We start from the raw sequence: 72,089 nt of genomic DNA on the forward strand, positions 1-72,089 counted from the left end.
CACCACTATCGCGGTTGGGCTTCTACTTTGGCTAAAAAATTGGACTGTACAGTTCTCAGCCTTGATGGTAAGAACTACAGTATATACTTATATTGGTGCTCACGGTGTCATTAACTTGTTCCCCGACCAACGAATTTCGAGGTACTTTGTTTTGTATCTTTATTGCATCTTTCGTGTCGCTTTATGCGCCTATTCGCACATTTTGTGCGTCACCGGAAGTGGGTCAAAATGGACCTACAAATATGGCGGAACAAGCTATTGCTGTTCGTTACCAATGAATTTCGAGGTCGTTTCCTTCGTAGACGCACAGTTGTGCGTTTTGTGCGTCTACTTCCACGTTTTATCCGTCATGGGAAGTGGGTTAAAATGGGTACGAAAATGAATCACTGTTCCGTCACCAACGAATTTCGAGGTCGCTTCTTTCACATCGTTTAGTGCCAGTATCTTGCCGTTTTGAGCGCGTATTTTCACGTTTTGTGCGTCACCGGAAGTCGGTCAAAATGGTCTTCCAAGATGGGACAAAAATGACCAAGAGTTCCGCCACTATCGAATTTCGAACTCGTTAATTTCACATCGCATACCCTTTTGTGCGCCTACTTCGACGTTTTGTGCGTCACTGGAAGACGGTCAAAATGGGCCTCAAAGGTGGGACGAAAATGACCCATTGCTCCGCCACTACCGAATTTCAAGGTCCTTCCTTTCGCATCGACTGTGAATTTTCGTGCCGTTTCGTTCCCCTATTTCCACATTTTGTGCGTCACCGGAAGTGGGTCAAAATGGGCTTCCAAGATGGGACGAAAATGAGCAAGAGTTCCGCCACTATCGAATTTCGAGGTCGTTAATTTCACATCGCGTAGACTTTTGTGCGCCTATTTCGACGTTTTGTGCGTCACTGGAAGACGGTCAAAATGAGCCTCAAAGGTGGGACGCAAATGACCCATTGCTCCGCCACTACCGAATTTCAAGGTCCTTCCTTTCGCATCGACTGTGATTTTGCGTGTCGTTTCGTTCCCCTATTTCCACGTTTTGTGCGTCACCGGAAGTGTGTCAAAATGATCAGATAAAATATCAATGTAAACAAATTGAACAGCGGGAGAACAATTAAGAAACATTTCTGAAATTTGATATATTTTCTGTGAATATATATCTAACAGCGTACATGTGGTTTCATTGGAAAGGCCGATGGGGGCTGAATTTGAACGTAAATACTAACTGGAGTGTCACTATACATCTGAGCAACCCCGATAAATATTTTTTCGACACAAATATTGTTCATTTTCTACTACTTTTACATGTCCCGGTGAACGCCCCCTCAGACCCCTTAGTTCGAATTGTGATAAAATCTTTTCTAAGCCCCAGCCGATATCGCGAAAACTATGCATGTGACACTAACATATGCCATTTTCTACTACCTTTTACATATCCCGGTAAAATTCCCTATGATCCTCTGGTTCCAATTTTGAAAAAAAAAAACGGAGCCGATGATGGCTGTATTTGGAAGTCAACGCCTGTGGAAGTATCACCATTCATCTCAGCGATAGCTAAAACTATGGATTTGATACTAATATCGGTCATTTTCCATTATTTTACATGTCTCGCAATTCCCCATTCCCGGTGACTCCCGGCCCGCAAACAATGGTGGCTAAATGTGATAATCATCGCTAATAAAAGTATCACCATTGATCTCAGCGACCGCGAAAACTACGGATTTGACACTAATATCGATCATTGTGGATTATTTTTACATGTCTCGTGATCCCCTTTATAATGCCCCCCTCCTTAGCTAATGGGGGCTAAATGTAAAGTAAACGCGGTCTTGAGATTCACCATTGAGCTCAGCGACCCCGAAAACTATGGATTTGACATTAATAAAGGTCATTTTTGATTACATGTCTCGGAACTGTCCCCTCTGGTGACCCAAGGCCCGCATACAACGGTGGATGAATTTGAAAGTCATCGCTAATGGTAGTGTCACCATTGATTTCAGCAACCGCGAAAACTATGGATTTGACACTAATATCAGTCATTTTGGATTACTTTCACGTTTCGCCCCCGCCCCCCGTTAACCCACGGCCCGCAGCCGAATAGGGTGAATTTGGAAGTTCATGCGATCAGAGTTTTACCATTGATCTCAGCGACCGCGGAAACTATGAAATCGACACTGATACCGGTCATTTTTATTACTTTTACATGTCCCTGTAAACGCCCTCTTGAGACCCACTATTTTGTCAAAAACGCTTCGCCTTGGTGTGGGACCTGGACCAAGGTATCTTTGACCACAATTTGGTAGCTCTCGGTCAACTTGTCTGGTCTCCAGGCCGGTCTCGGTAAACGTCCCCCAGAAACCTCCCTAGTTCGAAATTTGAAAAAAAGCTCTTCGTCTTGATCTGGGGCCTAGACCAAGCTACCCATGACCAAATTTTGAAAAGTTTCGGTCCACTCGTCTGGTTCACAGGCCGCACAAAGATAGACAGACAGACACGAACAAACTCTTTATTTTATTTATATTAGAAAGGTCAGATCCGCCCTTATTGTAATAGAGTGATGCTTGAGCGATTGATCGTAGAAATTCAAACTCCGATGAGTGATAATTTCATAGGCTTGTTTTATTACAAGTTTAAACTCTTTAGCCAGTAGAGAAGAGGGCTTGAATCATTGGTCAGAGTTGTTGACAATGGATTTTGGTAGGTCTGTGGGTCACAGTGGGTGAGAGTGGTTCATGGTGGGTGGTGGGTCAGAGTGGGTCACGGTGGGTTGTGGGTCACGATGGATGGTGAGTCAATTGGTCGTGGCTAAAGTTTTCATTGCCCCACGCCCTCTTTGAACTACAGTGTTGAAAATTAATATGTGAAAATCAATTGCAATTGATCATGATCAATCAATGACACGCCCTATGGAAATCAATTGCAATTGAATTAATTGCCAATTAATTTCAATTGCAATTGAATTTCTGAATTCAATTGCAATTACTTTCCACTGCAATTACTTTCAATCAATTGATTAATTGCAATTGATTCTCCATTATTAATGGCCAACTGCAATTAACAATTAATCATTACTTACTTCAATTGTTAATTGCAATTAACAATTAAATTTACAGATTAATTGTTAATTGTTAATTCAATTGAAATTTGCCCAACACTGCTATAGAAGATGTATCCACCCTATCTTCTTCGGAATTGATTAGTGCGTTTAAGCGTGATAACATAGTAAACTGATCGCATATTGGAGAAGAGACCAAACTAGCTATTTTTGCACTTACAGTAACTATTATATCCTTTTCTCCAACCCCCAAGATAGTTGATTAGTACATTAGCTGGGGCAAGTGGCTTGAATGTTGTAACTGGTTTCAGTATTCTTTTGAAACGTACATGAACGCTTGAAAGTCAAGAAATAATATAGCTATTACGTTATGGATATTGTCCATAGCAGTGATGGGCAAACTACAATCGATGGGTGGGGGTTCAGTACACGGCCAGATTCTACTTTGTGTATTTTAAATCTATTTCTGAAAATAGGTATTTCGTTGTGTTTTTTATTACGTTGATAAAGCTAAAAGCATTAGATAAATTAAGGTAAAAGGTATTTGACTCCTAATGTGCATGATTTCTAATCTGATGCAAAAAGTAGAGTAGGATTACTTCAATTAGAAACACACTGCCAGATGAACACTTAACGTCACTTCTAAGAATAAACGCATCTCAATTTGAACCGGAATTTCAACAATTTCAATCCTTAATAGGAATTAGGAATTAGATTTCTGGACTTCCAACATCTAAGACCATGTTATCCCTTCACGTATGAGGAATGACGTCTCTCGGCTATCACACTATTCGAGGAAGGAAAAGGAAGCTGCTTGGGACCTGTATGTTAGATACCATCCCGGCATTTGCGTGGTGTGAATAAGGCAAACCTCGCTCAGGATGATTGGCCTCGAAAGAGCTTTTTACGCTTTGTCGACCGAGTGCCCCCATCGAGATTCGAACCCGGGTTTAGCCCGGTGTTACCATTGTATTTATAATAATTTATATTATATTGACCTTCCCAAAGTTTTCTTCTCTTTCCTTTGCCTCTCTTTTAAAAGTTTGCCCATCATTGATCTGAAGCATGTATCCAATTTAGCTTTTCTCCTATCTCAGTTTGTTCTTCGAAATTCCTTTTAAGCTAAAAAGAAAGTCTTATCCATAATAAACGAGTGGTTACGTGTTCAATAACACCGTTGGATGCAAGCGCTATGTTTATCCAAGTTCTGAGCTTATAGGACTAGTAGAACGAAGTGTGTGGGTTATTTCCATTGGGGTAATGCTTTATACACTACAACCATTGTTTTCGATCAATGAAACATTCAGCAAACCAAGTATCAACGCTCGCGCTTAAATATTCCGTTTTTCTCTTTGCACTTTAGGCCTCGTGTGTGTTTATAATAATTGAATTATTAATGAACTAATTCTCAGTGCCTCGTGTATATTTTCTGCCTGTGAACTTTACAGAAAGAGTCTGGATACAATTTCAGCTTTTTTTTTTATCTTCCTGTTTGTAATTGATCAAACGCATACCAGTACGGTCAATATTTTAAAAACAAGTCTAAATTCTACTTTTGTATCTTTTAAATTTTCTTTCTGAAAATAGGTATTTCTTTATGTTTTATTACGTTAACAAAGGTAAAAGCAGTAGATAAATTATGGTAAAAGATATTCGCAATGCAAATCAGTTGTAAATTAATAAATACTTCCTCCATATAACGCCAAAATATGTGAAATATTTTCCTACGGAGAGGGTTATTTCTTTTGTGAAAAAATTGACTAATTTGCACTTGGAAAAGAATTAACCAATTTTTATACGGTATGTCATAGAGAATTGAGTACTATGCAGAGAATTATAGTTTCCATATATGAAGAATAACAATTAAAAACGTACTACTTCTTCAGAATTAATTGAAAATGAAAACGTAGTGTGTGTGTAGTGATAGGACATGTCACATGTCACTCAGTCATCTGGTCATTTAAGTCATGACTTGTACAGTCCACAACGAAAAAACCTGCAACATCAGCATGTAACTTTGTTGTGAAACGACGAAGTCCTTTCGCTCCAAAATAAGTGTGCACGGGAGGACGCCGAGGTTTTTCCTGCGTGATTCGTGCCACTTAGACGTTATGTTCATTCTCTGGGCTGTCAGGCGTAGTTTCACAATAAACTTAGATGCTCGTGTTACAGATTTTTTGCTGTTGACTGTACGTACAACACCTAAGTCCCTACTCTATGTTTTTCTAATCTACAACGTTGCCACATAGTGCAATTCGCGTCTCCAGACTATAACGACTCACTAAGAGTAGTCGTCAACCTGGTTCGGCGAAATATGATATACAAATCTCGAGTGGTAGTAATCTTTAATAATTATATACTATCGTTCTCACTTTTTATATAAGAATGATAATGTCGATAAACAGTGCTAAAAATGGTTTATTAGTTGATATACTTTATAATATATTTTCCTTAACACTGTCAAGCACACAAACTTGCTGACTCGGTATCCATAAACATTTACATAGCAACAACTATCCCATAATAATATCTTACATATCTTAAAAACATTCTTCTTCTGTTATTACTCAATTAACATTCTATGAAGTATAGTGCATATGTATGAGCACTTTCTGCCCAAGGTACAGGTAATTATTAACCTATCCAAAGTATTTTGTTATATAAAATGTCGCCCGACGATGGGACTGAATATAAAAGTCATAAGCGAGTTTGGCTTTTATCTTCAAGAACCACTGGTCCGTTTACAATAGTGTTGTTAAATTACATATGTTCTTTATATTTTGATCACACCTCGTATATATCTTCATTACATTTCATATATATATATAGATACATTTATAACAAATCTTATGCTTCATTAATACTTATCTTTTATTACATTAATTATATTTATTTCATTATTATCAAAAACATCGTCGCTTATTAATATAATTAACGAGGGTGAAACACAAATTACTATGATTAATAGTTTTGATCATTATTAAAACACTGATGTTATAAATAATGTTTAATCTTTCAGGGCGCATTAAATAACAAATAAGTTAGATGTTGCATTCTAATGTATACATCGTGGCACTAAGAGGTCATAATAAAGAAGAATCTTGTTCGGATAATATATAGGATAGCTCATAAAAACAGTCGTCGAATAATTAATTTTATAGAATAGATCTTCTTCTTAACATAATCTTTGACAGTTAAGTTTTCAACACAAATCAATCTAATATAAATAGCCTTTGCTTTTAATCATTTATGAATCGAATTATAATTCCTACATATATTAAAAACATTTGGGAATTATCATTGATTAATGAGAATTAAAGAAAATTAAATTGAATAAAAATAAAATAAATGTTCATGAAAATCTATAGCTGATATGAATTTAACCTAATTTCATTAACGGTAATCAGGTTACGTTCGTACTTGCATACGATTCTAATAAAGTACATTGCACAGCACAATCATGATTATGTCCCGTATTATTGTTCTGTACAGAAATTACTTCAATACCTGGATCTTGATGCGAAGTGCCATCTCTTGTTCTCCCATTACGTCTATCCACGTAGTTCGCTGTATTCCTGGAATTTCGCCATACATTTCGTCTATTTTTAAACCTATTTTGATTATATGGTCTAACATATGGATTGCTACGATTAATTAGGTTAGGCGGATTCCCTACATAACTTTGCCTATTTTGCTCATTTTGATTGCTAGAGTATACTCGGCTTAGGTTATATTCCGTATTATTCACACTTCGGATATTTAAATTCCGAAGAGGCACAAAATGATCTGAATTATTCTTATTTTTACCCATTCCTGCTTGTTGATTCATAGCATGGTATTGAGTTTCATAGCATTGGACAAGTATTAATAAATGGTTGAAACTCATACACTGTGTGGAAAATAAGATCTGTTGCAATTTAAATGGAAGCAAATTTCGAATCGATGTTATTATTCTCGATTCCGATTGCAATGGATTAACGACCTTTAATTCGTTGTATGTATTTACAACAAACTCTACAATAGATTTATGCAATCGAGGATTGAAGTGTTGATTTCTAATGGTGGCATCTCTATTCGCAAGCAAAAAGTCATTTTCATAATTTGCGATCAGTGCCGCTTTGAATTCATCATATGTACTGATGTGATCACGTACTGCTTTAAACCATAATGAACAAGGTGGGAGTAATACATGAGGGATTAATTTCATATATTGTGATCTATCTATACACATAATATTGCATTCGTCCTGGAATTTCTCCAAGAAAGAAGTAGCATTCTCGTTACACTTACCACTGAATTTGCTCATGGCTCGAATTTCACTCATCTTAACACTTAATTTTACCTTTCTTTTATCATTCCGTGTACTTATTGGGTGATAGTTCCTATCCATGACGTGATGTGTCGTTACACCATCTATGTTTCGCCCATCTGTACTCTTCGGATGTATTTCTTCCAATATAATATCATCATCAGACACCGGCGAAGGCGAGTTCATCTCTGGTGAGTGGGGAAACTCCAAGCGATCACTACACATGTTATTGCGGTATGTGTTGTCCTTAACCTGTAGCATTCTAATTTCTTCCTGTAACGTAGCTATCGACTGCGTATTTGCTCGTATGTTGTTAGCATTATTGATGACCTGGATCTTTTGTTGTTGAACAGAAGATTCGGTTACTTCTAAATCCTTTTTTATATCACTGATTTCTTGGCTCAGGTGGTTGTGATTACCCTGGCATTCCTCCGATATTCCTTTTAACTTTTCCTCGAACTGCGAGGTAATATCGCTCATCGTCTGGATAATTAATTGTTTCGTTTCATCCGACTTCTGTTCCATCTTCTGTTCTATCGTCTGCTTCAATTCTTCGTATTGCTTGTTAGATTCATCAGACTTCTGTTCTATTCGTCTACTTAATTCTTCAGAGTTATGCTTCATCGTCTGCTTTAATTCTTCGTATTGCTTGTTGGATTCTTCAGAGTTATGTTCTATCGTCTGCTTTAATTCTTCGTATTGCTTGTTAGATTCATCAGACTTCTGTTCTATCGTCTGCTTTAATTCGGTAGACATCTGACTCAATTGCCGCTGTAAGACTAGCAAGATTCGGTCTTCCGATGTCATTCTTGATGTTACACTAGGTTCACCGTTGTCACTATTAGTGGATTCATTCTCCATTATTTCAGTGTCCATTTTCCTTATGATTATTCTACCACTTCTCAATATGGTCAAATTTGTATTCATTAACTTAATTGTAAAAGTAAATTCACCCTTACTTTGCTTCGGGGTATAGAATTTATGAAAAGTTCCGGGTGAGGTAAACCAAAATTTTTAGCTAATCCCGGTGTGAAGGCACCAAAATTTTTATAACGACTCACTAAGAGTAGTCGTCAACCTGGTTCGGCGAAATATGATATACAAATCTCGAGTGGTAGTAATCTTTAATAATTATATACTATCGTTCTCACTTTTTATATAAGAATGATAATGTCGATAAACAGTGCTAAAAATGGTTTATTAGTTGATATACTTTATAATATATTTTCCTTAACACTGTCAAGCACACAAACTTGCTGACTCGGTATCCATAAACATTTACATAGCAACAACTATCCCATAATAATATCTTACATATCTTAAAAACATTCTTCTTCTGTTATTACTCAATTAACATTCTATGAAGTATAGTGCATATGTATGAGCACTTTCTGCCCAAGGTACAGGTAATTATTAACCTATCCAAAGTATTTTGTTATAAGACAAGAAAGCGAATAGTATACAATTATACATATTTGTGCTTTATTTTGACTTGTAGAATAGTGCGCTATTAGTTTGTGGGAGCCATTTTTACAACACCCGACATATTTACAAGATTGTCTCGAGGTTTATATAGATTGAAATGAATCTTACCGTTGGACCTTTTTTTAAAAAAAATATATAGTACAAAAAAAGTGGATTTTATTTTTCAGTTGACTGCTGTTTTTCTTACATTTGATAATAAAAGTAATTACCAAATCATTTCACGACAATAATAAAATTTCAGAAGTAAAATATTATCCTCATATGAGAGAAAAGAAATAAAGTACTCCTTTACGTATAATTTTCTTTTCTCTGCTTTTTTTCTTTTTTTACCAAAACAAGGTAAACGAGAACAAAGTAATAAGAACGAACTTAGGTAGAGGGAGAGGAGAGAAATACTTTTATGAGAGAGGAGAACAATAAAGTAAAATAGTTTAAAGTAAAACAGAAAAAAAGAAAATGAAAGAAAGTACAGTAAGGAAAGATAAAATAAGAATTCAAAGAGTCGACAAGAATCCTTGCAGAAACCGCGAAAAGAGAGGAGAAAAAAATGGAAATCTATGTAGAAATGTTCCATTCTTGAATTGTTGTGTTGAAGTTAAGAAAAGTGGAGAATAGGAGAGCGGAACGCAAGGGGGGAAAGTGTAGAAGAGGTCGTTACAGAAAATGAAGAAATTTTCAACAGACGGGTTTAAAAAGACATAAAAAGAGGGAAAACGCTTTACAAGTCCTCGTTCCTCTTGAGTAGTCTGGAAGTCGCACAGCCGCTCCAAAACACCTGCAAGGAAAGAATCTTTCATATTCTCTGCAGCGAAAGCAGATGAAAAGAAAGGAAGAAAGACCATTTGAAAGAAAGCAGTTTTCTTCAAGAATTTATGAAAAACCAGATTGACAGAGAATACAATTAGGAAAATAAAGTGGGAAATACATAAATAAAAATGTAAAAAAAAAGCAACTTATATACGGATGGAAAGGTCAACGAGTAATAATGTACGAAAAGGGAAATTGAAATGCACGTTTCGTTTTAAATTACAAATAGGTTGTTTCAGATTTCCTAGTGCAATACATAGGAAGCAAGTCTTTGTTTTGAAGAAATGCCATGTACGTGTTTTAGTGGCTCTCCCTTTTGTTTTCCACTTTATTAATTCTATCTTTATCATCCATCTCATTCTCACCGTTTTCCTTAGCCTTGGTACATAGCAGTTGGACATTGTAAAATAAATAATCGCGGCATATATGTATTATAAGGGCACAGCTAGTGTTGTAAAAAAACGTTTTTTTTCTGTGAAGTTTTTTTTCAATGAAAAACATCGTTCTTTTTCATGTTTTTTTTTCAAATATCTGTTTTTTTCTGGCAACTATTATTTATTGATTTACGTCGCAGATTATTGAAATAATCAACAGAACTTGAGTCGAAGCCCTTGTAACTTACAAATCTTTTGTTTATTTGCACCTATATACTAGCAAAATTGTGTGATTATTCCTTTCGGCCCCAGGTCATTTTTGGCGTTTTCCTACATTTCCAGATAGTGACTTATTGCTCAAAAACCATTCATTCGATTGATATGGTTAAGGCCTTGTTTTTTAGAAAATGGATGTGGCTATCTTTTGGTGTAAGTTGCATTGCAGTGTTGTCAATGGGTGGGAAATTATTGAGGGAAATGTAGGGGTGAAAATTTATAAAAAATTCCCTAACCGAATTTCAAAATTTTTTGTATCTAGTACCACTGCAGCTATATGGGTTCAAATCACCTAAAAAAATCTTTGGTGTGTTGACAAGATACAGTGAAATCCTGAAGTCGCTTGCTTCCATCCAAAGAGGGAAAGAAAAATTCTGTCATACACATGAAATTTTGACCCTTTTTACGCCTCACAAGCAAAAATCAAATATGCCGGGGCTACAGCTTCTCTAATTATCCTATTGAAACTGTTTATAGTGCGTTCTGTAGGAAAAAGAGGAAGCTTTCAGGTAGTGGTACGTTTGTTTCCATGTAGTCAGTAAGAGGTCAATAATAGAGGGGAAAAGGGAAATTTTCCGAATTTTTCACCTAAAAGCGGGAATTAATTGTTTTGGCTGGAAACACTGCCATCAGACAGACGAAAACTATCTGAAAATAGCCCTTAGTACTCCAAGAATATATCCTAGAAGTATCATGGCGATATATAACAAAGTAAGCATGATTTTTATAAAAAAATCTCATTCTACCTCAGAAATTCACCATTTTCTTACCACTTACCATTTTCTTATTATAAACCTCAACTGTACTTTCCCTAATTATTTTAGTGAAACTTTTTATAATGCGCTGTGTAGGCTAAGGATGAGGCTGTTAGTCACTGGTACGTTTGTTCGAATGTAGCCAACAAGAAGGAAATAATAGAAATAAAAGTTTTTTTTTTTAATTTTCCCTAAAATCTGGAATTAAAATTTTCTGTAGCTGGCAACACTACTATCAGACACACACAAACTATCTTAAAATAAGCTTTGGTATCCCTCTAATATATCCTACAAGTATGGTGACGATATCTAATAAAAAAAACATTTCAATAAAAAAATATCTCATTCTACCTTTAAAAAAAATCACAGTTATCTTCCCAATTAGAGAACAAGGTCTACTGTACTTCCCCTAATTATCCTATTGAAACTTTGTATAATGCGTTGTGTAGAGCAAAGACGAGACTTCCAGATACTGGTACGTTTGGTTCGATATAGCCAACAAGAGGGAAATAATAGAGACAAAACAGATATTTTTTTCAAAATTTCCCCCTAAAATCTGGAATTAAAATTTTCTGTAGCTGGTAACACTGCTACCAGACAGACGCAAACTATCTTAAATTAAATATTGGTACACGACGATATTTAAGGAACAAAACTTCTAATTACCAAAAATATATTACTGTAAACAGAAAAGTAGGGAAAAACTAGAAAAATCAAGGATTAGAACCTAAATACGAATTTTTCGTGTGTTCCCTAATTACCCCATTGTAACGATCTGTACTTGCGTTTGTTAAGTAAGGACAAATGTTCGATTGGCGTAAGTTGACTTGCACTCAGACGTATAGGTACGGATTTATAAACAAAGATTTCTAATTTTTTCCCCAAATTTAGGAAAATTTTAATTTCCCTAATTGGCAACACTGTGCGCAGGCCCGTCTAATTGATGTCAACAGTTAGGTATCCATCCGAGGTATCTACCTGGCAAGTATAAGGAGGCCTTTCTACAACGAAGGAAGCTAGAGGGAAAAAAGAAGTAAAGGAAATTCGAAATTAGAAAATTCTCGAATTTTCGACTGGGGTGAAATTTGAGAAGGAAATTCGACACCAGAAGAAAAAAAATAATATGATAAACTATAGTCCAACCATATTTTGCAAGAATAATATCCCGATATCTTAATTAGTGTCCACACAGGAGCGGATTAAACAAATGACACACCCGTGTGTGCCACTTTGGCTACCTGGGCCACCGAGTATACATTTGATTACATTTTTTGACTACTAACTCGTGTTGTTGTTGCAGTTATAGTCTTGACTAATAATAATATAGTTGTTGTAAACAATAACTTTATAAGGAAAATTTTCTCTCCGTTTTACATCTTGGTTCCAACACTGTTGGTGAGAAATGCAGGGTGTTTCAAAATGAATTTTGGGGTTTCAAGTCTTCGTAGTACTTATTACATTTTACGTACAATTATAAGCAATGCATCAAATAGAAGAGCACCTCAAACAGTCTTTGCTACAAGTGTTCAATGTGAGATTCATTTGTCACACGGCACACATCTAGTCGATAGGCGAGAAAGGCCCATAAACTTTCCGCCATATGGCACAAAACACATTCAATTCAGGGGTCTCATTTCAAGTGTACCATCTCCTGAGGATTTGCTGACGGCCAGATACAAACATTATTAGTGTTCACATTAGATCTTAGGTGAAATGTCGATTTATCACTGAAGAATACACGATCCAGAAAATCTTCATTGTTATGCAGCAACATTTCACTTGCGAAATTGGCACGTAAACCGTAGTCTGTAGGCAGACCTGTAGCAACTGCAAACGATAAGGACGTAGTTGCAGCGTCTCCTTAATATTCTTCACACAGACCGTTGCACTGTACAGATTCAGTCTTTATTAAGACACAAAAAAACTTGCTGCTCTCTAGTCTACATCTTTACTGCTTGCTCTTTCTAACGACAGACAGAAGAAACAATGCATGTACATGCGTGTGTACAACACTGAGTTGCTCTTTCATTTGATATAATATTTATAATTGTAAGTTAATTGTAATAGATACTACAAAGTTTCAAAACCCAAATATTAATCTTGAAACACCCTGCATTACTTCAAATTGTGTCATCCTATATTCATGTCTTTTATATACATGTCATCAGGGCCGGTCCTAGTCAATTTGTCGCCCCATGCAATGGCATAATTTGCCGCCTCCCCCTTTCTCCAGAAAGAACAAATCTTAAAAGTCATGATTTTAAGTATGCTACTCCAGCATGAACAACAAAGATGAGGGTAAGTGCAGTTGCACTCAGAAAGGCTTAAATACTTACTCTAAAAATGCAATCCCGTTGTGTCTGTTTTTTTTTTTTTTTTTGTTTTTAATCTAGTATGTTAGTGAAAGATAAAGCAAACACAACTGCAGAGGAAAGATGGTAATCCTTTTTATAGAATTCACTATCGAGCTTCAATCTCAATGTATCAGTTTGCAATTCCAGTGCAACTAGCTCTTTTATCTTTATTTCTTAATTTCCCTTCAATATCTGTTACATTTTTAAAAAAACTTGTTTCTATCTTCAATGATAAGGAACTTGTTTCTGACAAAAACAAAACTAGTTGTCATATCAAAACTGTGATAACTTACTAACTGGAACAGATATTCACTACTATTCGAGAACTGAATTCTTGCATTTGGCAACAATCAAGCAATTTGTGCTGGGATTTATTTAACCATTTGCTTTAGCATTGTCGATGTGGCCTTGACCAAATGCAAACTAAACATAATTTATGAATGTAGTATTCAAATAGAAGGTCAGCTTAGTAAATGTAACTACCATCATCATGAAGTATGTTTCCAACAAGAAATATTTAATTTAAATAATATACTAATGGCAGATTTTGCCGGACCATCCAAATTTGCCGCTCCACGTAATTGGACGTGTTGCATATATGGTAGAGCCGGCTCTGCATATTATATATATATCTAGTCGACAAATTATTTATATATGACATTTAGAAAAATACTATTAGGCAAATTAGTATTAGTTTTTACCTTTATACAAGTTATTTGAATTTTATACAGTTCGTGACATTAGTTTCGTACTTATTAAAGGCCTGCTTTCACGAAAAAACAAAATTTCATTTCTACATTTATTTCTTAGTTAATATTGATGAAAACTGCTGAAACCCGAGTTGTTAATAAGTATGGCATTCATGTAAATTGTAAAATATTTGTAGCGTATCAGTATCTAGCGTTTAATTTATGTTGCATTTTACGGTGATTATACCTACATAAAAATATTTAATACTTAAAGAGACGTAAGATGCATTAGAAATGACTATTTGAAAAAAAAACGAAATTTAGAAAAAAAACGAGAGGCAATATTTTTTTCTAAAAAAAACGTACATTTCTGAAAAAATACGAACGGTTTTTTTTCTATTTACAACACTAGGCACAGCCCTTATGTACAGAAGAGATTTTTGAATGCAATGATTTATCTGCAAAATTGAAAATAAAGGTTATTCAACATACAGGATCGTCTCTCGGTTGCTGACATTCTTTTGTATTGTTGCTTTACCCATAAACATTCCAATTGTCGCCTTAGTCTGAATTTTTCGCACTTCTTCAGTCTGTGTCTAGCCATGGAGCAGTTTACTATAGTGTAACGTGTGCAAATTTTAAAAACTTTATATCAGAACGCAGAAAGTTATGCAGCAACTGTCAGACAATTCTAGGGCGAAATGAGACATCAAATGATTCAACAGTTCACAGACTTACGCAAAAGTTCATTGAAATGCTTTCAACAGTGAACATTAAAAATTAAATGAAATCTTTAAGTTTTACGTCCCAGGGTTGTGGCACTTAGGCTAAAGGAGACGATGATGATGAGAGATGAGTGAAATGGTGGAATGAAGAAAGTGGGAGAAAACGGGAGGGTCCCGAAAAAAACCCACAAGCACGGTGTTTGTCCACCACAAAGTCCAAACGGTGCGAGCTGGGATCGAACCAAGGACCCCAAGCACCGGAGGTGAACGCTCTACCATTGAGCCACCGCGCCCCCAGTGAACATTAAAAGTCCTGGGTGTCGTCGTAGTAGCCGTTCTGAGCATAACATTGTGGTGGTTCGTGACAGTGTGGTTGTTAGTCCAATGAAATCGGTTCCTCGCCATTTCCAAGAATTGGGCATAGAATGTTCTTCAGTACAGAGAATGTCCAAACCTGAAATCAGACCATACCTGAAATCAGAATGTCTGATTAACATATTCATGAATTTTGTTAATGTGTTTTGAAAAAATAAAGTTCATAATTTGATGTAACAAAACCGGCGCGCTCTTTCAATAACCTTTTATTTAAGAGCTGCAGGTTACATACACACTTAGGCGACATGAGCATTTGGATTTAGTTGTTCTTATGCTTTCGATGTAATGGTGATACTTTAGATAATTATCTACTTACAATTACTATTTTAATAGTAGATAAGATAAATAAATATTTGATATGCAGATTGGTGAGCTGATCGGAGTAAGACAATCATACCAATATACGATTTTCCTCGGTGGGGGGACGTCATATCCTATTTTAAAGCTGGTTTAATCTTTCTTCTGTTTATGTTTTTACATTTCTTGCCCCCACCACTGGACAAACATGCAATACGGTTTAAGTGTGAAGGTACGGTTTGCTTTTAAAATATTCTGAAGTTAATGAATTGCTCACATATAAGACCCATTTGAGGGAATTCATTCAGTTCCGTAGAAACAGATTCATTGAATGAATTGGCTAAGAAAAGTCTTACCGTAGTCTGATTTTGCTTACTACTCAATTCCCTCTCTCTATATATATATATCTTTGACCTATATAACCAGGAGGTTCAATGCCGCGTTCACAAAAGCTGTCCATTCACTTCTATCCTTAGCCAACTTCTACTTTGAATCCATTTTCTACTTTGTATTCCTATTTCTGTATTCATCTTAATATTGTCTTCCCATATGTGCCTACATCTTCCTAATGGTCTTTTTGCGATTGGATTTGAAAGTATTCCTACTTCAATCCATTCTGGCTATATGACTTGCCCACATGAGTCTCCTACACTTGATTACCAAACATTGTTTGATTATAACTGCTATAAATTATGCAGTTGCTCGTTACGAAGTTTCCGCCAATCCTCATTCCCGTTCTTCTTTGATCCTAATATTTGTCTCAGAGGACTTTTTCCATGTTCAATGCATTACAAAGTACCTTTATGCAGACTTTCAGGTCTCTATCTCATTGGGAATTATCTAATCAATTTGATGAGTGAGTCAGTGAGCCTGAAAACTGCATATTTTCAAGGGTTACAGTACTCGAATATAGATGAAGGTAGGAATGTGAGATTTGGTATATGAGCACATCTTCCGGATATCTCTTTACATTCTAAATCTAATGTTTCTGCCCTTAATAGAATCGTTTTTACAGAGCCTCGAAATTGGCGATTTTGCCCAAAACTCTTGTTCGTGTATGCTTACGGCAATGCAGGCCAGTTTTCATTTTCTTCACGGAACTTCTCTGCCATGCACTGCCGTGCTTGTTGATATTTTGAGAGGCTAGGTTGTGCTTTAGTACTTGATTATATTTAATGTATTTTATAAATTTTTGTACACTTTTGCAAATGATGATAAGGTTGCTACTGTTCCCAAATGTTCTATGTTTTTAGTACTCTGATATTTTGAACCAGAAAATATGAAACTTTCTTTCCATTTTTCTTCAACTATGCTAGATTTTACAGACAAATTTAGTACACTGGTTAAGAACATCAGCATATTGATCATACGTGGAAAGTTTTAATAGCTTTTTCGACTTCGATTTCATTAGAATTTCGTTTGTGTTAAATGAGTCTATTACATTACGTGTATTTCCGTCAGTCATAGTATTGTATTGTGCTGGCATAGTTTTAAAGACGGATTAATAATTATGTTCAAATGCTAATAATATTCCACTTTTCTTGTTCAACCCTTGCTGGGGCCACGGTGGCTCAGTGGTAGAGCGTTCACCTCTTGTGCTAGGGGTCTCGGGTTCAAACCCTGCTCCCGCCAAGTGAACTTTGTGGTGGACAAACACCATGTGCGTGGGTTTTCTCGGGGTGCTCCCATTTCATCCCACTTTCTTCATTCCACTATTTCGTTCATTACTCATCATCACCGTCTTCTTTAGTCTAACCGGCATAATTGTGGGACGTAAAACTCAAAAATTTCATTTCATTTTCATTTCTTGACCTTGCTTTAGTGAATTCCCTGTTGGAAGGTGTCACTTTTTTATCTTTTAACAAATCTTCAGAATTATTTAGCTTAGCATCAATATTATTTTCTGAATTAAATAATAAGTGAATTATATGCAAACGAAATATTTGTTCTTATTTGTTTGCGCAATGTAGGAAATTCTACACAATAGCAAGGAATATTTGTCCCATGTTGAAGTGTTCCTATGATAACATGTTTTGTATTTCAGTTTTCTAATTATTTTGTAGGAAAACCAATAAGTAAAATGACTAACAAACTGAGATTATAGGATGGCGTTTGCCTTCAGGAATATAAGGATATTCACTGACTTTTGTAATATCATTAAAAATAGTATAAGATCTAATTTACAATCATTTTGACTTTGAACGTTGTTCTGCAATATTAAGTTGTATAAGGACATGAAATTAAATATCTTATTGCATTTAGTTGACACATGTAAGAAATCAATGCAGATTTGGACTTAATCCAATTTGCTAAAAAAAAAAAAAAAAAAAAAAAAAAAATCTGTTTACAACGAATATACCCGGAATTATTATTACAAGATAATTTGATGCAGAACAAAATAAAAGATGATACCATTGGTTTAGTATATTGTAAATGTAGAATGTACCTACAGGATATCATAAGATTTGTCAAATATTTAAAGTTGAAAGTCAGGCATGTCTACATTCATCATCATGCATAGATTACCGGACATCCCAAAATAACTTTTTCGTCATATATGAGCTATGAAACGTGTACACCTATGTACATTTCGAATACGACTTTTTTTGTCGTAGCACTTTTTAAGAAATGTACTTTACAAAAAATATATACCGTATATATATTGCAAGTTTCTGCGAAATGCAGCTTGACAAAGATAAATGCTAATATAAGGAATTTTACTTCTCCCACAACCATTTTGTTACAAAATTTCACTATGATACAGTATAGTACAATTCTAAAAGTAGGGAAGACTAGTACAGTATTATCCTTTAACTTAGTAGTAGGAGATTAGGGATGTCCCAGGGCACAGTTGCAGCCAAGAGGTCAATGTGTTGTTTCTCTTAGAATTGCAGCAGAGAAAATGGTGGGAATCCTCATAGTCCAGATGCAGCAAAGAGAAAATTATTAGGTTTGTAGTTTTTTTTTTAATAACTAGAAACCAACATGAGGATAAAATAATTTCCAAGGCCATAAACCTTTGGCACTGGGGCATGCTTTGTAACTAATACCTAAAACTGTACTGATATTTGGACGCCTACAAGCAGGGAATATTCATCGAACATTTCCTGAATATTATATTTAAACATTTGTTGAATATTCTTGAATTATCCAAACCGATAAACTACGAATACGTTAGGAATATTTGATTTCAATATTCAACTAATATTCGAAGAACACTACTGCACTACCTGTGATTACCATTTACATTATGAAAAAGAAGTACAGGGTGTCCAATATACAATGCAACCCGGAGTTTGGGATAGTAGAACTTTTGAACCTGAAGCGATACTCAAATAATGGTTATACCAAAATGAAGCCTTGTTCAAGCATATGTTTTTTAAACTAGAAAGCAACGATTGAACTACACTAGAAACCACACAGTGTTGCCAGATGTAACCAAAGGTGTTTTTTTTTTTTTTTTTTTTTTGCAAAACATGTAAATTGACTCATAACTCATACGTATGGATGTTCTGTCATTAAATTTCAGTTTGTTTAGTTGTAGGAGGTTGGAAACTATGGACCAGAAGAAATAATTTTTCATTTCCACCGATAATTAATCGGATGAGGCCTCTGTAATGGGGAACTAGGAAAATCATAGTTTTCATGAATTAACACTCTAAATTGGCAACTCTGCTGATGTTTCTGTGCATCAAAAGATATGTTAAGGATCTGTCAATATAATGCAAATCCTGAAAACAATGAAAGAGGAACTTTGAAATTACCATGAAAAAACGTTTACTTATATGCAGCCGGCAACACTGCTATTCATTTCTAGGAGATACGTTAAGCAACAGGAATACAAGAACAATACTCGAACTATACAAGACTGGAAACGAACATTCCCAGTACCATTGAGAACATTAACACTTCTACTCTTCGTAGAGTTGCAGCCAACATGGTGAAACGTATAAACCTGTGTTTGAATCAAAACAGCGAATACTTTCAGCATCTCTTATAGAGCTGATAACTCATTGCATGGTAACAGTAGTGTTGCCTGGTGCATGTAAGTAACAGTTTTACCGGGATAATTTCAAAGTTTCTTTCTCGTTGTTTTCAGGAATTGCATAATGTAGACAGATCCTTAATGCACCTTTTGACGCATTGAAATATCAGCAGAGTTGCCAATTCAGAGCGTTAATTCATGAAAACTATGATTTTCCTAGTTCCCCATTACAGAGGCCTCATCCGATTAGTTATCGGTGGAAATTAAAATTTATTTTTCTGATTCATAGTCTCCAACCTCCTACAACTAAACAAACTGAAAATTAATGACAGAACATCCACACGTATGAGTTATGAGTCAATTTACATGTTTTGGAAAAAAAAAATGATTTACACCTTTGGTTACATCCGGCAAAACTGTGTGGTTCCTAGTGTAGTTCAGTCGTTGCTTCCTAGTTTAAAAACATATGCATGAACAAGGTGGTATAACCATTAGTTGTATATCGCTTCAGGTTCAAAAGTTCTACTATCCCCAACTCCGGGTTGCATTGTATATTGGACACCCTGTATTAGGGAACCGGTTTGTATTGAACCGTTTCAAAACATAATTAAATGAGGGTTTGTTTTCCGGATTCATGAAGAGAACCGTCATGTAAAAATGTATTTCGGTTCTGCTCTCATACCCGCTCCGAAATAAAACTTTTATTTAGGTTCTGGTATCAGAACCTAAAACACTGTGGTCTTCGCTTTCGAGAACAGAGATATATCGAAATGCATTTCAGTTCTGTTTCCAGAACAAAACCGCGGTGTACAAATGTATTTCAGTTCTGATCGCAGAACAAAACCCAATTAAATTTTTATGTCTAGTACCAGTACCCAAAATTATAACAATATAGATAATATCTGATGATTCTCATTGGGAAACAATGGCGATAATGTATCGACTGGAATATTATCGATCTCTTTTATATGCTGAACTTCAAAATCAAAAGATTGAAGTTCTAAGGACCATCTTAATATTTTTTATATCCTGTTATATCCTTGTGCTTTCTTAAGATTTCTTAAAGAATTATGATCATTTATAACAGTAAAATGACATCCACTAGGATATGGAGTGAATTTTCGCAATGAAAAGCGCACAGCAAGTAGTTTAATTTCTGTTGTGGTATATTCCTTTTCTGCGTTCTTTAACGTTCGGGTAACGCAATGTATGACTTCTGGTTCGTTGGTTGTAGGATTCGGTTGCCAGAGTATGTCAGAAATTCCTGATAATGAGCCATCACATTGCACATAAAAATAGACATATTAGGATGATTTAAGCGAATATTTTTCATAATGCACATCTTTAATTTGTGAAAACTCTGTTCTCGCCATCAATCTTCGTTATATCTTTATTTGTATTTGTGGGCAGAAGTACTTTTAAATTATGCACAAGCTGCTCTAGAAAGGAAGAAGAAGATTATGAAAAAAGAAAAAGATATAGATGTAATTTCTTTTCTAGTTGTCATAGCAACGAAGAATAAATATATAAAAATAAAGGATCCATCTTGTGTACACTGCATGTAAAATTTTTGAAGAGTGCAGAAGTTTAATGTGTCACATACTATGATAAAAGGTAATATCATGACGCAGTGTGTAAAATGAATTTTGCTAAATCTGTAGCCTTGTGGTTATATGTAAATGTATATGAACTGTGGGGTTTTCGTTATATGTTATAAAAATTTGATGGTCTTCGCCGCAGGATTATCGTCGTTATAAAATACTAGCAGCGTTCACCCCGCTTCGCTGCGGTCACCCCGGAACGCAATAAACGTTGTTACTTAGATAATTTTTACTTTTTCGCTTTCAAGTGATATGATAAAAACCATAGAAGATTGCATTAAATGTTAACATTATATCGCCTGTCATTTATGTTAACCCGCCCCGCTTCGCTGCGGTCACCCCGGAACGCAATAAACTTTGTTACTTAGATAATTTTTACTTTTTCGCTTTCAAGTGATTGCAGTAAATGTTAACATTATAGCGCCTGTCATTTATGTTAACCCGCCGACTGACACGGTCATGCGGGTTGCATATAAATACGTTTATTTTTACCTATGATGATCTAACAAAGGATTTGTACGTTATGGACACTTGAATGGTCAATTATCTCAAGACACTGGTAATTAAAAATTAAAGTGATATGATAAAAACCATCTAGGGTCCAAATCCTAATAACCCCCCAAAAATGAAAGAAATTGGTTCAGTCGTATTAGCGTGATGAGGGAACAAAGGATTTGTACGTTCTCTTTTATATATATAGATTTTCAGTTCCGTGATTTAAATGATACTAAATTTATAGCCAGAGACTTTGTAGAAAGTTTTCAAACGGGGAGCAAAATACTAAGTCCAAGGCCTTAGTGTCGAGGACTGATTCCAGGGGGACAAAAGACCAATATAAGCACGTCACGATACACACACACACACACACAAACAATCACATACTTCAATGTATGCGGTATGTCATATAAAACAACAATCATTTAGATACACACATATTCTTATTAACCATAGTAAATAAACTATAGTTCTATAGTATTTAATATAAATATTGCAAGGATCCGTACACCCACCGTACTATAAGCCACATTTTTCAAACTATAAACATTTGTTTTTACGATCTGTAAACACATAGTAAAAGACGGCAGTTGGAAACTAGATTTCCAGAAAGAGACGAAGTGGGCACGGAAAACCGCGAAGAAAACCGAGAACCCCTCCACAGGTTCTCCCTCCAAAGGATGGCTATAAAAGAGGGCGATGGGACAGAGAAATTATCAATATTTTGTACTAATCATTAACCTACAATAGCTTCTCCTGAAGCCATATGGGCTACGGTCACTTATCCTTCAATACTCACTCTCGAGAACACTATGGGCTACGGAATATAAATTTTTATTACATGTTCCCGAGGTCGCTACGGGCCACGAAGTTACCTATTCCGTCTGAGGTCGCTTTAGGTAAAAACAACGTCCTATCTACCCGAGGCAACATTGTGTACCAAAGGGAATTATCCTACATTGAAAGCATTTAGAGTATTTAAAGACTTAAAGAAAGACCTATAGAAATTCTGTATAATAATTTTATAATAAAACGGCGGAAGGTTAAAACTGTTTTTTACGTTATTGATTTTACCTACAGAATATTAGAATTTATTAAATACTATAATATATGAGTAAGCAAATTAGTATGTTTTGACGTGTATTTGCAAGAACTGAATACCTTCGAAAAATTCAGGGGGAGAGCAAGTACCACCTCTTTTCCCAGCTATGGGCGGCCATGTTTTGTAGCCTACATAAAGAAGTTTCAGTTTGGAAAAACAAGCGAATTGAAGGAGAAATCAGTCAAAATTCCGTCATTCAAATCCTATTTCATTTCAAAGAAAATAGTTAAGCAACTTCCCATGTACTAAATCAAGGAGCTGGAAACCAAAGACGGCTTAGGGACCCAAATAGTATTAAATAAGTATTACTTGTATTAATAGAGACTTACGCTTATTTAATTTATTCATTTCATCTTCTTTTATTAGTATTAAGTAACCTGTCCTTCGTTTACGTTTAATAGGGTAGTAACTAAGTGTGCACATCATCCCACTTTTGATGGTAGTAATTAGCTTAGGTAATCAATGCAAAGTGGTTATCCATTAAAAGCTTAAAACTTCAACCACTATCACTATCTCGAAACCAAAATTCAACAAGCGTTACGTTACAAAGAGTTTAAAGCCCGTACATTAATCACCATTCTCGTCCATCGATAAAAAATACTTTCACAGCGATTTACCCAGAATTCGCTGTATGTAATATCGATCTTCAATGTTTGAACTAACAAACTACGAAAGCATAGGTTAACTTTGATCACTGGCGGAAATAGTAAAGGTAGTAGCTCGGAATACAGAACATTATTAAACAAGCTAGAGTAAAAAAATAATAATAAAATTGTATTTAATTTCATGTTTAAAGTGCTTTAAAAAAGTTGGTCAAGTATATCGCCGTAATATTCAAGATAATTAAACATTTTTGTGTTCAATACCAGAGTAAAATACGGGGTTAGCTTAAATGATTTATCAGGTTTCAAAGCACTGTTCATTTACAAGCTATACGACGTGTAAAGATGGGTGATATATGAAAAGATAGATATACTCACCAAATTTTAAAAACCCGCCTCGTGGCTCGTGTGCACGCTAGATGGTAAGTCTGTGTCGGCAGTTTAGAAGATGGCGGCTATGCAGAAGATTTTTTTGGTGTGAGAGTATATGGGGAGTGTTAGTCGGTGACGAGCGTTCAGCGTGCATTAGTACGCAAATACGTAAAAGCTGCACATGGTCACCAAAGTAATTTGCATTGGTTTCGCCAGTTTCGTGTTGCCTGTGTAAAGGAAAAGGCACGGGGTAACTTCTTGTTTCAGAGGAAATTGGAACGTGCACACGGACAGAGAGTGTGGTAATTCAGTGCCCCTGACATACATTGTGAAAATTCACCTTTCCCGACAGATGGAAATTCGCCTTATAGCTGCATATCAATATTCCCGAAAAGCAATCATCATCTTGGGTACAAAACTCAAATTGGCGGGCATAATCATCTGAAATCAAGGTGTTGTAACAGTTACAAACAATAGGGTTTGAAATGCAAAGTCCACCGCAAAACATTCAACACTATTTTCTCCTGAATGGACAATTCACGGCTTAATGAATGGTTGAGTTTTGTGGGCTGCGCACAAAGCTCTGTCTCACTGCAGAATGAACGCTCGTAACCGACGAACACTTCGCATATTCTACAGTCCAAAAGGTATAACGTCGTTAGCTTCCCACACTTGAACCTGCCCCTCACTGGGAGTATGGTAAGAGGGTAGCCAATCACTACCAACCGTCTACTGCGCTCAGCGAGCCACGAGTAACCAAGCTGGCTACTCCCCATAAACGACACTAAAACTTTTTGCGGGAAGCCGACGACGTTACCTTCCGTACTATAAGCCACGAAATTTTTTTTCCTGTATTGATGCTATCTTGCAGAGTGCCGTCGCAGGCCACCTAGTGTTACGCGAGTCACGAGGCGGGCTTCTTAAAATTGGTGAGTTTATCTACCTTATCATGTATCACTCGTCTATGCATGTCGTATACTTATAAATAAACAGTGCTTTGAAACCCAATGAATCATTTAGGCTAACCCTGTGTAAAATTAAATGATGAATACAGTACATAAGGACAACGACAAAATATTATAGTGTAAAATGGACATTATATAATTATTAGGGTAAGAACCCCTAATATGAAGATAGGCACCTAAATTGAGATAACCTATCTTGTGAAGCAAGAACTGCAATCTAGTGGAAGCGAGCTTAAACAAAAGGAAATAGACCACCACAGCACCGAAAGACACATGAACTCGTTATGTGGAGAGTTGTTAGTATAGTGGAGGCTGGAAGAAATTGCGCCCCTACCAAGTTTTGTTAACGTGCACACATTAGGCTCTGAAAATGGAGAAGGTAAATTGATATTCATTCTATCTTTACTTTCTTTTATACCAGTGAATGTGCGTATTGCAACATGTAATGAGTTACCGATTTTCTTCCACGTATATTTGAGATGGCGTTAGTCATTTGTTTCTCGGTCGAATGTCTTATTATGAGACCCTTAACAGGTTAAGTATATGAGACCGGTCTCATAATGTGACCCATATAGTAATATTGGGTCTTATATTAGAAGCTCATTTGTATCGACATTTCTGTATTCACAAAGTGGTCTCTTAAACTTAGTCCTGTACATAGAGCCAGTGATTTCGTTGGCATTGTTCTGTCATTTTGGACACATTTCTTCTCATTTGGTACACATTTGAACAATATAAGAAGTGATAAGAAATTGTTGCAGTTTAGGCACTCAAAAAGTGTAAAATTTTACAGTGCGTATATTCTAAAATTGAAGAAAGTGAGTTAGATTGAAAGTGTAATGCTTTATATTTTTGCGCCTTCACAGGATTGGCTTAAAGACAGTGTTGAATGGTGAATTAATACAAGAACTCTTTTAAGAGTACACAAAAAGCAGGGGTATCTTATTAGGTACCCCTCATAAAAAATGGCAGTGTAGCAACTTTGGTCACATTTATCAATATAGGCCCTAATTTTTAATTGCTATATTTTTATGTATTCCAATAGTTTGTACAGTATAAATTAGACATTCCACAGAATATATTAAAGTAACAACAGTGCTATGCTATAATTAACCAGTATATAGCATCTTAACTTTTAGGGTATCATATTCGGGGTTCTTACCCTATAAAGAATTTCTGATTGACTGATCGATTCATTAATAAATGCCCAGAACAAACCGCTTAAGCTAGAAATTTGAAATTTAGACAAGACATAGGATTTGTGATGTAAGATTTCACGAAGGAAAAATTTTTGGAAATTCAACGCCGAATAGCAAGAAAGAGGGGTGGCAATTATCATCTTAATATGTCCATATCTCCGAATCTCTAAATGTTAGAGAATGACATTTTGGGACTTCAAATTTAGAATAATTAGACATATGTTTATGCACTTTCTAATATTTGACTTAGAAGGGAGAAAAAAGGGGGTGAGGAAGAAAATCTGATGGGAATTACAATTAATATAGTAAGATCTCCATATGTCGGAACCTCTTAAGGATAGAGACGTGAAATTCATTATTCAAATTTCTCATTTAAAATAGTTAAAGTTGTATTACACCGTTCTTTTTTTTTTGCCCTAGAAGAAAAAAAAAGGCGAAGAAAGGATGAAACTATAATGTTATAGTTGGATGGGCGTATCTTGAATTTCCTTAAGTGGCCGCAGCATGGTGTAGGAGAACGATTTTACAAGCAGAGAATTGGTAGAGAGAAACATTAGAGTAAAAGAGGGGGAAATGATGCGGTAGGAGAATGCAGTGGCGGATCTAGCCTGGGGCCGGGGGGGCCTAGGCCTCTGTGTTTTGAGTGACAAAAATAATTTAAGCTATTATTTATACGTATATTTTTGAAAGTTTAATGCAAAGTCATGGTGTACCGATCATAGTCTCGGTTCTGGCTGCTCTATCTGGATACGCCGTTAGGAGAATGAAATTAACAACTATTGACAGCGTTTGAGTAACCGCGTTTGTGTAACCATGGACCTACTGTTGCAAAATCATCGACTACAATTTCAGTCAATATCATGTTTTCGTGTCTGCTATATGTTCTCTCTGTGTAGTTTACTTAGAATATGAGTAAAAAATTGTGATGTCATAGCCAATCAGTTGGAAATGATTGCTCTGTTATCAAAGTCGGAATTAGAGATCTACCAATTTGATATGCATACTGGATTCCTTAGAAGAAAAATCCATTCAAGATAGTGAGAAAATTTTAAACATGAATTTAGTGTTCCATAACACGTTCAATCAGCAATCTTTATCCATAAATGGACTACATTCATGAAAGGGAGAAGGCGATTATCATCATGAAAAGAGTGGTGGTGCTGAAATTGGCAGGGCTATAAGCTCCACATATAGAGCAGTTATAGATATTCCGTATATACGGAAGTCGCCAAACCAATTATTTGAGAGAGAAGTGTTATAGATATTTATAGGTGTGTGTTGCAATAGATGCATCATAGTACGTCTTTAATCACTTACGGACGATTTTAAAGTTACACTAATGTAAGTTAATTTTATAAGAAAAAAACTTTAGTTCGAAATAACTCATAATGTGTTAACCAAAAAATGTAACCATATCTTTATTAGAGTGCCAGCAGATGGCAGTGGAACTTTATAGCAGGAGAAATAGCTGTTTTGTTCTCGAATTTATTGCAGTACCTTTAACGCTGATTTCCTAAAAGAGATAGTGAGTTACATCATTGTAATTTTAACCCGTCGGTATTATTTTAACTATCTATATATATAAAAGAGAACGCACAAAATCCTTTGTCCGCTCATCACGCTAATACGGCTGAACCGATTTCTTTCATTTTTGGGGGGTTGTTAGGATTTGGACCCTAGATGGTTTTTATCATATCACTTTAATTTTCAATTAGCAGTGTCTTGAGATAATTGACCAATCAGGTGTCAATACGTACAAAAAATCCTTTGTTCGCTCATCACGGTAATACGGCTGAACCGATTTCTTTCATTTTTGGGGGGTTGTTAGGATGTGGACCCTAGATGGTTTTTATCATATCACTTTAATTTTCAATTACCAGTGTCTTGAGATAATTGACCATTCAGGTGTCCATACGTACAAATCCTTTGTTATTAGTTCATCATAGGTATAAAAATAAACGTATTTATATGCAACCCGCATGACCCTGTGACTCGGCGGGTTAACATAACTGACAGGCGCTATAAATCACTTGAAAGCGAAAAAGTAAAAATTATCTAAGTAACAAAGTTTATTGCGTTCCGGGATGACCGCAGCGAAGCGGGGCGGGTTGGGGTGACCGCAGCGAAGCGGGGCGGGTTAACATAAATGACAGGCGATATAATGTTAACATTAGTGCAATCTTCTATGGTTTTTATCATATCACTTGAAAGCGAAAAAGTAAAAATTATCTAAGTAACAAAGTTTATTGCGTTCCGGGGTGACCGCAGCGAAGCGGGGTGAACGCTGCTAGTCTATATATATAAAAGAGAACGCACAAAATCCTTTGTCCGCTCATCACGCTAATACGGCTGAACCGATTTCTTTCATTTTTGGGGGGTTGTTAGGATTTGGACCCTAGATGGTTTTTATCATATCACTTTAATTTTCAATTACCAGTGTCTTGAGATAATTGACCAATCAGGTGTCAATACGTACAAAAAATCCTTTGTCCGCTCATCACGCTAATACGGCTGAACCGATTTCTTTCATTTTTGGGGGGTTGTTAGGATGTGGACCCTAGATGTTTTTTATCATATCACTTTAATTTTCAATTACCAGTGTCTTGAGATAATTGACCATTCAGGTGTCCATACGTACAAATCCTTTGTTATTAGTTCATCATAGGTATAAAAATAAACGTATTTATATGCAACCCGCATGACCCTGTGACTCGGCGGGTTAACATAACTGACAGGCGCTATAAATCACTTGAAAGCGAAAAAGTAAAAATTATCTAAGTAACAAAGTTTATTGCGTTCCGGGATGACCGCAGCGAAGCGGGGCGGGTTGGGGTGACCGCAGCGAAGCGGGGCGGGTTAACATAAATGACAGGCGATATAATGTTAACATTAGTGCAATCTTCTATGGTTTTTATCATATCACTTGAAAGCGAAAAAGTAAAAATTATCTAAGTAACAAAGTTTATTGCGTTCCGGGGTGACCGCAGCGAAGCGGGGTGAACGCTGCTAGTAAGACAATAAATAATATTGAAATATATTTCGAGCAAGAGACTAAATGATTTTATTTTCATTTAATTTTTATAAATATTCCTATAACTGACAAAATGTTTTCAATTAATTGATACCTAATGCTACAATATGTTTCCCTTACGCCGTTCTATCGCCGGAATTCGTGTTACTATTCGGTTCAAAATCTCTAGTCATCGCGAATTCTGTCGAGGAATTTGAAGCTTAAAGTATATAAAACGATAATCATGCCTGTTGTTCTGTATGGTTGCGAAACATGGTCGCTTACTCTGAGGGAAGAACATCGACTGAAAGTATTTGAGAACAAGATCCTGAGAAGAATATTCTTACCCAAGAGGAACAGGAATGGAGAATGGCGGAAACTTCATAACGAGGAATTACATAATTTATACGGTTTGCCAAACATTGTTAGAGTCATCAAGTCTAGGAAGCTTCAGGTCATGTAGCAAGGATGGAAGAAAGTAGAAACACTTTCAAATTCTTGACTGGAGGACCAATCGGAAAACGACCATTAGGAAGATCAAGGCGCAGATGGGAGGACAATATTAAGATGGATCTCGCAGAGATAGGAATACAAAGTAGAAACTGGATCCAATTAGCTAAGGATAGAAGTCAGTGGAGAGCTTTTGTAAACGCGGCATTGAACCTCCGGGTTTCATAGGCCATAGAGTCAGTTAGTTACGCCGTTCTATCTCTTACTGAAAAAGGGCGCAGGCGCAACTATCCAACCAGGTAAACGTAATTAAAAATACTATTATCACAAGAAAAAACTTACGTTAATTATTGTATTTTTTTCTGGCAAAGTCTATTGCCAGAGGCGACTCGTGAGGGAAGCAGGTATAAACAATAAAGGTTTTATTCTTCAAACTAAGGAAATAAAAGTTACATAATGTTCAAATTGTTGGTTGTAAGAATTAGAACATTAAGCAACTTTTGTTTCCTTAGATCGGAGTTATATTTTTTACCGATACAACTTCCTTTACCATCCGGTTCAGCCTATCACAAATGAGCACAAATTTTGCAAAAATTCTTGCAAAAATTTCATAAAAAGGAGGGCAGACCGGGATTTCTTGATGGCCAGTTCATTCCAGATCATTTCTTTATATTGAACTTAGAAGTAGAATTTATCTGGTGGTTTTAATATTGGATTTCGAAAGATGAAAACGATAAAAGATTCAGAGAAACGTGATTTTACTTGGAGTCAGTACTCCAAGAATAAATTCTCTCCCCGATCATATCCATCCTTGTATTAAAACTAGTGGCTGATGTATCACTTTCTGCTTCAATAAAGAACACTGTGTTGTCAATCTGTATGAGGAGATATTAAAAAGTTCGTACAATCACCAGGAGATAACGAAATACGAACCCTCTCGGGCATATATTTTATAGTTAAGTCCATGTATATTAGCCATGCACATTCTGGACTTCTTAGAAGAACTATTTCTTTCTTTCTTTCTTTCTTTCTTTCTTTCTTTCTTTCTTTCTTTCTTTCTTCTTCTTCTTTCGCAAGTAAATGACTGAAGGTGCGATGATTGACAACCTTGAGGCATTATATCCACTTCCTGACTAATTACTAAAAGATCTGAATAAGAAACATCATGGTCACAAAAGGGGTGATGTTGTTGGCAGACAATGCACTATCTCCTTCTGCTCATGCATCCATCATGAAGGCAGTCAAACTAAGACATGAAGTATTGTCCCATTCCGCATGTGCACAGAACCTAGCACCAAGTGACTTCTTTCTCTTCCCAGAAACGAAACATCCACTCAGAGGACTCCATTTTGACAGGACGGATGACGTCATTTCTGAGGTTGAACTGTGATTTCAAAGCCAAACTGCAGATTTTTACAGAAAGTGAAGAACCGCTGGCAAAAATGTGTCGCTAGGCACGGTGACTACGTAGAGAGGAAGTAATACCATCATGGTGTCAGAGTTCTCCACAGTGGATTTCTTCTAGGTGATTGCACGAACTTTTTGATACGTCACCGTAATTGCTTCGCAACATAACAGTAGTTTCACAACGTAGTTTGTTTTCATTACAAATATAATAATAATAATAATAATAATAATAATAATAATAATAATAATAATAATAATAATAATAATAATAATAATAATAATAATAATAATAATAATAATGTCTACAGACAGCGAAAATAGGAACACCTGAAATAACATTAACTGTGTAAACAACAGTTATTATGACAATGTTTGTTTCAGCTGTTTGGCTTGTCCTCTGTTCTATATAATTTATTACTCGTAAGTGAATGTTGGAAATAAATTTAAATAAACATTTTCCAATACGCTAAATAGCAAATAGAAGCAACCATGCATTGGTGTAAAGCTACAAGAAATTTATGCATAAATTAAACTAGCATTAATAACGGTTTACAATGGCGCTCGTGTCTGATACCACTCTCTATCCTAGAAGATAAAACCAAACTTGATATCTATATTTGCCTGTTTCTTTACCATACAGTAACTTTAAATAATATGGGAGCATAATGCCGTAGCAATATTTAACAACAAAGTTAGAGATAGTTTGGGTAGAGTTGCAATCTTTCCAAAGCAAAAATGTAGGCTCACTTCATCACGCAGATAAAAGAGGGGGATGGAGAGAGAAGGAAATATATCAATGGTTCTTATTCAATAATAACATAATGTAAGTTTCTCTAGTAAAGAGCGAATCATATATTGTTATAATGCAATTTCGTGTTCCCCCACTTGGAATATTGTCTAAGGAGGAATTCCTTGAGATATCTTAATATGCAGACCCCGGCAGTACTCAGAAATAACTCTCACCTGAAATTTCTTCATAAGATAGCCTAGTTAATGGGAATTTAAGATCGGAAATCTTTCTTCATGAACTATCCTTACGTGCCCCTTCCCGCAAAACCTCTAATAACTACGTATTACATCTTCCCCGACTCAGGTTGACAATTATACAGAGGTCCTTTCTTTCTTTCTTTCTTTCTTTTTTTTTTCAGAATACCGAACTATTATAATATTGAATCAACTCATGTGGACATTTTTTCGAAGTAACCAGTGTTTGACAGAGCAATTAAACGCGTGTTGGCCAAGTAATATTACTTTTCCATTGTTTGTTGACACTACTGTTGTTATTATTGTTGATATGTTAGTTTTATTTCCTCGTTTTTTTTTTTTTCGTCTCTTTCATTTTTGTTAACATTTCCTTGTATAAAATGGAAAATTATGCTGTATTTGGGAATTCGTTCAATAAGTAAATAATACATATAAAATTGATAAAAGGAAGGTGAGACAATTTTAATCATGTAGACCCTATATCATATAAACGGTAATAAAAGAAAATATGACTAATTTAAATAGTATAGTAATTCGGGGGAAGTGAACGTAGTAAGCATGAAAGTGATAAAAATCTTACACAGAAATTGTAGCACGGGTGATTGACAATTATACTGTATATGAATAAGGCAGACCTTCTGCATTCTGATAATACAAATATGGTTTATATCGTGTCTGAAGTAACGGGCACAGAAAGAAATGAATCATACAAGGTAAATTACTCGCTTTACCCCACACGTGGGGGTGAAGTGAATATACATATGGGGTGAAGTGGTGAGAAGAAGTGTCCTCGAAATAATGTAAATAACAAGACTCATTATAGACTTCTATATAATGAGTATACAACTAACAAAGAACACCTACATGATGTAAAAGTATATAAGCTATTGTTGTAGAAATGCTTAAGAAGCAAATAGACATACCAACCCGAGATCGTGTCCAAAGTACCGTTTCGGGGGCATTGAGTTGTCTGACCTTACCAGAAAGAGCACAATATTTGAGTTCCCAATAGGTCTTGAACCCAGGTTTCTCCTATATGAGACTGTGGTTTGGAGCGTTTTTTTTTTTCAAAAAAAAAAAAATCTTCCGGAGGAGCAGTGTTCGGTATGTGTTAATATTCGGAGGGGCATACATACACACGATATGGAATGATTAACAGGACTATTCACATCATCCCAAAATATCTTAGTCACTTCACCCAATCTCGTCGTCTTTTTTCAAAACTTTTTTGTAGCTTTATGTTAGCAATATATTGAGGCACATCTATGTATATACATGCATGCCTAATAATCGCCTCATGCTGCTGTGGAAGTATTGGGATTACTTCAGGAGAGACTTGCTCTAGTTTCTTATTGTTCCATATTACAATAGCAACAGTAAAAGGCTACAAATCTACTCATCTTCCCTGCTGTCCGTGCTCGCTGCATTCAATAGTTCGTTTCTTTCCTCTGTACACTACTTTCTTCGTCAGCCCTATACTTAATACTGTACATACACGGACTTTGCTAGGTCAGCACCGGCCATGCTTTGTTGCCACATATCATTAACCTTAACTCTATTCACTTTACCCCTATGGCCACTTCCCCCCGAATTACTCTATGTAGCCTATGTGAAGTGTTAAACTTAATAAACTTAATAATAATAATAATAATAATAATAATAATAATAATAATAATAATAATAATAATGATAATGATAATGATAATAATAACCAGCTTTATCAATAAACATGAAAGCCGTGACAGATTTACGTTGGAACGCGGAATATTTTCTCAGAATTCGGAACAAAAGTTTGAATGCTTAATTGGGGTTGGGCGTCCCTCTGCAGCAGTGGTATCATATAGAATCAAATCCACCACCATAAAGAATCAAATCTTAACACTTTTCCACCTTTAATCGAGAACAGAGCCCAGCTCACCAAACGCGCACGCGCTACCAACTAGACAAGTGAGACGTCCAATAAGAATTAATAGAGATACAAAGGTTGAGTATTTCATATTTACATCTAATGTCAACAAGAAAGCTACATATAAAGATGCACACAGTTTCAAGCGGAATTTGAACTACTATATGTGCTTTCGGTGCTCTGCAAGTATCGAACCCAAGACTCGTGTACTAAAGGTATGGTGCTAGTCACTAGAGTATGAAGCAGGGCTAAGAAATAATCGGAATTGTAATGGTTCCGGGATTAGGAGAGCTAGGAATTAGATTTCTGCGTTTTTGTAACCTACGACCATGTTAACCCGTCACGTACGAGGGATAACGTCTCTTGGCGATCACATTATCGGAGGAAAAGGAAGGAAGAAAGGATTGGAGAAGGAAGGAAGCGGTATGCTAGGTATCATCCCGGCATTTGCCTGGTGTGAATGAGGAAAACCTCACCTAGGATTGCTGGCCTCCATAAGCTTTTACACTTTTTTGACCGAGTGTCCCCACCGTGAATCGAACCCGGGACCGTTTGCACCAAAGACGAGTGCAATAGCATGTAATAGCTCATTATGAGAATTGTGAAAGGGAGGCACAGTATATTAATGGTAGAGCGATTACTTCATATGAGGTCCCTAGTTCTATTGTAGACCATGAGAATGTATGATAGACATCTTGTCACGGTCATCTTTTTTTTTGTCATCTTTTTTTTTGTCACGGTCTCCCACTTTCCCCCACATTATCACTCTGCATACTCTTTTATAACAAACCACTTTTTTATTAATCTTATGTCTTCTTTAGCGTGAAGGACGTAACAATGGACCGTTAAATGAGAAACTTTGGAATTTGGAGCTCGTAAATTTGATAGGAATTGTAAATCAGAGATGGGCACTCGCACATTTTTTGCCCTCAAGAGTGCCGCCCTCAACCTCACTCACCCTCATTTTGGAAGATCAGAATGATGGAGAGTTTGCGTGAGTGAAGGTGAGGACATCAACAATATTTAAAAAATGAAATGAAATGAAATGTTTGAGTTTTACGTCCCACGGTTATGCCGGTTAGGCTAAATGAGACGTTGATGATGAGTAAGGAATGAAATGGTGGAATGAAGAAAGTGGGAGGAAACGGGAGAACACCGAGAAAACCCACGCACGCGGTGTTTGTCCACCACAAAGTTCACTTGGCGGGGGCTGGGATCGAACCCGGGACCCCAAGCACCAGAGGTGAACGCTCTACCACTGAGCCACGGCCCCTCAACAATATTTGAGTGTGAAGGCGAGTGAGTGAGAGCGTAAGCCAGTTGATTGAGGGTGAGTGTGATGGTGTCAATAATGTTTAAGTGGGAGAACGAATGAGTGTGAATGTGTTGAGTGCGAGTGTAAGGGAGCCAATTAACGGTGAGTGTGAGTGTGAGTGTGAGCGAGTTGATTAAGTATGAGGGTGAGTAAGTGTGAGTGTGAACGAGTTGATTGAGTATGAGGCCGTGCGTGTGTGAGTGTAAGGGAGCTGATTGAGGGTGAGTGTGAACGAGTTGATTGAATGTGAGTGTGAGCGAGTTGATTGAGTATGAGGGCGAGGGTGTGTGATTGTAAGGGAACGATTGAGGGTGAGTGTGAGTGAGATCGAGGGCATGAATAATATCTGAGGGTGAGGTTGACTGAGTGTGAGTGTGAAGAAATTAATTGAGAGTGAGCGTGAGCGAGTTGAGTGCGAGCGTAAGGGAGCCCACTGACGGTCAGTGTAAGTGTGAGCGAGTTGATTGTGTATGAAGGCAAGTGTGTGTGGAGTGTAAGGGAGCCGATTGAGAGTGAGTGTGAGTAAGGTCGAGGGCATGAATAATGTCTGAGGATGAGGGCGGCTGAGTGTGAGTGTGAAGGAATTAATTGAGAGTGAGTTTGAAGGACTGCTAGGAAAACTGCCCATCTTTATTGTAAATCCTGCAAATATAGATGAAGTCATCTTTATTACAGTACTTACAGTACTCGAAAGCTATTAATATCATGCAACGAAGTATGTTTATGTTCTCACAGGAGTATTGAAAATTAAATTTACAATAACAGAGATTATAAAGTGAAAAAATACGCAAAATACATAATATTCGTAGGTATTGCTATCGAACAGATTATTGAAGAATTTTTCAGCATTTAAAATCCTACTAAACATTATTAACTTCGTATTCATAAGATTTTATACGAGTCATTGTGATGCAGTGAAGCGTATATTAATTAAGAACTCGGAACGACAATGATTGATGGAAATTAAATCCAAGTATAAATAACTAAAGCAGGTAATTTGTAACGATTAAAGCATCAAAATTCGTGTGTCACTTTTTCCGAATATATACTCAAGGAAAGAAACTTCGTAACCCTTATAGTTAATATAGAAAATCCAATAATTAGTTACTTAGGAAATTTCATACACGCAGAAAAGCACAAAAATCATTTGCTCTTTAAAAGACATCCATCACGAGACGGAGGGGTTCATTAAATCAGTCGAAACTGTGTGACGTAATAACTATAAGAATCAATGATCTCTGCAAGGCGTAAAGAACAGTCTAACGGTGATAAATTGAAAGGTTCGGGAGAAGCAGTCAGAAGGGTTTGAGTGAAGAAGAAAAGATTTTTAATGCATGATTAAAATGCTTTTAAGAGACTAAAAGGGTAATGTTCGTACCAGGACCTATCAGTTCGTAATATCTTACGTAAAATGAGCACCCGCTGGAGACGGTAATGTTCTTACTAAATATATAACCAATAACAGGAAGCAACGAGGCATGCAATGGGTAAATTAAAAAGCGACATTTCTTCGAAGCAATAACAAGGAAATGCATTATTATTAAGTATTAACTATTTTGTGTGTTCTAATTAGCGAAAATTCAATAAAACCGCCATATACGTTAAAGGTTATTAGTGTGATAATTATGTTTTTCAGTTTACGTTATGACATATAGGAGACATAGGAAAGTCATATCGTATAATAGGAAAGTCATGTATATATATATATATATATATATATATATATATATATATATATATATATATATATATATATATATATATATATATATATATATATATATATAAATTTTATGACATATACATCATATGCATCCTTTATCGTATGCATATACTAACGCCATAACTTTCAATATGAAAGATCTAACAGTTATTAATGTTTTAAACTCTCATATCCACATTTTACATGTTTTAACATAAAGGTTATTTTATATTAAGAAAATATGTAGTTTTGTTTCCTTTTTCCTGTTGTGAAATATTTTCGCGGTTTTGTTATATAGCCAGGAATATTCAGGGTGAGCTGGAAATAAATGCCTATTGAAAGTTGTACATAACGCTTTAAACTATTCATTAAATTTCATTGTATATTTATTATTAATTAATTAAATTTTTACATATTAAATTTCAGCAGAAACAAGGATATTTTGTTTTTTGCAACGGGAAAATTTGTTATATGATATTTTGTTAGTGTCATTACAGGTGTCAGTGGCGAACAGTGATTCAATGTTTAAGTTTGCGTGAGCGGACTCAGCTTGCATCCCGCTACGAACTATAGCAGTCCATGCAAATACAAGGATGATAGCAAAGTGTGAAGAATTCTAAACTGCAATTTCAATATTTTTTAATGGAAATATTCTCCCGAATAACAGTGTGTAGGAGATTTCAGTGAAACCTAGAGAAACTCATTTGATATTTGTGAGCTGCCGTGGTGAGTGTCTTGCAAAGATGGAAAAAGGACGGCGAAACCAGTATCAAACCACATGACATGAAGTAGCTACACCTTTGAAGATATCTTACGACGTAAATTGTCGAAGTTGATATAATAGGATAGGGCGCGAGCCAAGCGAGCACCCAGAAATTTTTGTGGATAGGGTTTAAAGTTTGGGGAAGGGTGCCAATACTACAAGACATTGTGCCTGTATAACATTGATCTGATGTTATTCTGCACGATTTTCTGGTTAAGTACTGCTACCTGTATTCTCAGAAAAAACAATGGAACTAAATTGTTTTTATAAGAGCAGAAAAAGTACAGATGAGGTGTAATATCAAATTTTTAGGCTACATCAATCTCTTCTTCAGGTAAAAAAAGTACGGTTTTATTACGAAAGCGTACAAATGTATGCCGAACTATGAAGCTGGGGGAAACGGGAGGCTCAGACCCATTGTCACGAACTATGTTACAATTGACAGCAGACCTTCATAGTAATAAAAAAAAAAAAAAAAAAAAACACGAGTAAGTCTGAGCACAGATATCACTGTACACTGTTAGATATGGTCCTTCGCAACAGACTTCCCACACGTGTACCAATGTTAACCGCACGACACAGTCAATTATGACTGTAAGGAGCACGTGCCCTGCGAGAGCCCCGGGGACACAAATTTTTCATTCAAAAGGTGCTGTGCTCCCTCTTCTACTTTGATATGTATTCGCTGAGTTTCCTTACCCAACCGTTTCCGAAAAGTTTGACCCGAAATTTGACTTTGTAATGTATAGTATGGAGCTCAATTTCTAACTTTTCACGCTTATATCTCTGCAACGGTTGCAATCGAGGATGTATCACTTTTCGTGTTATGTTCTTTTGGGACAAGGTATCCAACGGCCATAGTCTCGACTCGAAGTCAGAGTTACACTTGGATAGGTTCTCTCGTAAGAAACACAAAATGATTTATATGAAGTCATGAAGCCATGAATAATTCAAGTATGTTTGTCACAACTTCCACAAACGAATATTCATTCGTAGAGCAAATCTCTTATTAGCAAATGGCTCTGCGGGCACGCACTGGGCAAATAGCTTACAGCCTGGGCCTAAGCCCGAGTCCAAATTTATCTCAATCGCGATTGAGATTGACAAAGAGATGTAGCGGTTTACATTAAATATAACAACACTTTATCAACAAAGTCGTCTTGGATTTTTCTCCAATCTAAACAAAGCGGGTGGCTTTTGGTGATTAAGCGGGGGACGAATATAGGACCTGAAAATTGGGTGGTACCCGCTAAATTCGGGTAATATGGCAACCCTAGATGCATACACTCCTCACAGATACAAAAGATTCGCTTTCACTTTCTCTTTTCTACAGAGAATGTGAATCCAATATCATCTACTGCATAGCTATAACAAAAATAAATAAAACGGGAGAAGAGGGCAATTATTATTATTTTCTTTGGTATTTTATAAACATAAATTCAGGACAATTTACAAATACCACAAAAATCTGGTTTTGTACTTCATAACTCGAAGCCAAACATTTCACAAAAGAAATTAATTTAATTTTGCAGGACTAGAAGCATTCAGCCTCTGAATTCAAATCTCATATATATATATATATATATATATATATATATATATATATATATATATATATATATATATATATATATATATATATATATTTGAATGAAGCATTTGTTAAATCCTCCGGCAAATATCAAATTAAAACAACTTTTTTGTGTGTGTCTATATTCTTCATGAAGCGACAGAATAGAAATAAAACAGGGTACATTACTATTCGTTCACTGTTTTCAGAAAAAAAAGTTTTATTATATTATTTTCACAGAAATTGTAGAATAAACAAACGCAGTCCAGGGCAGTCGTAGTAATGGAATTATTTTAAATGACAGAAGAATTTCTAATAATAAATCGTCTTTCGTCAGGAAATAAATATAAACTACGTATTTTCATTGTTATGTTCATTACTGTGTATCTGAATACTATTATGTGAAAGTATAAAGCCATATATTTTGTTTCTTTCTAAACTGTAAGCTTAGAAAAATTTAACATATTTTTTAACATTTGTCCATTCAAGTGTATACATTGAAGGATTTGATATTTTGCATTTTTCTTCCTTCAATAGATTTTTGTATAATAATAATGTATTTATACAGGATGTTTCGAAACAACACCGACAACGTTTGGGAGATGATTTCTTACACTAAGATAAAACAAAAGGTGCAGTCTAACCTGGGTGCACAAATGTTCGTTTCAGAGTAACAGGCTGCTGAAAACATTTTTAAAAAATAAACTTTAAAGGTCCATACCTCCAAAACTGTTGGATCTACTGAAGTCGGGTTAAGACTTCACTTAGGAACTAGTATGTACCCTATCCAAATATCCAAGTTTTGCAATCTTGCGGTACTACCGCAACAATTTTCATAGAGGTAGTTGGTGAGCATATTGAGAAAAATCCGTTCTCCGGACAGTGGTATATTGTACAAATATACGGAATCCTCCAGCTTACTACAGAAATCAGTATGGAGCATGCGTTATCCATATGCTACATACGCACTGCCCTGAGATGTTACATCATGCCGTTCCAGGATGTCTGATATCTAACAGTTTTCCGTGTATCATATGCATTTACTTATGTTACATTCCTCAACATATACTTATGTTATATACGTCAATTAGTATGTGAGTTCCTGACCGTCTATATTTTTTTTATACGGAAGGTACGTAAACCTATAGATGGGACACTTATACGGAAAGTATTATAAAACATGCGTTTTCAGTTATACGTCTGCTGTACGTTAAGTCCAAAAACTACAGGAATTACGCATGTAACCTACCTTTTTAAGTACGCTGCCTAAAATTTTTTCTCAGTGTACTTCGAATTATATGCCCACTGCCGAACTCCCTCTATAAAAATTTTGCGTGAGTACCTTAGGATTGTGAAACGTATTTTTGGGTCGCGTACATATTAGTTTCTAAGTGAAGTCTTGATCCGACTGCGGCAGGTCCCGTAGTTTTGGAGCTATGGATCTTTAAATTATTTTTTTCATAGTTTCGGCAGCCTTTAACTCGGAAGGGAAGCATTTGTGCACCCAGGTTGGCCTATAATTCTTTGTTATCTTGGTGTCAGGAATCACCTCCCAAACGTTGTCGGTGTTGTTTTGAAACACCCTGTATATTAACGTCCCATGATTATGCCCTTTAGACTAAGGGAGACGGTGATTAAGGTAAGTGAATAATGATGAAGGAATTGTTGGAATGATAATGTAGAAGGAATCGGAAGTACCCCGAGAAAACCCATGGATACTATATTGTCCAACAAAAACTTACTTGATCGTGGATCGAATCAAAGACCCTATTTACAAGAGGTAAGCGCCTCATCACTGAGCCACTGTGTTCCAGTGCTAAGAACAGTATTAGCGAAGTATAGTATTATAATATATAAGATTATAAAGTACATTTGAACCCAGTACCATTTAATACATATAATTTAATCTTAAGTTTCATACGTTAAGTGCAATAGTAAAATTTCTTTGTGTAAAGAACTGAGTCATATGAAATAAAATAAAAACACTAAAATAGTTCTAATCGTCAGGATTAGATTTGTCTAATATTAAAATAGAAATATAATTATCATATAGATTGTTGATTATAAGATGCAAAACCGTAATAAATAAGAATAACAAAAATGTATCATAATATGTAATATTTGTCTATTATTAGAAGCACTAAGTAACCAACTTATGAGAGATTCTTTCTTGTCACTTGTGAACAATAAAATTGTTTTCCTGTGTTTCAGTAGTGCTGCATATTTGGGGTAAAAGTAGCTAAATCTAGGGGATTCGAATAGTAACACGAAATCCCGGCTTTTATTCGACATTTAATTTCTTCGTGAATAGGTTTTTGTCTGTTAATATTGATCCTAGATATTTGAAAATATTAAGTTTATCAAAAGTATTATTTGATATTTTAACGTATCTATCATTTGCCGTATTACGGTCCCAACGAACTTTTAAGTATTTAGTTTTGTCGGCATTTACTTCTAAACCTTGCAAGCGTCTCTGTATTTCTTTCTATTCTTCTCCTATCATATCGTATTAAATTTACATCATCGGAATACACCATAACCTGGTAAATACCATTCAACTCTAGGACCTGGTTGCTATTTTTTATTTTTTTATTTTCCTTATAGCGTACTCTAGGGCAAAATTGAATAATAATGGCGACAACGCATTTCTTTGCTTCAGGCAATTCTCGACGTGAAAGCTCGTGGACAAAAATTTTCCTACCCGGACTTTACTTTGTGATTCATTTAAACATATATTAATTCGTATAATCTAATTAGCTTTTGCGGTGTTCCAAATGCTGTAAGAATGCTGCACAATGTTTTTCTCCTAACCGATTCGTAAACGTTTCTAAAATAATCACAAGAATAATCTGAATAGTGCCTTTTATGTTTTTGCTTAGGGGGAACGGCAAGATCGATATAAGCAAAACTCCACGTTTTTTAATCACTACATTATTATACCAATAATTTAATTCTACATATCAAGCTCAGAACAGTAATTGATCCAAGGAACTTCCCCAAATTTTACTGAAAAAAGTTTTTCTTTTAATTTGGGCACCCTATCGTGAGTATGATGTTTAAGCAGAAGGTACCTCAAAAAATACTGTAAGTCCTACACTAAATAGGCCTACAATTGGACCTCGATAACTCAAATTACTCGAATTACTCAATTTTTTTTTATCACATTCCCTTGAACTCTTCATAGAGGTCAAATGAATACAATTTCGAGTTATAGAGGTCGAATGGATAAAATTTCGAGTTATAGGGGTTATATAGTCACTTTTCATGACGAAGGAGGAACCTAGTTATTTCGAATTTTTTGTGGCTACCTTAATAACTCGAATCTTGATTACTCGAAAACTCGATAACTCGAAATTTTATCCATTCCTTTTAGCTTCGAATTATCGTGGTCCCAGTATACTTGCAAAGTTTCATTAATATACTGTTGGTGGATGTGAAGATGTAAGGCTTTTCGAACCAAAGACACTATGTATCTTGGAGAGAGAGAGAGAGCGCGCTTTCATATGTGAACGGTAGCTCCTAACCATATGCGTAAACCAACTTGTAGAAAAAATAATCACAATGTAAATAAAAATGTCATTGATTGTCATTAATTATCTCGTCCATCATACGAAGAGTTAACTTTAAGTAAAATGATTGCAATTCATTAATAACTCAACCAAAGATGCTAATCTTTACTAAAGCGGATATTGCTCTAGAGTCATAAGGATACATATTTTGAAATTGAACAGTAGTTTCCCCCAAATGATCTCTCTCTCCTTAAAGAACTCTTTGTGGTACATCTTCGCAGCAGCTCACTCGTAAATCCTGTATTGATCTGCAGATGTATTATTATTCGTGTTTGAACAGTATCTTGCTTTGAATTCATGTTTGTTGTGCTCGTTGACATAACAGAAAGTGATTTACAAGCATGTACTTGTCAATGTTTGTCTATCGCACTCTTGTACAGAATAATTTTCTCACTTGAATCCTCATGTGTGTTAGCAATATCCTTTCGTTGAATCTCCGAATTTATGCTCCATGCGTACCATGAAACATAATGAATGTTTTCGTATTTAAAATACACAGTTTTCTTCGATATATAAATAGTATGATCAGTGGCGTATTTAAAATACATAGTTTTCTTCGATACATAAATAGTATGATCAGTGGCGTTGTCAGAATTTTACAAAATGGTTTGCAAATAAGTACTTGATTATCTTATTAAAGAATACTAATTGTTCGCCTTTTTTGATAGAATATTCAAGCGGCAGTTTATATTATGTTCTATATGCAGAAACCAAGCTCTCTTGCACACGAATTATGGAAATAATAAGATGTATTGGTGACTAGTGCAGAAATAAAAACAGCGCAAAGATGTATTTGCTATGACATTATTTTTTTGCCATTCATTCATTGGTTTCAAGAACTGGAAACGTCTCATATGAGGCTTATTGTTAATAATGGAATAAATTTTTACAAACACTTTTGTTACATATAATCATGTATAGGATATGTAGTATTTATTTGAGAATTATCATTTAAATAACATTCTAAAGTTGTATAATGAATACCGGTACATTATGAACGTGAATAAAATAGATACATGCTGTTTACAATAATTAATGACATAGTGTTGACTGTACACCAGACGCACACCCAGAAATGTTTGCTGGGTATGTCTAAATTCGAAAGATTCGAAGATGTCCGTATCAGATAGATCCTCTGCGAGTGCACCGCTTGCGAAAACGAAACACAAATATATTATTCAACAAGAATTACCAAGTTTTCGGGGGTCCCGACATGTTGGGTTCCCAGTGGCTGCTAGGAAATATACACCCGAGACAGTATTGGTATATGCCAGTGCATCTGTGTACATAATAAGCCATTCTAGATGCTAGTGCTAGTAATACTGTGTAGAAGATTTCTTTGATAGCTCGTAAATCTTTAACTGTATATGACAGCATTCTTCAGATCATCGATAACCATATTGCTAAACATTTTCTACAGGGTTCACATCCAGGGATCTTCTGGATACGCGAGAGTCACATTTAGTCTCTTCCAGCGGGTGTTTAGCGTTACTCTATGATATAATGACCCTTCGGCAATGAACTGCGTGGCTTCCGGTGATATTTCTCTTGTCTCAGAGAATAATAACAACCCATTTCAGTACTTTCAACACTTGAAATATTTCCATTGGTTTCGCATGATGAGTGTCCATCGCGAGATTACAACAACAACATTTTCCAATTTCACCTCATAGCACAGCTCTTTGTGTTTAGCCATTGAATGTTGGTCTGTCGATCCCTTTCCGAGAAATGACATTAAAAAAAAAATCGAAGAAGACAGAAATGTTGCGGCTTGAGGAATAATGAATGAAATAACTAGTAAAATAACAGCTCACTACTAGAGTACGGAACCGAATACGAGATTTTATAGCATGTGATCAGCTATCCTACTTATTGTCCGCTCTACTACATTAATTCACAATTCTTTACCAGAGGCAAACTAATTAGTAAATTGCAGTGGGAGAAACGACAACCATGTTACTTAGCATCATTTCTTACCACATATTATTGAATCTGAGATTCCCAATTCAAAGTTTACCGTAAAGAGAATGATTTCAGTAGGTTAAATACTGAGTACTACATGATCGAAAAATGGAATTGTATTCACACTATTCTTTGATACAGGAGCCGCGGTGGTTTAGTGATAGAGCGTTCACCTCCGGTGCTTGGGGTCCCCGGTTCGATCCCAGCTCGCGCCGTGTGGACTTTGTGGTGGACCAACACCGTGCGCGTGGTTTTTCTCGGGGTTCTCCCGTTTCCTCCCACTTTCTTCATTCCACCATTTCATTCATTTCTCATAATCACCATCTCCTTTAGCCTAACCGGCATAACCGTGTGAAGTAAACCACAAAGATGTCATTTCATTTCATTGTTTATTCTGTGACACAGGAGCTGCGGTGGCTTAGTGGTAGAACGTTCACTTCTAATGCATGGGGTCTTTGGTCCTTGGTTCCCAGCTCGCGCCAAGTGAACTTTGTGGTGGAAAAACAACGTATGCATTGATTTTTCTCGGGGTTCTTCCGTTTCCTCCCACTTTCTTCATTCCGCCATTTTCATTCATTTCTCATTATCAACATCTCCTTTAGCCTAACCGACATAATCGTGTGACGTAACATTATAATATCTCATTTCGTTTTAATTTAATTCTGTGACAAAGGTATTTAGTTGTGTAGTATTTCAAGATTGATAGTATTGACTTAACTGGTGTCACCAATAGTCAAACAGGAATCAATTTAAAACCACTAAACATGACTATAATTCTATATACTATAATTCTATATTCTATAATTCTACCTAAAACTCTTGATATAATGAAAGAAAATATTTTCTGTCTCAGAGCATATCCATTGTAGCACTTTTCATTTGCTCTTGACTTCTGCCTAAACTAATAATGAAGTCTCAGACTGATTCTGTTCTCCACGAACAGAGTCAAACAAAGCGAATATGTTTTACAAGGCTACAAGAAATACATTAATAATGACGACCAATTTTCGGTCCTAAAATTAGGTTTTCGAGTATGAGAGTGTTAAATACTCGTACTAGAGACAACAAAAGAATGTAGTACAAGTTAATATGTAATAGTAATACACACCCCAGTGGTTAGAACATTGGTAAATTATAAAATCCCATCTCTAGAATCAAAAAGTTTCATTTTGCTATTGAATTCCCCACGTAATACTAATTACCAGAAAATAATAATAATAAAATGAGAAATAAAATTATTCGGTCTTCCGCGAATAAAATATAGCTTCTGAATAAGCAATCATTAATCGAAAACAAGTAGGTCTATTGTTTGTTGTCAGAAATGAAATAAAGCCATCAGCTAATACTGAGCCCAGGGGCGAATTCAGGGCGGGAGGGGGGGGCGATTGCCTCTCCCAGAAGAGGAAACTCGTATTTTATATATATATAAATAAAAACCCATCCCAAAGTTTGGAGCCCTTAAAAGTAGCAGTATGACAGCCCATCGCCCTACAACGGTACGTTTGTATATTTTCTTGATGTAGATGTAATTTTATGTATATGTAATTTTATGTATATGTAATTTTATGTATATGATCAGAGGCACAATAGTTGAGCAGAAATATGTATATTGAAAAAGAAAAGGTTTGTTGATAGGTCTTGTTGATATGGTTGTCAAGATGATATGATTGTCATGAAGAGATATAGTTGATGACACGAAGATATAGATATTCAACAAATGTTTGTGATGTAGTGGATACCTGTAGTCATCTTTCAAAAATAAAAGAAGTGTAAGCTTTTAACTAATTTATTAAAGTCTTGCTGCTCATAATATTATTATTTAATAATAATAATAATATATATAGATAGATATATTCTCGTTGTAGCCCCACCCCCAGAAGTCGGTCCTGGATCCGCCCCTGACTGAGCCTATAACGATATTCGTTTCGCACACATTTTATGAGAAAAAATTTGGAAGTTGATTGTTTCTCGTTTGATATTTTACTTTTATCTTCATTTATTTCGTGTTTGATATTTTTCTTTCATTCATTAGTTCGTTTGTTCATTATTTCATTTTACAAGTGCACAATTTTTATTCCTTGGCGGTTGATTGTTTGTCTATTACATACTCCACACACCACTTATGTAGGATGAACTTTCGGGATAAAAAGTTCTGGTCAAAATTTGAGAATTAACACTAATTTCACATTTTTCCATCACTCATCATCTATTTTTTGCTCCTATAGAATTTTATTGGATCCTGCCAATTTCAACGAAAATTCCCTTTATCTCTTTCGATAAATTATCAAAAACTCCCACAGAATATGATTTTTACCCACGGGTTGGCATCACTGATACAGACGGAGTTATTTTCATATCGTAATTGAAGGTATGTTACCTCCTATGTCCAATTTGTTACTTTTACAGGAGACGAAAGAAACGTCACTATATCCTTTCACAAGATTAACATTTCAGACCTTCTAAAAGGTGTTTTACACTTTAAAAACACGCTGCTCTTATCACAGCACATATGGCTATCTTACATTGAACTCACTGGCATACGAAGTATCGCCTGAAGTTGCCAACAATCGATTGTTTCTAAGCAATCAATGTCTTGTGACGCACGAAGGTTTACTAAAATATGGGCTGTTGCTTTCTCATCAGATTTATACCAAAAACTCAAAATCGCAAAAATTGTACATACGAGGTATCACAACTTCAGTAACTGTAAACCCTGCTAAGTGATACATTTTTTTTAAAGATGAGCTAAGTATACTACTTGGTTCTTCATTGCCTCTGGATTCAATTCCTTTTCTTTTTCCAAAAAAAAAAAAAAAATACTTTTGTTCATTAAAACAGCATTTACAGGGTGTCTATCAGTCACAAAAATCACGAATGTCACGAAAAAGTCACGAAATCAGAAAACGGTCATGAAAGTCACGAAATTTAGCTTTTGAGTCACGATTTTTTTAACTGTGCAAATGTAAGTACAGGTTGAAAAAAAATGTTCTGTAAAACGTGAAAATTCACCACCAAAAATGTCTACGATCGGCTTTAGACGCTACCAAATCCCAAGAAAATACGTTTGTATCGCATCGATGAAAATTCAGCCTAATTCGCACCCAAATTCGCTCTTGAAAATGTTAGGAAATTTTATGATTTGGTAAAGAAAAGGTCACGAAAAAGTCACGAAATTTCATTGTGGAATTTTAATAGACACCCTGATTTAGAATCAGTTTTTTCTCAGAAACCTCTATTTTCGTTTACAGTTTATTTCCGAAACCTACTAATAATAGTTTATTTCCAAAACAGACTAAAAATACATATATTTTATGAGAGAACCCTATTGTTTATTTCCAAAGCACACTAAAATCGCATTTAAGAAGAAGCATTAGGAAATGTTTTCAAAAAATTAGTTTATTTTCTACTAAAAATATTTTTGTTTTCTGATTAGTAATAGTAAGCCTGACAACAACTTTCCAATAATTATTTATGTCTTCATTTGTTTCCGTTGTTGACATTGTGAAACCCGCCAAAAATTGAGACCACTTCGTTTGCTGGTGTATTGATATAAATACGTACGTAGACTTTCAAGGCATGTAATAATTTCTAAATAAAAAGGAATGTAATAATTTCTAGTAGTATACGTTAAAGCTAATTATTTAATTTCTAAAGAGCCGACACGATGTTGTCTACCACAAACTTATTTGAGCGAAGCTCGAACCGGAGATCTTACGCACCAGTCAGCGCTTTACTACTGACTCATCGAGCAAAGTGAGGATATCGTTTGCAAGATATATATATATGTTTCGTAACAAATTTTGGAGTCTTGGTAGTGCAGTTAAAGAAAACTGTTCTTGCAAATGAACATCATAGCGAAGTCAGTAAATACCAACGTCAGGAAGCGAGAGTGGTCTATGAACTATACGATTTCAACAAGTAATAGTAGAGTATAATATGCATCATTCATGAGTATTATCAGTGTGGATAGACCAAAAGTTGAAAATGCTGGTAGAGACATAATGAAGTCTGATGAGACTATAAAAGAAAGAAGAGGCAGGGTTAGATATAATGAAATAAAACGTTTTAAATGAAGAGATCGTATCATACATTAAATCATTCAAATGTATAGGAAAGCACAATGGTAAAAAAAGAACACTAGTGGTTGATGTTATCTGTCAAATCATTTAACTGTCAAGACAATGTGGCAGCTATTCAGTGAGACAGATACAAATATGTGCAAGTATAGTACTATATATTTTTCATGTCGAACTTCAATCTCGGTTTCAGATCCATTTAAAGTGATGTGTGTAGTGAGTGTGTGAAATTAAAGACCCAAATTAATTCTGACTCTCACGAAAGAAGAGAAATGTAATCAACATGTTTATTCAAATTTGCACAAGGCATGGTCAAATAGCTTGTTTATTCAAAAAGCTTAACGTACTCCCGGAAATTTCCTTGACAGTAAATTTTTATCTAATGCCAAATCAACCTAGTCCAACAACTCTATGGTCAAGCATACTATTGTAGACAATTTTGGTCCTAGGCCTATGTTTTTGCTGATGTCACACACAATGAAGTCGCTTCACTTAACCTTCAATCTGTGAATTTCTAAAGGTGGGATGTACAGCGCTGCCGTGTCGCGACAAAACGCTGCAAGTTTCGCGGAGCAGTTTTGAGAAAAAGAGCTGTAAAGTCGCTACAGACCGGCTAATTTCCTACTTACATCGAAGTTCTCTTTGGGATATTTTCAAAAGTATTTGACTCAGCTCAACGCTGGGCCTGGTGTACATAAATATAGGTGGCGGGAAATTAAAAATGCTTATAGCGACAAAACAATGTAACTCAAATTACAGCGTTTAGTCGCGACACAGCAGAGCGAGTGTGGACGAAAAAGAAATGAAATTTTCTCTTGCCTTCACTATTTCCCAGAAGAACCTAAGACTGATCTGTGACTCTTACACAGGGCAAAATAAAAGCAATGCCATATTATTAATGCTGCATAAATGTTGCGTATCGAACAACATTGCGTATCAGTAGTTCTACCCTGGACGAGGGGCACTCCTACATGCCGGCAGACAATGTATTTGGAATCTTAGAAAATAATATGCGGTAAAAGGGCACTCCGATTCTGCTCACAGACTGTAATGTTCTTACGTTTTCTGTTGGTACATGCACAATGTTGGGCGCTGTGTAATGGTACAAGATTGGAGTTCATTAATGAACAAACTTCTTAAAACTTACAAGGGAAGAGAAGTAGTTAACTATAATTAATTTAGATTAACACCATATATATACACTAAAGTTCTACAACTATTAAAAATATTAATATTATAGTTAACATTTATGATATTGGAAACTCATCTTGCTTATATAAAGGTAACCAAGATAGTTCTATTGTTTTTTCACCTACTATTTTTTTCGAACATTGATATGTCACCTAAGACGTACCTGGAAGATCATAAATAGTCAAATCATGTGAGACCCATTGACTCAACTTGTAGTGCTTCCCAAATTGATGGAGGTGCTGCCAAATGATTTCTCCACTCAGACTGAATTATAATCCCAGTTCTTCACATGTCTGGCCACTGTTTCCCTCAATTGCTACTCGAAGATCTTTATTTTGTACATGTGCTGGTCTTCCGGCACGTGCTGAGTCTTACATTGTTTCGTCACGGTCATTAAACTTCATAAACCACGGCTGCACTATCCGCGTAGTCACTACACCCTCACCAAAGGCCTGGCATATTTTCTACCCCGCTGCAGTGGTGTTTGACCACAGTTTGAACTCGTACAGGATACACGCCCTTATGACACTCTGTGGAGGTTGCATGTTCACTCTGTCCTTACGCAAGTTCACGATGTAACTGAACTGCCACAACCAGGTAGTATATTGGATATACCCACACCAACAATTGAAAGCCTTATTTCCATTCGCATTCAACTCACGATGTGAGGGCCAATTGAACACAAACCTCTACAAAAAGCTATAGAACTATCTTGGTTACCTTTATAAACATGTAAACTTGCTACATGGAGTAATTTATACCTTTTTACCACCTTATACCATATCCAAACAGTATGATTATTCCTGCATGTTCAAAGAAGGCAGATACCAAGTTTCATCGAAATCGGATCACTTTTACTGGAGTTCTCGTGGAACAGACAGACGGACGCTGACAGACACACAAATTCCAATCGAGTCAATAGTAGAAGCCTCGCTAATGCTTCCTTCAATAATATTGTAATTTTAAATAGTCCACATTCTTTGTCTTACAGTTATATAAATGTATAAAGTTTATAGTAATTTTTACTTCTAAATAGCCCATGTTCTCTTCCTTACAGTTACCTGTATGTATAATGCCTTTAGTGTAATTTCTAATACTAAGTAGCTCACGTTCTCTTCCTTACAGTTACCTAGGTGTATAATGCTTATAGTTTAATTTCTAATTCTAACTAGTCCATGTTTCCTTCTTTACAGTTACCTTGATGTGTAATGCTTATAGTTTAATTTCTAATTCTAACTAGTCCATGTTTCCTTCTTCACAGTTACCTTGATGTATAATGCTTATAGTTTAATTTCTAATTCTAACTAGTTCATGTTTCCTTCTTTACAGTTACCTAGGTGTATAATGCTTATAGTTTAATTTCTAATTCTAACTAGTCCATGTTTCCTTCTTTACAGTTACCTTGATGTATAATGCTTATAGTTTAATTTCTAATTTTAACTAGTCCATGTTTCCTTCTTTACAGTTACCTTGATGTATAATGCTTATAGTTTAATTTCTAATTCTAACTAGTCCATGTTTCCTTCTTTACAGTTACCTTGATGTATAATGCTTATAGTTTAATTTCTAATTCTAACTAGTCCACGTTTCCTTCTTTACAGTTACCTTGATCTATAATGCTTGCAGCGTAGTTTCTAATTCTAATTACTACACCTAGGACAGATGCTGATGCCACCCGATGCTCCCTATTACCAACAAAACTTACGCAAACAGACTCCAGAACTCTATCTCCCAGAAAGCATCCGTTTCAGAACACAGTGAGTTATGATACACCCATCAAATAATTTGTTCAATTATTTCACGACCTGAAGATGACATCTTATCTTAACTAAACTCAGAAGACACCTTCCGAAACTCAAGAGGGCTCCAGACAAGACCACTAAATTCGTTACAATCATTGAAATGTCTGTGGACATCTTAGATGATGGAACAGAATGAATTGTCATTTTCCTCAATCACATTGTAAATCAAGAAACGTCTCTTCTCGGTATCCTTCGTCATCACACACTTTGTATCGCCCAGAAGAACTACCAATGAGAATACTGCATTTCAAATGAGAGACAATCATCAACAGTCATCTGGATTTCCATCTTAAGCGCAGTCCCTTCGGGAACCCTATTCTCTTCCTTACAGTTACATAGATATATAATGCTTACGGTGTAATTTCTTATTCTAAATATCCTACGGTCTCATCCCTACAGTCACCTAGAGGTAGACCCTATATCAAACTAATATTGTGGCTACAAGTACGTAACTCTAATCAATATATTGAATTTAATGAATTTATATAGCGAACCAAGAAGCAAAATCAGCTTTACCTGAAATTTCTAAATCTAGTGAAAATTTCATAAAATAAATCAAACTTTCGAAATATGTTCTAACAGTTTATTTACACCCTGTATATAGACTCGTCAATTTATAATCAGTATCCACTCATGCATTGAATGATGTGTTATTAATGTAGTCTCTCTCGCAGTGGGATATAGCTGTTGTGAATCGATGAATGAGCTATATATATATATACACACACAAAGGAAGACTGCAGAGACGAGGAAGATTTTTGGATCGTGATTAAAATGCTTTTAACATTGTTCAGAATATTTAAACAGTTTTATCAGATTGTGATAGCTTTATATAATGAATACCAGAAAGGATGAGGAAGCAGCAACGGATCGGTTGGTTAATTATAATTACAATAATGAAGTTCAACGGATGGGGTGTTGCCAAGAAGAACTTTTTTTCTTTTATCATAATTGAATGTTAAGAACATTAACGTGGGTAGTTAGAACCACTGTTTGTATATTTATATTCACAGATGTTCAGTGTTAAGAAACATTAATGGCAAAACTAGGAATTCCTACAACATTATTAGTGTTTAACGGGAGAAAAATTGCGAAAGGATGTAGTATACAGGGTGTTACAAAAATTTTGTCACAATTTTTTGGGAATAAATTTCTCACATCAAAATAAGAAAAAGTCTATATTGAGCTGTCGCCAGAAGTTCATATTTCGTAGTTATAAGGTACCGAAAATATAAAAAATGAACTTTAAAGGTTCATAGTTCCACTACTAGAAAACCGATCGTAGTCGGGTCAGGACATCACTGATGAACTAGTATGTGGATTATCCAAACATCCATCTTTCAGAACCTCCGGTACTTGCACAATCATTTTTAGAGAGGCTGTTTGGGAGTACTTGCTCACTCTGACTTACCTCTAAAAACTGGTCTGCAAGTGCTGGAGTATTCTTAAACATGGATATTTGAATAGCTCACCAAACTCATACACAATCGGCATGAAGGGTGAGGATAGTGATGATGGGAAGAAGGTGACATGTAAAAATAACCGAAAACAATCGATATTAGTGCCCAATCCATAGTTTTTTGGGGTTGCTGGGAGATCTTAATTTTTTTTCTTTGAAGTGTGAAAGTAGCGCCGTGCAAATACTGGTAACTCAAGTTGAAAACGATCGGAGAAATGTCTCGGGAGGAGAAAATAGTATCAAGGGAGACATGTGCAAAGTGAACATCGATGTTAGGAGACCAGTAATATGATTCGATGAGCTCTTTTGCATATTATTTCTAAATACGGACACTGTTTATGTTTGACGGTCTCCCAAAATACCTTATGCTCTCAACTCTCTCCTTCTTAACATGAACCATGGCAATGGCTCTCTGATGCCGTAAGACACACTTTTATGGTACCCAATGAATCCCACGATTACATTCACATGACTCATTATACCTAGTGATTACATCGATATTTTAGGCAATTATATGGGTCCTGTAGGTTAGACGTTGTTTCCGTCTAATGACATATTCTTGCTAGACGACGATGCGCCAATTCACACTGTTGAAACTTTTGAAGTATGGATTTATGACCATTAGAATAAACTACAAAGCTGGGTTCTGAGCCTTACCAATATTTCCTCCATCCAAACAGCAGATCTGATGCATGTATACGCCGTAATCGATCGTAAATAGAAGGTCAAACTGGCTTAAGAGGCAGTGTGACAAGTGGATCATTTAACACGGAAGCCGCCATTCCATAAATATATTTAGTCAGTTTTCAGTCGCAGTGACAATGAGTGCCTAACAAACCTGATACACGAATTGTTATTGTATGAGTTCGAACTCGACTATAACGTAGTAGTAACAGCCGAAACATTTATCACGCGAAAGGAAACCGTGCAATGAACTACAGCACAGCAACACGTAGGTTCCAGAAATTTCGAGCACGTTGTAAAATTATCGAAGATCAACCAAAGTCTTCGCTTCCTGGTAAGAGATTCTGAGATCATACGACACGACATTGGAGAAAACACTAGTTAACAAATTTAAACTTTTTGTTTGTTACATGAGAAAAATCACCTGATCTTAAAGGAACTATTTGCGCTGAATTCGAATATGCACTCGGTTTCTCTCCATCACGTACAGTTTTCCCGTAACAGAAGGATTTTCGGGAAATTCTTTCAAAAATTTCCCTTTTTCAGATATTTTATTCCCCTAGCTCCTGTCCCCTTACATATAGTAACATAGAAATTATACCTAAGTATACCTTGATTTATATTTAATAAACCTTAAAAGTTTCATAAAAATCGCTTTGTTCTTTCTAGAGAAATAAATATATTTGTATGTATAATGTGTGCACTGTTTATTGCACCTAATAGTAATGCTTTCAGATCTCCTGAGTTGGGGTAAAAACGATTTGCTTTATTACTACAAACACAGACATAAAAATGAATATTTACAATAGTCAACAACACACTTGTATTGCTCTCTGTAAATACTTCCAACGTATATTTTTTTTAAACGTACAGTATATGTATATCTTAATACATATATATACAATTCTCCAAGTTTTTTTCGTTTTGTTCATGAAATGGTTATCAACATTTGTTATCAAATGTAACAGAATGCTAAAGAAAGAAAGAATGGAATACAGACTCATTGTTGACAACAATGAACTAATGCAGTCTGAATTTTCCACTACGTTATCGTTTCCCCCCTCCCCCCCGCGCATTTCTTTCTTTCTTATGTTCCTGACACCTGGTGAGGGAGTTTTGTACATTTTTATATTGACGTGTGGTTTAACACTACTTCCCTTTCAAAGTTGTCTTTGCTGCTAAGAGTGCTTTCATGTTTGATCTTAACGGCATTATACCCAACTAAGACCAGAAGTTTAGTTTGTGATCAGTACAATGGCGTCAAGAGGACGGCGTTCGTGTGTTAACTCACCAAATAGTTTTTGTTATGTGTGTGGCCAGTTTGTAGTTAAAGGACAGTGTAGATCCATTACGCCATCGGTGAAACTAGCATATTATATATATATTTCGGATGTCGTGTGGGAGATCAGGACAAAACTTGGGCACCCAACATAATTTGTGCGTCGTGCTACGTCACTTTACTTGCATGGGCCAAAGGGAAACGGAGGTTCATAAAATTTGCTGTACCAATGGTGTGGAGAGAATCCACCAACCATCTGGATGATTGTTATTTTTGTCTCACAGTAGTTAAGGGGCATTCTAAACAAAGCAAATACACAATAAGTTATCCCAACGTTAAATCCGCAATTAGACCTATTCCGCACGGTAATGAACTTCCACTTCCCGAGCCCCCTACCAACTGGGAAGAGATATGGCCAAAAGACTCTGATGATGATCATGACCTTGATGAACCATCGACATCAACATGTACATCCAAGGATCCAACGTTCATCCCTGACTGTGTTCGCGAGCCACATTTCATCCGGCAATGTGAACTTAATGACCTAGTCCGTGATTTGCACCTGACAAAACAAGAGGCGGAACTTCTGGGATCAAGGCTCCAGCAGTGGAACTTACTGGATGCAGAAACGAACATATCAGTGTACAGGAAAAGGCATGTTCAATTTTCAAGCTATTTCTCAATGCAAGATAATGTGTGCGTATGTACGGATATAAATGGGTTGATGGCGGAGCTAGGAATTCCTTACGTTCCAGAAGAATGGAGGTTATTTATCGACGCGTCAAAGGTCAGCCTTAAAGCTGTCCTTTTACATAATGGAAATAAAAAACCTTCTATACCACTTGCGCACTCAGTGAAGATTAAGGAATCCTATGACACCATGTCAACTTTGCTAAATCTTATAAATTACAAGGACCATTGTTGGCAAATATGTTGTGATCTCAAGGTAGTTGGTATTTTATTAGGACTGCAGTGCGGTTACACGAAGTACCAATGTTTTTATGTTTATGGGATAGCTGAGGTGATGACAAACATTATGAAGTGAAGGAATGGGAACCTAGAGTGAATTACGTACCTGGAGAATGCAACGTCAAATACGCTCCTTTGGTAGATCCTAATAAGATATTACTACCGCCACTTTATATCAAGTTAGGACTTATGAAAAACTTTGTCAAAGCCATGGACACATCTGGTGAAGGTTTCAAGTATTTGCGAGATAAGTTCCCTAACCTGAGTGATGCTAAGATTTCAACGGGAGTGTTTATTGGTCCCCAAATTAGGAAATTAATGCTTGATGATAGCTTTGACAGCAAGTTAAACAGTGCTGAGCTAGCTGCCTGGACAGCATTTAAGTGTGTTGTGCGCAACTTTCTGGGCAATAACAAAGCTGAGAGTTACACAGAAATCGTACAGGACATGATACAGAAATACAAAGAGTTGGGTTGTAGGATGTCTTTAAAAATCCACTTTTTGCACTCCCACCTCAGCTTCTTTCCTGCTAACCTAGGTGCTCTTAGCGACGAACAGAGGAAAGATTTCACCAAGATATAATGGCAATGGAGAAAAGGTACCAGGAACGATGGGATCCTTCAATGATGGGGGAATATTGTTGGGGTCTTGTTAGAGAATGCAACATTTCTTACAAAAGAAGGAAGTAGTGTACGTTTTTGTAACCCAATGGAAGTTTCATATATTGTGATAGTTTTGATTGTTTTTTCATGACCTTTTGGTACATTTGTATTATTGTTTATTGTAAATTGTCACACTTATAAATTATATTGTATTATATTTTATATATGTGTTTGTGGTAATAAAGCAAAACGTTTTACCTCAACTTAAGAGATCTGAAAGCATTACTATAAGGTGTAATAAACAGTACACACAGTATACATACAAACATATTTATTTCTCTAGAAAGAATAAAGCGATTATTACGAAACTTGGAGGGTTTGTTAAATATGAATCAAAGTATACTTAGGTATAATTTCTATGTTAGTATATGCAAGGGGACAAGATCTTGGGGTGTAAAATAAGCGAAAAGGGAAATTTTTGAGGGATTTTCCCGAAAATCCCTCTGTTACAGGAAAATCGTACGTGATGGAGAAAAACCGAGTGCATATTCGAATTCAGCGCAAAAAGTTCCTTTAAGAACAGGTATTTCCTTTTATGTAACAAAACCTTTGTTAACTAGTGAAATCCATCCACTATCACACAACAATTGTTGTACGGACTCAACATGTCCGAATTCTACGTAGTTCGTCACCTTCACGAGTAGCGGAAGCCATCAGGAGTTTATGCATTGTACCATATGAGTTGGTCTCAGCTTAGACTCAGAGGATATTAGATGTGTGCGAAAAATTGCTATCAAATTAGTTTGAAATGCATTTTCTGAAACGGATTATCACACGCAATAGAAATTGGGTGTTTTCTGACACCCAAATATCCAAAACCAGTGATAGAGCAAGAGTCATCTTCCAAAACTGGTTTAAAACAAAGTTTTTACGAGCATAAAATTATGCTAAGAGGGATAATTCGCTTCGAGTTCGTTCATAACGGTCGTTCCGTAAATGCCAAACTTTATTACGAATAGTTGGAGCAGATGTACCGTATGTTGCGCTACACCAAAAAGTCCTACGTTGGTGAATCGAAAGCTCGTCCTGCTGTAAAGAAAAACGCAAAACTACATTCAGTTCGAGAAAGGCAACAAGAAATTCAGGAACTTGATAGTATCAAACAGGTACCAAATCTGATATATAGAACTGACCTTCCTTCGGATTACTGTTTATTTCGGTCCATGGAGCACTTCCTGAAATCAGATGCTTCATCAATCAGCAGGAAATTAAAATAGCTGTGACTCACTTCTTTGCCTCTAAGGATAAGGCATGGTACTGGCAGAAACTGGCAGGAATGTGACTGGAAACATCCCAACAGGTAGAGCTATACTTTGAATGTTAATCTGTTTTCATTATACTCTGGTAAATATAAGTGTTTTCTATCAAAACCACTGCAAGACATATGACTCTTCGTTGTATGTCTCCTCTGGCCCATCCAATACCTAAGCTTCAGCACTATTGAACACTTGGAATCAGTTTAAATCCCATACCAAAGTATCTTTTCCATCCTTAGTGACGGAACTGTGTGTTGAGCTGCATGACGAATATTTCCTTGGTACAATATTTCTTTGGAATCCATTCACGACTTATTTGTTTCTATTCCATTACTAATCAGAGCTTTTGCACAGGCTACTGATTGCTCTAGGAAGTATTAACCCTCGCACTACCGACGGGAAAGGGGGGTACTTTGTGCCCACCACAGTATACTTCTTGTAATTACTCTTGTAATTGTTTCTTTAAAATGGTAAAAAAATGTCAATACTCAACATGTTTACCTTACGGTGGTGCAAATTAAACCTTAGTATGTCTCATAAATTTGCTATTATAAGTTGATTTGGTTGTGGTTATTAAAGCATCACATGATAGTTGTATGTGACGTCGAGTTTAGCTGTGAATACAATTTGACAATACTAGCAATACTCAATACGTTAATCTTTTGTCGTTGCACAAGCATTATAGAAGTTTCAGAACGTTTAATAAACTCCCTACTAAAATATTAACTTTTCGACAATTTATTTTGAGTACCCCCGTTGGTAGGAAATGTGCCTCACATTTAGAAGTGTCACTCCTAGGTGGCAGTATAATAAATAGCGCTTAGTCTTATTCCGTGTACTGTTTACTTTAGTCACTGTAGATTTTTGTGATTTTCTAATTTGTTTCTTTTGCGAGATATATTTAATCTTAACAAGTGGGTACAAAATGACTCCCCATTGGTAGTCCACATTACAAAAAAAAAAAAAAAAAAAACCTGGATAATGCGACAGTTAAACAGATAAGTTGCACTTTGTTCAGGTGTTTCCAATATTTTGATAATAATATGTAATATGCCTAGGTAAATGTATTAATACGGTCCGGAAATTTAGACAGACAAGAAGTGTTTGTTCGCCCTTTATACTTCTTGAAATTAAAATATTTTTGATACCAGTGCAATAGCATTCAGAGACTTAGCCAGCGGAAAGATCCATGGATTCCTGCAGCGAAAATTAATGTAAAAGGAAAGAAATATTACTTATAGAAGATTAAACATTTTCTAAGAAGGTTTTACACTATGTTTTAAAAGTTGCTATAGTCGATTTCTAACCGTAATGAACTCCCTACCTATAGGCTAGAGTGGAATCAGAATTTGTTTTCTCTCTCTTTTTTTTAATGGTTGTTGTTGAGTTTTTGCTTCCAGCGCTGAAGCCATGGAGAAGAAGATTTGGACATGTGCAATTTTCGTACTCATACCTCAATATGGGAAACATTTGTTTTTCCACAACAATTTGTAAAACAGGGAGGGATAAAATCCAGTACCTTCTAATTTGTCTACGACATTGGTGTGAAGAACATTAACTTAGTAGTTCTAGAAACTAACAAGTAACATTTTTGCTACCGTTTTAGTGTGCTAAATGAATTTGACTAAACCATTGTTGTAGCTTTATGCATTCTAAAGTGTGAATAATCTTGAGGTGAATTATATGTCTAACAAATCTGAATATCAATAATTCGCCTGTTGCTAGTAATTATTGGTTATTAAAGCATCAAATGAGAGTTGTATGTGACGTCGAGTTTAGCTGTGACTACAATCTGGTAATACTGACAATACTCAATACTTTAATCTCTTGTCGTTGCACAAGCATTATAGAAGTTTCAGAACATTGGATAAACTATCTACTAAAATATTTACTTTGAAATATTTACTTTGATGTTTTAAAATGGCAAGTAATGTTTTTTTTTTTTTTTCAGTAGTTCTATGCGAACTTTCATGTGTAACACTGTCTTCTTCAGGGCCGGATCCAGGACGGACTTCTGAGGGGGTTGTAATACTGTTACTTAGAGCTACTTTTAAGAGCTCTGGGATGGGTTTTATTTATATATAAAATAAGAAAGTTTCCTCTTCTGGGGGGGGGGAGGGCGATCGCACCGATCACCCCCTGGATCCACTTCTGGTCTTCTTTGAAGATTCTGGCAGCTTGTAGAATCTTGTTCAATATAACCAAGAATAGCGAGATAGGGACTTGCACTTTCCCGCCTTCAAGTTTCTGGGTTCGCATTTGTGAAACGGAGAATATTGGGTAATCCTTCTTGAGTGCTGGTGTGATGTCTTCAATGCTAGTATCAATTGGAAGGTAGCGAATAACTACCGGTAACTGCTTTGATGGTCTCAGTTGTCTTCTTGATTTCGGTGGAATATTGCACTTGGTAGTGAGAACAAAAGGTTTGATATGACTGTGTAATCTTTCTGAACCTCGTACTTTTTTATGTATCCTTTCATGAATAGTAAAATACCCTCTTTGCTTCACGTTACATATTGGTAAGAAACAACATATTAAGGTGAGGATATTGGACGAAGAAAACAGCATACAGTAGATGGAAGTATGGGAATAAACATGTTTAAGTAACAATAAGTTTAATTGAAGTTATTCCGTATTACAATCTGGTCCATTATCCTATACCTCAGAAATATTATTTTATAAACGTTAATTTGATTCCTGTGACAAAATTTGTTACAAAGTACATTAGGCTAGACGTTATCGTCTCCCATCTAGTGGTAATCACAGTAAACTTAATTAGCAAAGCAAAATAATTATTTTTCTTACGATGTCCATACAGTTTGTTCAAAGTTTCGTTGCTCTTCTCAGAGAATAGGATGTATTAATATTATCAAATACAGTAGAACCCCTCTCGTCCACCCTTAGCTGGTTCGCCACTCCGGTTGATTCGACCGTGCACGAGCCGAACTTGTCCCGACTCGTCGGTGAATCAAAAGGCCCATTGACGTCAGGGTTGCCACACTCGAGACTCGCGATGATGCCAAACACGGGTCTGAATTATGCTAGATTTTTGTAAATTATGCCAGATTTTCAAATTTTCTTCCCTAACTAATTTTAAAGACCCGCCCCTACTTTTCTTCATTATTTTAATGAAGTATTTCAGCTGTATTCATGAACAAAGCTAATATGACGCTGTCAGGACTGATAATGAAATAAATTGGTAAATGGCACATTATAGGGGAGGAAGGTCGAATTTATATTTTATGAATGGATAACATTTTAAGAAACATATACACAACATGCCACTTCCGACACAGCCCTGAAGCATTTCTTTTAGTATATTACTAGCTATCCCCTGACGCTCATATCCCTCCCCTTTCAAGTTGTAAATTGAAAGGGACAGAAATATTTCAAATAAGCACACATTCAGGTTTGAGTTGACAGTAATAAAATTATGGGTAAGTAAATGTTTTGTAGAGTCACGTTTTGCTATTTTTGAACATTTCTCTGAATTTAACAATAAATTATAACCGCGAAAATAGACTGGTTTCATTGCTCCAACCATCGCTTCAACTAAGAAGAATAATTCCCGACGATCCTTGAACCATCTAAATTTTCGTTCTTTTTCTGTTCACCAGAGGGAAGAATGAAATTATGCTAGATTTGGCCAAGATACTAAAGTCAAGATGCTAGATACTAAATATATGTGAATTATGCTAGATCTAGCACCAAGATGCTAGATATGGCTTCACTGATTGACGTTTACTGTCGTTTACGGCATTGTTGTTTACTTGCTGTTAGCACTTGTCCGTTCTAGTGCTCCATCTCTTGTATCTTTTCTTTCGTTGTGCATATTTTCCACTCCACTGTGCAGTTTTTAGTGCTTATTGTTCGTTGGTTTTACGACAGTGTTCTATGTTCGTTACAGTACAGTTTTTTTGCAATATGTCAAGAGTGAAACCGAAATACGTTACTCTTTCGTTAAATGAAAAATTAACAGTGTTACAAAGACTGGACAAAGGGGAATTCCTCCAAAACATTGCCAAAGAACTAATTAGGCGTTACGACAATAAAAAATTGGAGATGAAATGGGAAAGACATTGAATCATATACAGTGACGATATATGGGGAAAACGCTCTTAAGAATCGCAAAACATTGAAAAAGCCTAAACTTGACCTGCTTGACACCGCATTGTAGATGTGCTTCCGCCAAGAAAGAAGATAAGGAACCCCGATATCTGGGCCCACTATAGTCAGTTTTGAGTTCAGAGCTTGTTTATTTTACTGTAAATCCATATTTTTCTGTATTTTCTAATAATCCGACCCTTTTTGCGGTCCGACCATACCCTCAGTCCCAAAGGTGACGGATTACAGGGGTTCTAATGTACTATGTATGGACAGAGGTAACTTTCAATACACATTTCCAACAACTTGGTTACTTCATAAATACTCAAACTCCTAAATCAGAATTTCTTACAGTAAGAGAAGCGTTTATATAAAAAGAGAAAATAAAACTTAACAATTTGCATATTTTGTCAATTCGCCAAGTTATTGCCATTGTTGTCTCGTTATTTATCCCAGTAAAGAAGAAATCTCCAGTTGTTTCATATAACCATTTTTTTTCACTTATATAACCTTATTGCAATTCTAATATTTACATTATTTCTTTTAACATTCAACGTTAATCAGGAATAGTCATCTATACGCAGAATATAATACTGTTTTGCAATATTTCGAAATCTTTCTAAACGAAGACTCTAATATGGTGTTAAGAAGAACATACAACAAAAAAGATGCTACGTAACTAAAACCCAAAACTGGACCTTTTTTAAAAAAATCATTTTGCTCCCCGTTTAGATTTCTCTCGGAGCACCGGAAGACATTCTAAAGAAGAAGGAGAATCTTGTTTAAAATGGGATATTTGGCCACTCTATCATAAAACGTCTTGATAGCCTATTGGAGATTTAGAGAAAGCATAGTCTTCTGAGCAGTGGCTGCATATTGACATCGCAGACCCCGTAGCGTGACGAGGGCTGCGCTCTAGCGAACCTGTTGAGTTATGGAAGTCGAATCGTATAGGATTCATTTTTACTTTTACTGGGTGGGTAGGTGGAGTTAAGGTATACGCTTTAGCCGTGGCGTATTTAGGGGGGAGCTTCCGGGCTTAATCCCCTCCGAAATCTTACTTACTATAGTAAAGTATATGAAATATCTTGCAGAATTTTCACATTTTCAGGCAAAGCCCTCCCCCGAAAGTTATCAAAGCCCCTCCGAAACAAAATCATAAATACGCCACTGGCTTTAGCTAAACACGTTGAGCAATAACATATGTTCTTTTTTTTATTTTAAAGAAACATTTAGAAGAGTAATTACAACATAACATACTGTGGTGGGCACAAAGTAGCTTCGTTGGTAATGCGAAGGTTAATACTTCATAGGGCAATCAGTAGCATGCACAACATCTCTGATTCGTAGTGGAATAGAGAGATACCAGGGTCGTGAATTGATCCCAAAGAAATGTACCATTCCTCATGTAGCGCAACACACAGTTCGTCAGTAAAGATGGAAGAACATATTAGCTATGGGATCTGACTCCAGGTGTTCAACAGTGTTGAGGTCTGGGTATTGGATAAGCCAGAGGAGATGTACAACGATGAGCCATATGTGTTGTAATGTTCTGATACAAAATGTATCTGTATTTACCACAGTATATTGGAAGTAGATTAACATTCAAAACATAGCTCCACCTGTTGGGCTGCCTCCAGCCACCTTCCTACAAATCCCTTGACATCATGATTTATCCTTCCTTAGAGGCAAAAAAGACAGTCACTGATGTTTTCGCCTCCTGCTGGTTGGTGAAACATTATGAATTCAAAAAGTGTGCCATGGCTCGAAACAGATAGGAACAAGAACAAGGAACAAGATCGAAGGAACAAGATCGGGACTATATGCTATGTGTGGTATCAGTTTGATGCTATCATGTTCCTGAATTTCTTGCAATGTTTCTCGAACATAGTGTAATTTTGCGTTATCCGTTGCAGCAGAGCGAGCCTTCGATACACCAATGTAGGAGATTTTTGGCATAGTACAACCAGGGGCGGATCCAGGGGGGGGGGGGCGATCGGGGCGATCGCCCCCCCAGAAGACGAAACTTTATTATTTTATATATATAAATAAAACCCATCCCAAAGTTTGGAGCCCTTAAAAGTAGCAGTATGACAACCCACCTCCCCCCCCAGAAGTCGGTCCTGGATCCGCCCCTGAGTACAACATGCATCTGCTCCAACTGTTCGAAAAAGGTTAGCTTTTATGGTGAGTCTCTTAGGAACGGACTCGAAGCAAGTTACCTTCTTAGGTCCACCACACATAAAGCATAACCTTATGGTCATAAAAATCCTATTTGAACACCAGTTTTGGAAGATGACACTTGTTCAGCTAATGATTTTGTACATTCGAAAACGCTAAAAAATTAATTACTCAATCAGCCCAAACGAAGTACTAAGTTTCAATGCGAAAGTAAATTACGACCATAAAAGTGGTTCTACTCTCATAAACTAGATGACAAGACAATCAATGGAATGAAATGTCTATCTATTTCGAACAACGTGTGCCAAAAATGTTAGGACAGCAAGACAATTCACTAAATTTTGAACTCACTTTTAACTTCCTAGCAAATGGTTTACATGTCTTACACCGATACATAAGTAAATTAACAAACCCTTGCAAAACTCTCAATCATAATTCCGAACAATTTTAATACAAATAGCATTAAATAGTAATTACAGGAATTTTTACTATTGAACGCCAATTTTTGAAAAATAATTCGTACCTATGATTGGGAATATACATTTACAGTAAATAGTAGTTACACTAAACACAGTATGTAAGGCACTAACTAGTTTCTTAATACCAAATTTATTCTTTATACGTATATTAATTTTGCTCGTCCTGCTCTTAAACATGGTCATGTTGTCTCGTTACCGGTTCCACAGAAGTTCTATGATAAACTATAAGTCCATGTCTTACACATTGCTTATTTCTTACCACCACGGACGCCAACATACGAGGTCTACCGTCGCACATACCAACACTCTCACCACATCTGTACAGTCTTCGCTCTCGTAACATTCAAGGTCACATAGCAGACGCTCATCCGATTCTCCATGAACTCTTACGAGGAAACCGTTTCATCCGATTCTCCATGAACTCTTACGAGGAAACCGTTTCATCCGATTCTCCATGAACTCTTACGAGGAAACCGTTTCATCCGATTCTCCGTGAACTCTTACGAGGAAACCGTTTCATCCGATTCTCCATAAACTCTTACGAGGAAACCGTTTCATCCGATTCTCCATGAACTCTTACGAGGAAACCGTTTCATCCGATTCTCCATGAACTCTTACGAGGAAACCGTTTCATCCGATTCTCCATGAACTCTTACGAGGAAACCGTTTCAAGTGTAACACGAAATTGTGGACGAGTTTATGCGCAAAACGAAGTGTTTTTGTGTAAATTAAACTCATTAGAGGGAAAAACCCTCGATATCAACTGTTCCGAAGATATAGAGGAATAAGGGGAAGGCTGGTGTTCTGATATTTTGCGAATTGTTGAATATGTAGCGATAGTACAAGGAAAAGACTTTCAAAAATGAAGAATTTCTTCACCCATAAAACTTCAGCAATACGCCGTCTTAAACATGAGGGTTACAAAACCAAGGAGTCCATAAAAATTCTAGGGAAAGAAGGTTCTGGAAAGGGAAGTCGAAAATAACGGAGTTTCATCATTGCCTGAAATAGGTATGTAAGGTGTCTATGTATAGATTTCTTGGTACGCTGAATCGATTAAAAACATCTCAGGTCAAATAGGATGAAAAATGTTAAAAATGGTGGCGGTAAAAACTTTCCAAACATGTATAATTTCTACAATTATCAACGGACCGGAACGAAGAATGGCGCAAAAGTGCGTTTTTTACTATATAATAGTTGAGGGTGAAAATCGGAACGATACATCGAAAAAAAATGAAAATTACAGCCATTTAAACTTTCCAAACAATCGTAATTTCCGCAATTATCAACCGATACGAATCAATCGTTGGAACAAAAATCGGATTTTGCAATACCTTAGGCGATTAGCAACATCAGCATAATTCAACAATAATGTTTCAAACTGGCGGCCGTTTGTAATTAAAAAAGATCTAGTTGTCTCTTGCAGACCTGTGTCAAAATGGGAAGAAGGATTTTGTAATTTTCTGTTTCTGGTGATGCTGATTGAAATGAAAGCATTGATGGTCAGCAAAACGAACACTAATATAGTAGTTGGTGGTTTTGTTGTGACAATTACTAACTAACTGCTATTCAGATATTGGTTTTAAAGAAATGCTTCAGTACGGAACGTCGTAGAAGAAACACATGAATAACCAAACAGATACAGTACAATATCGGTACAATGTATTAAAAAGAGGGGTACCAGTACTATCATACAATTGTGTTCTTCGTGTCAATGGCGTTTGTTATTCCTCATAACCCCTTTTTTCCAGCCCCGGGTAAAAGCTACGACACTCAAGTCAATATTCAATACCACTTGTATTCCCTCTGGTGCATCTTTCGTTACGTTTAAATGCAATTTTCAAACATATTCACTCGCAAGACAGCCGAGAATCTACAAATTATAAGAGAATCAGCATTCCCCTTATCCCTCTATATCTCTGGAACGGTTGAGATGGAGACTTTTTCCCTTTAATGGAATTCATTGTTCACAAAAACACTTCGATTGCCCATAAAGTCGTCCACAATTTCGTGTCACACTTGAATCGGTTTCATTGTTAGAGCAGACTCCAGCCCTACTACGTTACGCATATTCATCGTCAAATCACCGTCATACTATCCATAAACATGACCAGCTCACCCTTCGTATATAATCCGTATATACTAATCCGTCAAAACAAATGAAAACAAGGCAGTAGATCATTTTGATATGCTATAGTTGCTTACATTTTTTTATGTTCATGGCGGACATATCCGTAATGTCAAAAAATCGACATACTTCTTTATGTCCACCATTAGAAGATAATTTATATGTACACATTAAAGTATGTTCACATTTGAAGACATGCATTTTTGTGTCGTTTTGAGTCGTTTCGGGCTCTGTGTATAGCTGAATTAGTTATAATATTTTATTACACTTAAGGGTCGGTCATGCGATATTATTCTTATAAATATACATATCCCAACAGAAGGTACAGGTGACGATGTAAAGGGCATTTTTACACTGAAATAGAACGTATATTTGACCCCTTCCGCAGACGTTATTTAAATATTTTATTATATGATTCTAGTGGAAAGTAGGACGGGAAAATATTTTCTAAATGTTTTCAGGGAACGAAACCTTGCATATAAAAGGTGTTGACAGCGGCGTTAGGCTCGTGAACGTTACAACATCCAAACGCGTTATCGTGAAGCGTACAAAATTCTTATGTCGGGTATTCACAAATATGCATGTACTTGAACCTCATCAGATGCAAAAACTTTACAATCAATTTGATCACATTTCAGTTGGTAGAAGAAAGTCTAGGATAATCGATATTCGGCGATTACATGAGGTCAATGCAATACTTATACCATTGCCTGATAGCAGCGACTATATGAGACACATTATCTTTTAAAGAAAGGAAATGCTCAGTATAAAATCACGGAGAGGTATACCTGAAGAAAATTAGAGAAGAACCAGGTGAGATGCTCATTGAGTAGACAGAAAGAAGGAATTCTGACTTCTCTGAACTTCTAAAAACTAGTAATCCGTCCATAAACACATTGTAGTAACAAATAATATAAACAATTTTCGGTAAACTAATTAAAACAGGCTTTATATAATCATATTTTGAAATCATATTTTGGGAGAAAACCATAACACTGACAATTCCATTTATTGATATTTTTATAGCTAGCAAACTGTTATTAACAAGGGAAGTATAAATGAGCTCAAATCGAAACTTACCGTAAAATTTTACTGAGAGGAAAGGAGTCCCACAGAAAGACCACACACAAAAGAGAAGCTGCGTTTTTGAAGTGGAATTAACGAAAATAGCAGATTGAAATGTGACTTATCCATGTCGACAATTGCACAATACGTTCAGCACCATCCCTTGTAAACTGCCTGTTAATAAGAAAAAGTCAATAACAACAATGTGGGTACATACTATACCTAAGGGGAGGTCGTACGGTAAGGTGAACCTTGACGGTAGCCATCTTGAAATGCGCTATCTTGAATGCAGGTCAAGTTTTGTAAATAGGAATATGGCAATATGATACATGATTTTGGGTTAGAATTTAAGCAGAAAAACAATGGTAGCAATAGTTTTAAGATATGTGCATTTGGTAAAAAGTTACAGGCATTTATTGTGTATGTTTCCATGAGTGAAATTTTACGGTAGGTTTCGATATGAGCTCATTGATACTTCTCTTGTAAGATACGGAATTGTTATAAAAAGGTCATAAGAATGTTAAACAAGTATTCTCTCATGTTTTGTTTCTTAAATTTGAACAAAACTACTATAAAAAATATTAGAAAGACAAAAGCCTTGGTAACTGGAACGAAGTGGTTGGTGTCAAGTATAGAAGTAAGAAGGAACAAAATACCATACCGAGGTATATTTTCCACACATGGGTATTATTACTAGTGATAATATAAAATGTGAACGTGAAATAAAAGCAGGAAAGGGAATGACAAGAGAAGCCATGTGGAGGAAGAAAATACTATTTTGTGGTACCTTGAATAAATAGTTGACAAAAACACTCATAAAATACTTGGTATGGAGTATTGTATTGTATGGCTCAGAAATATGGACATTACGCAAAAATGATGAAAAACAACTGGGAGCTTCCAAAATGTAGATGTGGAGAAAAATGGAGAGAGCTGAGTCGAGTAGGAAACGAATGAGAGGGACTTAGAAATGGTGGGGGGTTTAGAAATGACTAAGAAGAAGAAGAAGAAGAAGAAGAAGAAGAGAAGCTGTGTGGGATATTGGCTAAGAAGGAGTTGTATCATGAGAGAAGTACTAGAGGGTATGATGGCAGGAAAAAGAGGAAGCGGGCGAAGGAAGTTATAATTGATGGACGATATCAAAAAAGAAAAATTGTATATACATGAAGACGAAGAGGTTAGCTGAAGACCGTAGAGTATGGAAGTTTCTCATTTGCGGCAAGTGACTTGCCAATAATGGCAGAACACCTATGATAAGGATGATTTATATAATTGAACTAGTATTTTTTTAGGAGAAAACCGTAACAGTGATAATTCTACGAATTGGTATTTTTATAGACAGCAAATTGTTGCTAAGATACGGTACTTTTGACTTGTTACTGAAATTTGAACAAAACTATTATAAAGAAAAACAAAAGAATAACCATTATAGATGTTTTTTTCTCTACTTTATGTCTACGGTAATCTTTAAAGATATTACGTAGTACATTGAAAAGAGAATTAAAAGGATTAAAGAAGGGAATACAATTGAGCAATACTATTGTTCCCCAAAGCTTTTTTACAAATATACTTGAATATATGTTTCGATCTTTGAGCTAGGAGAACAAAGACCTACTAGTAAACGGAGAACATGTGACCCTGATGACATCATTCTTTTCGTAAACAACAAACTCAGAACTCTTGGATATGATAAAAGAGCTTAAACTGAAGGGCAAAGGGAGTCAGACTGAAAATGAATTTTTAAAAGAACAAAAAAAGTGATGTTTAACAAGTTGGCAGAGAAATCAAACATTCAAGTTGAAAATACAGAATTAGAGGTGAATACCTACGTCTTGTCCAGAATTGACGGATGGTAACATAAAAGGAGAAATTAACAGACGACACGTTAAGTTAAGCTGAAGTGCATTCGGAACGAGCAAGTTGATATTAAAAATTAAATGCCAATGTGCTTAAAGCGTAAATTTTTCATTGGATGCACTTTGCCCGTTTTGTCACATGGATCGCTAGTCGTAAACGCTAACAGAATCAAGGATCCACCGTATGAGGAAAAGAATCACATGGACAAGAAAGATGAGAAGATTAAAGGATATTGTTCGTACGGTTGGCGTGAAAGGCCAAATTGTTGGTGCCAGGTTGTAGAGTTGCCAAGCAAGATCAAGTTGTAAACGCCACTTGTTTAAATTGTTTTAAAACATTTGAAGAATTATTACTTGTAATTTTTCCTTTTAATTCACGGATACCGACATTCATAGCGAAGTGTTGTTTTAATAGCTGAGTAATTGTGGAAGTACGAAATGTATAAATTTTACAACAGAAATGAAATCTTTACGTTTTACGTCCCACGATTATGCCGGTTAGTCTAAAGGAGACGGTGATGATGAGAGATTAATGAAATGGTGGAGTGAAGAAAGTGGGAAGAAACGGGAAAACCCCTAGAAAACCCACGACCACGGTGCTTGTCCACCACAAAGTCCACACAGCGCAAACTGGGATTGAACCAGGGACCCCAAGCACCGGAAGTGAACGCTCTACCAACTTTATAACAGAATTAGAGGAGTGAATAGGTGTTGTGAAAGAAAGGAAATACGTGCTGGTATAGGCCTAATATTTATGAACAGCATACAGACTGTTTTGTGCTTGCCAATTACAGATTTTAGATGATTCGGTATGGTTTTACGGATTTCTAAGTTATTATATTGATGATAAAAAATATTTACAAAGAAATTATAACCGTTTGAGACTGCTTATTGAACTTCATGAAAATGAAGGCATTGAAATAGCGGCGAGCTGGATATGTTGCAAGGAGAAATCATGATCGATGGACGAAAGAAATTCTTGACTCGACACCAAGAAACAAAGAAAGGATGTAGAAAACGTCCCCATAAGAGATAGTGTGACAAAATCTAGAAGCACTGGAGAGTAATGTGTTAGAGAATTAATCAAAACAGATGGCAGTGCACAAGATTTGTAAACAGCTTGATCCGAAAAGACTGACAATTGTCAACTGTGAAAAAAATTACATTTCAAACACATTGACATTTATTTTTTAATATGAAACCGTTTATTCGGAATGCATTTCATCATAATTTAATATGTCGTCTGTTAATTTCTCCTTTTATGTTGCCGTTCAAATATGTGACGGACAGGCATTTATATTCACTTCTTCTATTACCATATCTTGTATTTTCCACTTCCGTTCTTGACTTTTTAACCAACTTGTTCAATACCACTTTTGTTTTGTCCTTTAAATATCATTTTTCAACACAACGTTCTTGCTTTTCAGACTAAGCTTTTATTATCATATCTAGCAGTTTTGAGTTGTTGTTTGCGAACAAAAATGATATCACCAACAAACAAAAATAAATAAGATGTTGTTAATGTACGTAGAGTTAGCTCTTTGATATCCTAGTGCAAAGATTGAAAGTATGTTCAAATAAGTTTTTAAAAAAAGTTTTGGCAGAAATAGTATTAGTCTATGGTACTATCTTGTCTATTTCTTTCAAATTCTCTTTGGAATATACTACGTAATATCTAGTAGAGGTTATATACGATACGTATATAGCTACCGTACTTATTTTCTATGCGTGACATATTATTGGTTGCTGAATTCATTGAGAGTATCGTTTCTTTCACCATACAACAGGGACAGTACTAACAGAATGACTATAGTCAAAAACATTTTTTTAGGAACGGGGAGACTTTGGTAACACCACGTATCTAACGCATTACTTGCATTGAGTCTTTTGCAACAGTTTGCAGCTTTATTATTGGTCTATTTGGACTATAGAGCTTTGTTCAGCGCCTAGACTATGTAAGACGTGGATCTTAACGTGGGATCCAATTCACATGAGTTCCCATCGGAAATCGAACTCTGGTCTCCCGCGCCAAAGGCAGATGTGTTAACCATATAGCCATGAGGGAACTCTTCCGAGGTTCATTAGTTTCTCACATTATTACAATGTCTAGCTTCTTTACTTTTACGAATTATTTTGCTTCGTTAGTTTTCTTTACTATTGTTATTATTTTAAGCTTCATTCGTTTTTTAGCATTATTATAACGTTTGGTTTAAATAGTTTGACATTATTGTTTGTCAAGCTTCATGTACTTCTCGCACCATCATTATCACATCTTGCTTCATTGATTTCTTGTATTACTAACCTTTTACTGTTAGTTACACTGCTCTTTCATATTATTATTATTATTATTATTATTATTATTATTATTATTATTATTATTATTATTATTATTATTATTATTATTATTATTATTATTATTATGTCTGTGTATATTACATTTGTGATATTATT

The sequence above is a fragment of the Thermobia domestica genome, chromosome 2 (genome assembly GCF_964235325.1).
Source record: "Thermobia domestica chromosome 2, izTheDome1.hap1.1, whole genome shotgun sequence".
In the NCBI taxonomy this organism is placed as follows: domain Eukaryota; kingdom Metazoa; phylum Arthropoda; class Insecta; order Zygentoma; family Lepismatidae; genus Thermobia; species Thermobia domestica.